Source organism: Eumetopias jubatus, unplaced genomic scaffold (assembly GCF_037043125.1).
Source record: "Eumetopias jubatus isolate StellerSeaLion01/CBP00866 unplaced genomic scaffold, mEumJub1_p1.0 scaffold_9, whole genome shotgun sequence".
Classification (NCBI taxonomy): domain Eukaryota; kingdom Metazoa; phylum Chordata; class Mammalia; order Carnivora; family Otariidae; genus Eumetopias; species Eumetopias jubatus.
The window spans coordinates 12,909,683-12,981,771 of NW_028274815.1; positions in this window are offsets into that span (position 1 = coordinate 12,909,683).

Below are 72,089 nucleotides of genomic sequence, written 5' to 3' on the forward strand. Positions count from 1 at the left end.
TTCTCTGATCTTAAAGTCACTACCTGATTGCTCTAGTATTAAAAAAGATTAAATACATGTAAAACACAACAGTGTCAGACATAATGTGAGCATTCGATGAATGATAGTTATTAATGTTATTCTTTTATAATTATAATCATCTTTCATGATGTTAATTTTCTCACATACTTTGGTAATTTTGGTTGCAAACTCATCTTGTTTGTGAATTTCATTTCTTCTTTCCTCTATAGTTTCTGACAGTTTTATAGTGTCCTCTCCCTGGTGCACTTAGTGTTCCTTGTTCAGAATTAGGTCATATATTAGCAACTTGAATTTTCATTCCACAAGGATGCTATAAATGGGTTTTCAGAACAATGGGCACCTAGGACAAGCAGATACCTCTGTTCCCTCTTAGTCCCTTAGCAACAATTTATTATCTGCTGCAGTTTTGGGTAGGATTTGTAGCTCTTTGCACCTCCTATTCACAGGTAGTGGATTCCTGCCCCCCCTTTATTTCCCATAAGGAAACTTTCATAGCACAACTTCTTGGATGGAGTAATGGAGGTGGGAAACACTAACTTATACTATGCTGTGAATGGCATCTCTAGGAGTTGTACAGTGCACTACCTGCCCAAGCACACATGGTAGTCATACTTATTCTGGTCTGGTCTTCCACGTTTACATTGTGGTTCTGGAGTTCAGTAAGATTACATCTAGTGATCTATTTCCACAATTTATGGCTTATGGAGTTAGTAGTACTATTTTTAAGCACTACTGTTTGATATATTTGTAATCATTTATCCACTATTAAATATGTGGAGTGCAAGGGTGGGATGAAGTGGTTTATTTGGGAACTCAAAGCCCCATCTTTATTTATTTATTTTTATTTTTTAAAGATTTTATTTATTTATTTGATAGAGACAGAGATAGCAAGAGCAGGAACACAAGCAGCGGGAGTGGGAGAGGGAGACCAGGCTTCCCGCCATGGAGGGAGCCCGACGCGGGACTCGATCCCAGGACCCTGGGACCATGACCCGAGCCAAAGGCAGACGTTTAACAACTAAGCCACCCAGGCGCCTACTCAAAGCCCCATCTTGACTGGAAGCCAGCATTAACTTAAATAGTAACAATTTTGAAACAACCGAAATATCCAAATAGTTAACATGGTTAACTAAATTACATTACTTTGGTAGTACATAATTTATGTAGCCTTTCAAAGTTATTGTATGGTGACTAACATAACATAATAAAATAAAATTTAAAAAAATCATGTTTTTGAAAAAAATTTCATATCATTTGAAAATATTAATGTTTTAATGTTAATTGGAAAAATAAGGTTTTTAAACTGTATGTGTACTATAATCTCAACTATGTGAAAATAAGTATATAAAGAACCTGGAAAGGAAAATTGTGAAATCATACCTACAGTTCTCTGAATGTGTTGCTATGCATGGTTAAATTTCTAAATAAATACGTTTATAAACTTTAGGTTGTTTTATAATAAATATATGTTGCGTCGATTGGCCAGAAAAGCATGACTAATATAATAAAAGCAACGATCCACTCATTGCATTGGGTTTTGCTTGAGAAAGCACTAAGTCAATTCTGTAACCAAATCTAGGGATTTTCAGGCTCAAATGATGCTTCCAGCTGGATGGGATGGCACTCAGGCTCCTGGACCTCCAAGGTCATGGTTACATTCTATGTTGGTCTGCCTCTTCTTGAACCATGTCTGTGCATGCATGGGCTACACGCTCAGCAGATCATTTCTGTTTTGTTAAGGAACTCTGATGGATGTTTATGTCATCTCCACCACTAAAGGACAAAGTACATGTGGTCCGACACCGGCATACACCATATGGATACAGGAGCTACTGCATACAGCAGGGGCTTAATACATCTTTGCTAAAATCATCCTCACTGGGATAATTCTAACTTTCTGCCTCTGCCCAGGATGAAATGAAAGGAAGACAGAAAGTAAAAAGAAGTGGTTTGATAAGATAGTTGAATTCTGTTTTTTTTTTTTTTTATTTTAAGATGTCTACTTTTGCTGTTATAATGTTTTGTGCAATAAAATAAGATGTAGCATGAATTTTTAATTCTTTTGATTCCTCTCAGTCAGGGCTGTGGTCGAGTTCTTGTTCCTAGAGGCCTAGGTTCAAATGCTGGCCACTTCAACCCCAATGTGGCTGTAGCAAGACACCTTATTCTTCAAGTCCCACATCCTTTGCTGTAAAATAACAATAATAATACTAGCTTGAAGGGTTGGTATGAAGTTCCATCAAAGTCACCTAGGTAAAGTCTCTTGGGCACCGCAGTTAATACATGAGAAAGCTCTTTCTTCTCATCCCCCAGTATAAAGGCAGGTGGGTTTATGCAGTAAGTCCACTTTGGGTTCCATCAGAGGGGTCTTTGCTATAGCTGAAGGGTTTCCAGCCTGAATTCCAGAATAGCTCTATCTAAATGAGCAGACACTCTTCTTGTTAATGTGGCCTCCACTGAGGACACACACTTCAGAGAACTCAAGAGCTTGGACTGTGGATTGCTCTGTTCCAAGGGAATTTCCTTGGGACTATGCAAGGCACCTTTTTTATTTCTCGAACACCTCTGCCACTGCCTTTCATCTCAGGGCCCAGTAGAAGAGAGTTTGATTGGGACTGTCAGCATCTCTAAGGAGGCCACTTAAGAGTCATTTGAAGAATTCCCACACCCAAGAGCATCTCAGAGTGGCTGGGAGGACCCAGGCAACCTTGAACCTAAAGTCTTGCCCCAGACTACTAGCTTTTTAACTAAAAAGGGGCTGGTCTATGTGGGGATTGTCAAAGGGGTTCTCCATGTCTGAGTTAGTGGTTTTACAACTCATCACAGTAGCAGGAAATTTCATACAGACTCATCAGACCGGGAGTTTTTTTCTGCATAAAACATTATTATCATGAATTATTACGTTGATATATAGGTAATATGTAGAAAATAGCATCTAGTAACAAACTCCTATTATGCTCCAGGCTTTCTGTTGGAAGCATTACTTACCTCATAGCTAACCTTCTACAAGATACCTATCACCACCCTGCAAAATAGGAATTAGGGTCTCCATTTAGAAATGCGAAAACTGAGGTTCACAGAGTTAAATGACATTCCAAAGGTCACTTGAAAAATTTAGGCCTATTTTATTTCAAATTTTGTGCTTTTGAAAAATGAATCTAACTGTGCCTCAATAAACACAAAGATAGTTTGAAGGGGGAGAAATATGGGCAGTTGCTAATATTGAGAGCCAAGATATGGGGAGAAAAGCCAATTTCCCTGGGCTGATGTTTGAGTTAAAAGGTTCTTGCTGGTATGAGCCACAGTTAAACCAGCACCAATTAGAGTCAAGTGTAATGAAAAATAAATACAGCTGAGCTGTTAGACTAGCTGCTATGGTCCAGCATCTGTCAGCACTTCTATTATACACTGAGTTTTTTCAAGGAATTATAAGGGCTGTAAAAATGTATGCTATGGTGGAACTTGGCAGAAAAAAAAGTTTCCATTTAAAGAACTTTTCAAATATATTTTCTAAAGTTTCAAAAAATTAGGTTTGACACTTTAGTCATGAAGTTAGCAACCATTTAAATAGCCCAACACCTTTTAATCAACTGCTGGAGTGAGAAAGTACTCAGCACCAGGACATACGCCTCCATGGGGGATCCCTCAGCCTCTGTCAAGGGCTTCTGCCTCGGCACTTTCTCCCTAACCATGCTCTTGTTGGTCTCTACAGCTGCTGGAAATAGCAGCATCAGGTGCCATGTTCCAGGGACTGAAGGGAAGGCCAAGAGCTCCCAGCAAAGACCTTGGTTGCTAATGCTCAGGAGGCATTACATCTGGTGCACCACAATGTTTCTCAGAAACCCAGTTCAAACCAGAGCTCAACTTTGTTGCAGTGATCTCCAGCTGGAGGCTAACAGTCTTCACAGTGAGGGCAAGGGCAAGGGGCTAAAGTTGAGGCAGTGGGGGGGGGCAGGGAAGCTTAAGAGAGTGAACTTAGGGGCTACCTCGTCAGGTTGCAGAAAAAAGAGAGAACATCTTGTTCTGGTTTTAGTCAGTTAGAAGAACTCTAAACTTGAAGATAGAAGATCATGGTGCTATGGTCTGAGTGTGTACCCCTGAGATTCATGTTGAAATCCAAATCCCCAAAGATGATGGTATCTGCAAGGGGGTAATTTGGGAGGTGACTAGGTCATGATGGTGGAGCCTGCCCGAATAGGATTAGTGCTGTTATTTTTTTTTTAAGATTTTATTAATTTGTTTGTTTATTTGTTTATTTGAGAGAGAAAGAGACAGGGAGAGAGAGAAAGCAGGGGGAAGAGCAGAGGGAGAGGGACAAGCAGACTCCAAACTGAGCATGGACGCTGACTTGGGGCTCGATCCCATCACTCTGAGATCATGACCTGAGCTGAAATCAAGACTCAGACACTCAACCGACTGAGCCACTCAGGTACCCCAGGGATTAGTGCTTTCATAAGAGATCCCACAAAGCTCCTTATTCCCTTGCGCCCTGTACAGAGGCAACCACAAGTCTGTGACCCAGAAGGGGGCCCTCAGCTGACCATGCTAGAACCCTTACCTTGGACTTTCTGTCTCCAGAACTGTGAGAATTAAATTTCTGTTGTTTGGAAGCCTCCCAGGTTGTGGTCTTTTGTGACAGCCGCCCCAACAGACGAAGACACGTGGTGTGGCCTCTAGCTCTGCCACAAGCTTGTCTCCTGACAATGTGTAGGCTGCCTCATCACTTGGGGCCTTAGTCAATATAATTCTGAATGGAAATGGTAATTTTTATACAAATCACAGATTTGTGGGATAGAAGGTAATGCGTGTGGAAGTACTCTGTAAACTTTAAAGAACTTTGCAGAGATAATGAGTGATAATCATACTGTAGTGTTTGTTGCTCTCTTCCTAAGGGTCCTCTCCAAATAGCCAAAGACTGTGAACGACAGAAACATGAATAGGACACATTGTCTGCACACAAAACCCTAAATAGCAGTGGGACTAAAGGGTATATTAACAAATGCCCACATCCAAGACCGATGGGATAAAGCCAGGACTCAGTGGGCTGCACACAAGCCACCCGCCCTCAAATTTCACCAGAAAATTTCTGGCGAGAAGAGCGAACATTAAATCCCATCTGGGAGCCTCACTTTTCCAGAATCCCAGCCTTGCCCATAGATCTAGTCATGCCGGGTCTCGGTATTTCTTGTTGTAAATTCACAACTAACGCCATGGTCAGCACTCAAATAATGTTTCTGCGGAAGCCAGACAGGGACAGGGTGGATACCCATGGAAATAGCGTGCTCAAACTTGACTCAGTTTGGGCTCCCTGTGGAGCTGCTTAAAACACAGAGACTCTGAACCTTCCCACAAAGATCCCCACTCTGTAGGCAACAGCCCTGGAATCTGCATTTCTAAGAAACTCTCCAGAACATTCTGTCAGAAATGGGCCACATGGCCACACTTTGAAAAATGCCGCTTTAGACTTCTCTGAAGTGGCCACGTGAATCCCAAAGGTCAGAGCTAGAGATCTCTAACATAACTTCCTCATTTTATTGCTGAGAAAAACTCTGAAAAGGGGAGCAGATCAGTGCTCACAGAGTCTATGTCAATGCTGTGCCCCATTCAAGGTAGGCTCTCTCATTTCATCTTTGTGCTGTGTCTGAATCCTTCCACTGAAGGCTTTTGATGCATTCCAACTTGGGATCAGTGCATTCATCTGCTTCTCTGCCCTAACACCTGGTAGCTGTGGACTAAAAAGTAAAAATAAGGAGTCTGGAACCACTGCATGATCATATGTTCCATTATCAATGGGGCTCTAAGAGCCACCTGCCAATCATTTAATTTGGGGGGGATTACTTCCTTTCTCATCCCTCAGGGAATACTTTAACATCTACTTCTCTCTTCATGCTTCTTATCTCCATTAGCTTTTTGATCTCCCTCTCAAAAAAAAAATCCTGCTCTATTCCTATCTTCATTCCATTTCTTTATGAAGAAAATTGCAACCATAAGTCATAGTCTCCGTCAAATTTCCAACCATCACCACGATTTTATCTAAAACCATCCCCTCTCCATGTCCTTTTCTCTAGGCTCTAAAAGTGGGACTCTTTTCTCCTGCTTAAGGACATCTTCTCCTAAGCCTTGGACTTGAGTTTTCCCACCATATTGGGTTTGTTAATTTCCCACCAAGCCCATGTATTGTCATCTTTCTGTTGTTCTGTCCTCAGAAACATTTTCAAGCCTCTGCTCTACTGAAATACAACCTTTTCTGATACATGCCTTTTAGCCACTGTGTAATCTCTCTTCTTCTCTCTCATCAGAACTTCTTGAAAGAATATTCTATTCTTTCTCCATTCCTACCTCCCCATTCACCATTCAATCTATTTCAATCTGGTTTCTGGTCACTTTCCATTAGTCAAATTCATTTTGCTAAGGTTACCAGGGATGCACTTTTGGCCAAATTCAGTGGATATTTTCCAGTCCTTCTTCATTTGTAATGTAGAGAGATAAATTTATCTCATAAAGTTGCTCTAAGGATGCATGTATATGCCTATGGGAACAGCTTGGTATAGGGCCTGGCATAGAACAAATATTTAATGGATGGTTCACTTTCCCTTTCTCTTCCTCCTCCTCATTATCATTATTGTTGTGGTGATCATTATTTCTGGGTCTTCCATTTGTATGTGACACTATCAACCATTCCTGTCATTTGGGTAACTCTTGAATTTTGTGACATCATGAATCGTGTCAGGGGTCCCTGTCTTCTCCTTTCCTCAAAGATTGGTGTTCCCCTTAGCTCTACCTTTTGCCCTTTTCTCTTCCTGTTCATGCTCTCCCTGGGTGAACTCCTACATTTCATCCTTTCAGCTGTCATCGCTCTGCCTATAAATCCCACATTTTCTTGCCAACTCAGACCTGCTCCATGTCATATATCTCGTCCTCTTATACTTCAGGGCCTGGCACATTGGAGATGCTCAAAACTTTGCTGATGCTCAAAACTAAAGCCTCAGCCCATTCCCTTACACTGTAGTTAAGCCTGTGTCACAGCAGGCTCGCCTTCAATAGGACTGTGTGTGTGTGTGTGTGTGTGTGTGTGCACGCGTGTACACGCGTGTGCATAGAGGTGGCTCTAAGCTCTGCTGTCTTCTGTTGGAGATGGAGCACATTTGGCAAACAGCTCCTTGAGGGAGGCACGTAGCCACCTTGAAAGAAAGGAAAGAATGAAGGCGAGAGAGCTGGGGAGGAGCGTGGGCCAGCATCAGGCAGAGGCAATTTAGAAAGCTTTCCTAATGATATGGAGGGTGTTGGACCCTACGTGTCAGAAATCATCATGGAGACAAAATGGAATTTAAGAGCCTGGAAGACTAAAGTGAAAGTCTGTTTCCAAGTTCAATTCACAATGCAAATTTCTTATATGCTTAGCTTTTGACTTCCCATCAATGTGGGCAGAATGTTGGCCCTCAAGAATACCACATCCCTAAATATGACACAGGACACGCATGTAAGTGTTTGGATTCTGGATTTAGACAGATCTAGGTCCAAATGTTGGCTTCTCTTGCTAACTGCATGACTTTGATTACATTATTTAACTTTTCTGAGCCTCGGTCATCGGCAACACAATGACAACACCCATCTCAAAGAATCCATCAGTCATTGATTTAACATTTACTGAGAGCCCAGGAAGTCTCTGGCACCATGCTAGGTGCTACCATGCTCAGATGACTCAGACATGTCCTCGCCCTCAAGGACTTCAGAGAAGAGAAGAGCATGCTGTCACACACAGGAAAGAGGTGCAAGTTGGCCCCGATGAATCAGGGAAAAGAAGAGGTCAAGGATCATGTCCATGCTTTTGGTTTTGGAAATGAGAAAGATGGGATCATTCAGGTAGAGACCCAGGCTTAGGGTGGGGGGCATAAGCCTCCCTGTGGCACATCCACATAGAGATGCCAGTGGACAAGCAGGGCAACGCACCTGGATGCTGGAAGAAACTCCGGAGTTCGGAAAAATATTTGGGGCCTTCAGCACAAACATGGTCAGTGGAGCCCCGGAATGGATGATAATGCTCAGAAAGAGTGTCTTCAGGAAGATAATGTGATTCCCCCCAAACACCGCCATCTAAACAAGCGCAGAAGCCTGAGGAGTCATGGGAGAGTCATCTTGCATGCTGGAGAGCATGGGAAGACAGAAACCAAGAGAAGTGAGAGGGTCAGGAGTTTTGAACACAGTCAAGGGAGAAGTTGGAGATAAAACACCTCCAGTGGCTCTGCAACGGAGAAGTTCTTGGTGACTCTGGCAGGAGCAGACTCAAGGGAATAATCAGACGAGAAGACCTGGTCTTAGGCAAGAGAGGTCACCTGTCTTCCAACAGCACCCAAGGGAAAGGGAAGGACTAGAGATGTAGGTAAGCAGGCAGGTAATTTGGCAAAACATTGTAGGATTTTCTTTCCAGTGCTTTCTAATCTGTGTGTGACACCACGAGTGATCTTTGCTACTAGCTAGGGTAAGCTCATGAGGTGGGGGGCCAGAAGAGTGGGAGGCATTTAGTATGGGCTCTGGAGGATGGGTATGAGCCAGGCACTGGAAGCATGGAAGGATTCCAGGCAGCCTTGCAGACTGACATCACTTGTAGTGATGGTAATCCATGTGCCTGGGATTTTCTACGCTAGTGCACTGCATTCTGAGTGTGGGTGCGGAGCCTGCGGCTGGCTGGCTGGATCCAGGGTTTTAATGTTTCTAGATGAGTTTGAAGAAAGAACAGCTGAGGTCAGAACAAGCTGATGGAGAGGAAGCATTTAAAGAGGACCCAATGAAGTTAGATGAATGGAATGATGATGCAGAGGGAAGAACAAGAAGAGCTGGAAGATGGAGGAGATTGTGACCCGAGGTCTGCATTCACAGTTTCAGGGCTGGTTCAGTTCCAGATAATGGTGAGTTGCAAGGTGAAGTCATAAGAATGGGTGGCTGAACTGGGGTAGAAGGAAATGTGACAGGAACCGAGCTGATCCAGCAACTGGGAGATGATGTGTAGCTGAGGTCATTCCTAATGAGAGCTGCAGTTGGGGTGGAGAGCAGTCCCGGGATCCAGGAGTCAAGGTCTTCAGGGGCCAGACGTTGTGCAGGGAACTGAGCAACTGGTTCAGGAGAGTTGAGATTTATTATTCAAGATGGGAAGAAGGAGAATGTCAGCTCCTGTGCTAGGGACATGGTCTCAGCCCTTTGGTGCTTTAGCCATGGACACTTTTCAGAATGTCTTTGCAGTTCTGTGTGAATCAAATTCTTTCCAGAGCTACTAATGGCACTGATGCTGGGCTGATCACCTCGCTTGCCATCCAGGTACAGCCGATGAAGGATACGGTCCATCCACCAATGGAGCCCTCAGAAGAGTCCTGGCCATGGATCTGGGAACCAGGCTCCCTCGTCAGCTGGAGCGGAACTGTGCCATCGCTCGAGAAGACTCCTTCCTGACATTCAAGGGCAGGTTTTCTTTAGACACAGAATGAGCATGGCCATTGAAAAATGTCTCAGGACTTGTAGATCGAGCATTTCAAAGCCTTCAAAAGGAATGTTAGTGCCTATTCCCACCCTGAACGTGTGCGGGCCCCGTGTCTGAGCCTGATAAATGGGTGAATGCTGACAGCAGCCTCAGTCACTCACAAATGGAGCTTGGTTTAAAGTTCAAGTAATAACTGGACGGTGACCATTTGTCTTTGACCAACACTCCTCATACAAAAGGTTGCACATTTTTTCTAAAAGGCCGCAAATGTGGACAAATATTAGCTCTTGGAAATAAAGGGGGAAGTTACTCATTCACTCAGCAGCGTTTTCCAAGCCATCAATCTTCTTGGGATTTCTATTGCTTTAATCATCAAGGTTGTTTATTTGGAGCAATTTCTGAGAGAATAAAGGTACCTTTGGCCTTTATCTGCTGTCATCAAAGCATCCATTAGGGGGCTGGAGCCCTTTGGGGAGGCTCAAGGGATTACTCACCGAGGTTTTCTGAAACGCACAGGAATTCCGTGTTTTCTCCTCCCTGGTGCGGCCGTGGAGTTTACACTGTAATCTGAAAGGCTGGGTTTATCGTCAGGTTTAGACCATTTGAACAGGATTTTTGTTCAAGGCAAACCTGCAGATGAAAGCGTTCTCAGTGTTGTCCCACAACAGTGGCCTAGAACAAAGGCCTGCCAGCCTGGAGAAGCCGTGTGGTTGCTGACAGTCCCTGGGCCTGGTGGGGTGACATCCCAGCGGCTGCAAGGGGCCCTGGGAGAGGCTGGTGAGGGCTGACTGCCCTCCGCACTGTCGCAGGTGAATGTTGGCTGCGTTCCGTAAGCTGAAGTGGAGGGAGAGAGAATGGAAAGCAGGTGGACCCCGTGGGGGAGTGTGTGTGTGTACCCATCTCCCCCACACCATTCACGTGCACTCACACAGCATGTGAACACGCGCTCACGCAGTGCACGCACTCACGCTCCCACACGCATGCATGCGTACACCACACTCGTGGACACCATACTCACGCACACACTCGCACACCCCCCCCAGGGGGGCCCTTGCTCCACTATCTTCCAGCTCTGCGTGGAGCACCCACCTCCCTCCCTCTGCTCGCCCTGAATACCCCGCCTTCCTCCATCTTCCCAACCCCACTTTTCCAGATCTCTTAGACCAGCCCTGCCGTCTGTATAGACGGCTCAGAATGACAACAGGACCCCTTGCCGTGAGTGTCCTTGGCTCTCCCATGGCCCTGCTCCCCTCAGAGGCTCTCCTGTGAGCAAGGGCTAGGAAATCTCACTGACTAGAATGTGCATGAGCATTTGCTCTGTTTCTCATCCTGTGTGTGAGCAACGCTCACGAGGTCTTCTTCCCCAGGCTTCTCTTTCAGTGTTTTGCTATGTCAGCTGAGTTCTTGATGCTCATGGAAAAGCCAGGTCAGCAGTAATCGGCATGGAAGCACGCACACGCACACACACACACACACACACACACACACACACACACACACACACCCTCAAATCACAGGGACTTCTTACTCACATCCCACATGCCATGGTGATATCTACAAACCCAGCGGGGAGATCTAACACATTCGCACACCACAGAGAATAACACACTCACAGACCACAGGGACACACGTACACATTCATACACCATACATGCACAATAAAGATAGCTCAGAGAAATCTACATATGCTGAACACAGAACAGAATGTGCACACACAAGCACACATCCACACACACACACACACACACATCCACACTGGATGTCACAAAGAGAAGAAATACCCCAGCACCTGACTGTGCACATAACCATGGTCACATAGACGCATATAACCATTTACAAGCTCCCTCTGGGAACCCTCACAAATAGATCACGTGCACATACTTGCACACACTCAAATGTGCAAACTCCCACAGATTCCCCAAGCCAGCTTGTGTCAGAAGTATTTCTGGAATGGCCCAGACCTGGAAGAGAGAAGGGTGGGTCCGTACCTGCCAGCTCAGCAGAAGAGGCAGATGGTGTAGAAGGAGGAGCTCTGCAGACTCTGGAGATCATAGGACACCAGACTGTGGGACGTCACGCTCCAGATCAGAAGGGGATCAGAAATCCCCTCCTGGGATGGCCCCGATGCCTAGACCAGAGAAGGAGGAGTGCCAGGCACTTCACAGTGTGGGCCTTCACTCAGGCCCTGTGGCTGACTTTCCTTGTGGCCTTGAACAAGAATCTCCCTGCTGTGAGCTCTAGCGTTCCCATCTGTAAAATGGGGCTAATGTGAGAAGCAAATGGACGAAACGGACGTAGAGTGCTCGATAACATCACAGCTGCGAGGTTCTTGGTGTCTTTGTTCCTTTCATGGCTGTGTGTGGGTGCGGATGGGATGAGCTCGGAATCCAATGCCCAATGCCCTTCTCTCTTCTCCATGGGGTCCTGACTTTTTTCCAGCAGTGTTTTCAGAACACATGCGATGCCTTGCTTTCTGTCTTCTGCCCTGGGAAGCTGTGGCTACTCTGTTTCTGGACCTTTGGATTTAATCATGTGTAGCATCCCAAAGACTGGCCCCAGCTCAAAGTGGACGGGATGCTTCTCCTCCTGGATGTTTGATACCTAGGTGGGCAGCTTTTGGGAAGCTCTGTTTTGCACACAGTGCTGTGACAAGCCCTTGTCACACCATTCACTTATTTGTCCATTTCCCCCTCTGGACGGTGAGCTCCTGAGTCACCTTCATGCCTCTTCCTGCCTGGCCCTCAGGGGACAGTAGGTCTCCAGGGAGGACTTCCTAAGGGTTGAGGGAGGGAAGAGCACACAGTAGGCCAGCTGGAAGCTGGTGGCTCAGAGCTCCCTGGATGGATGGTGACTGTTGTCAGAGCCCCCGTTCTCCCTCACAAATGCATCCAGGGGGTGGGAGATGGGATCTCTGAGCTGCAGTTGTCGGGGGGAGAATTAAGGAAAGCAGACTTTTGTCTCCAAATGAAATGTGCACACCATCAAGAGCAAAGAGGGTTTGCTTTTCTTATTTTGGGGAGAGTCAGAAACAGATATTGAAAAATAGAACTCGGTCTCACAAAATCTTGACCACTTGGAAAATGTGTTCTGATGGATTTTTTAATTATTATTTAAATGAAAGAACATTTTCCTAAACAAAATGTATTACTGTGACAAGAAGTTTAATTGTGATGTTTCATTGACTTCCCACCTCATTCTTACGCTTTCCTGGAAGGATAGGGGGTCACTCAGAAAATGACTGAAGTCAGCACTTTCTTGAACTCAGTGCGTGCATTTGCCCCACGCTCAAGTGTGATTCAGCCAGTGAAAGTACTAGAACCCTGCTCCTGGCATTGCTCTGGTCCTCTGCGCGGGTCAACAACCTCAGAGATGTCGAGCAGGTAGTGATAGGCACCTGGGGAGCAGCGGCCAGTATTCTGTTCAGTCAGTGCACGCCTGGGGGGTTGGTGGGTGGCGTAGTACAGGAGGAAGGACAAGGGACCTCAGACTGAACCTTGACTGCCTGTTGGACTGGCTGTGTTCTTCTCTGAACTTCCCTGAGACTCCTTCATAATCTGTAAAATGGGAATTCTAGTAGCTGAAAGAGCATAATTGTGGTGAGGTTTAAACCGATAGTATCTGCATTTAATAGATGTTGAATAGTAGCTTCTACTATTATTATTATTAATCATTAATTTTATTTGGGTGAACAGTGGGTTTTAGAAATTAATGCCATCTGCCTCCCAGGACTTGTAAAAAATGAAAATATCATTTTTTAAAAGATTTACTTGAGACAGAGAGAGAGAGAGGGAGAGAGAGCTCACGCACAAGCTGGGGGCAGGGGAGGGGCAGAGGGAGAGGGAGAGTCTTTTAAGCAGACTCCTCAGTGAGTGTGGAGCCCCACACGGGACTCAATCTCATGACCCTGAGACCATGACCCTGAGATCATGGTGGAGCCGAAACCAAGAGTCAGACACTCAACCGACTGTGCCACCCGGGTGCCCATGAAAATATCACTTTAGGAAGACAAGAGCTATTTTGTCTCCATCAAAGTCACCACGACTTTTACCATTTTTAAAAAGATTGAGAACTTACCTTACAATAGACTATTATGTCAGTTTTTTTACAAATACATTGATTAGATCAATTCCAAATTTAAACCAAATGTAACTTTTCAGATTCTAATTAGATAGAAGGTTATTGGTCTGTGTTTACGTAGAGAGGTGTGGACGTTTGTATACAGGATATAATATACATGTATTTATATATATATATCTCACAACAATTTATGACCCTTAATCATGCTAGAAGCTACAGATACTGGAGCAGACTGAGCTAATGGTTGTACCCATTTACTTTGCATTCGCAACCTACTGTCGGATGCCAATAGATTTAATATAATATAAAATCGTATATAAGGACATTAAGAAACATGCACATACTCTACAGATATATGTGATTATAAAAGCAGTAATATGTGTTTGTATCAGATGTCAAATTATTTTCAGATGCCCATGTCGTAGGAGAGCCCACTGTGGGAAACAAACTAAAATACTTGCCCTAGGTCCCGGTTGCTGGGGGTCAAGCATATCTGAAGGACACGCAAGGGCCATGGCATAAAGCCCAGGAGTGACACTCAGCTGAAGATTCAAGAGGCCCAGAGGCCTAAATTGTAGCACATATATTTGATCCAAAGCGGGGCCGTGGTTTGTCAGAACATGAGTAGGTCCCGTAACCCTGAGGACCAGGTGCACTTGGCCCACTGGGCAACTCTGTACAAGACACGAGCTGGTTACTCAGAGTAGCTGGGAGGTGGCTTCATTGATGGACTTCAAATCGCTCTCTGTCATTCCTGGCCATTTCCTTTTCTTCTCTCCTCCAGGAGACTGGAAGAGCAGGTCGCGACCTTTCTTATACTTAGGCTCAGCCCAGCAGAAGCCATAAAGATAACCGCCAGCTCTTCAAAGCCAGTCAGATCCCTGATAATTCCTCCGAGGATTTTCCCAGCACTTACAGGGAGCAGGGTTTGGGGAAGTGGCTGCTTATCCAGCCGGAGGGCTGGTGCAAGGACTGGACACCAGTGAGGATTGAGTGCACAGCTTCGGGGGATGAAAAGGCACTTCAAAGTGACACCTCTGTTGGGGATGCTTCAAGGCGCTGTGGGGAGCAGCTCCGAGGAGAGATTTTGAACACAAGTCTATAGGGTCTGTCGCTGGAAAGCAAATTACACTAAGGAGAAAACCTGTTTCTGGTGGCTTTTAGGAAGTTTTCCAAAGTTCACTTTTGGTTTGGAATGATAGGGGTGGGAGGGGGGAGTGAAATGGGGGTTAGACCCTAATACATATCCGAGAACTTGCTTGGAAGAAATCTCAGTCCACTGGCGTTTAAGATAGTATAGTACCCATCATATATGTCTACATGGGCATCCATGTCTAACATATAGATACAAACAGCAGAGTCTATTATCTTAAGCACCTACTAAGTACTAAGCATTTTAATATTCATCATCTAATTGGATGCTCCAAAAAACCACGCTCTACATCATCACACCCATTCTACAGATGTGGGAACTGGGAATTTGAGAGTTTAACCTGCCTAATGCAAAGCTGGGTTTCGGTCTTAGGCCTTCTGATTCCAGTGCCCACTGTTTTATTTTTATTTATTTATTTATTTATTTATTTATTTATTTATTTATTTTTACCACTGTGATCAGTAAATATATCCCTTCAGTTGTGGCAAGATTGAGTTTAAAATTATGGACCACTGCCTCATTCCAGCAAATGCTGTTCTGAATTATTTGTTTTTAAATGACACCATATCAAATTATGAAAGTATAGGTGCTTTGTGTGGAAATAGGAAGACTTCAGAAAAGATACTGCCACTCTCTAAAAGCCACCAGGTTCGGCTTGCTAATAATTTAAGCTGTTTATATATCAGTGCTTATTATCAGCATAATAATAAAATACTGTATTCAACAAGTGCTCATAGGGTGCCCACTGTGCAGTCCCAGGGAACACAGCAGCGAAGTAATTGATAAATGTCCCTCTCTTCCTGCAGCTTATAATGAAGAGATAAGTGATGAATTATCAATGACCCTGTTTCCCTGTGGATGTTTTGTTTGTGGGTTGAGAGAACTTCAGCTTGACTTCACTTGGATCGGGACACATGGTGCTTCTCACCTAGCCAGGTGGAGGGGCTTGGCCTTAGGGACATCTGGATCCAGGGACTTGGGCACTGCAGTGCCAGACTGCACCTCCTAGCCCTCTCATTCTGGCCTCTCTTGATAAATGTGCTCCACCTGCTTAGGCTAGTCGTCGTCTTTTTGCCAGAATTATGCCTACTTGTCCTCCTAGACCTCCCATTGCTCAGTATCATTGTCAGAGAGGGAATGAGTTTCTCTTCCTCTCTTTCTTTCCTGGGTTTACAAAACCTGAGCAAAGGCACCGATTGGTCCAGCTTTGGTCACAAGTCCATCCCTGTATTTTTTGATGGTGGACTCTAGGCAGAATCTGTCAGAAGATGAGACTCTCCAGGGAGCAGCTGGACCATGCAGGGCGGGACAGTAACATTCCCCAAGAGGGGACCGTGATGGGCAAACAATACATGTCCACTACAAATGATCATTCCTTTAACACTGTTTCACATACAATGAGTTTTTTGGGATGTTACCCCACTCGAACTAACCCCATCAGCGCTGCAGGACAGAAATGACTATCCTTGTTTGACAGATGAGGAAACCAATGTCAAAGAGGTAAAGCCGGGCCAGAGGTCACGCGGCTAAGTAGCTGAGTCAGCATTCACATGCTGATTTGCTGGATTCAAGTTTCAAATCACGAAAGAGACTGAGAGACCTTCTGAGTTTCCAGAGGCAGATCACTCGTGCTTTGTATAATTTTACCATGTTTTCTTGTGTGTAGATGCCTGCAACACTGGGAATTGTAATATGGCGAATTGCTCTCGATTAACAGATTTGTTGGGTCAATTAGAAACACGGCTTCCTGGCCACGGTGGACAGCTGATATTTTGTGATTGGGTGGTAATTTTAGGTGGTGTGTGGGCAAAAGCATTGACTGGATTTTTCTAAACCAGCCACTTTGTTACTGTGGGTTATGCTACAACATCGATCATGGCTGCATGTCAAAAGCTTTTTGTTTGTTTGTTTTCTAACCGAATCTCCTTTTAAAGCAAGGAGAGAATCAGGATTCCAGTAGCATTCATTCTCTCGTCCATCTACTCATCTATCCGTGCATCCATCCAAACATCCCTCTGCTGACACATCCATCCATTATACCATCTATTCATTCAAAAGTTGACTTACCCTGTGTCTTATGCTCAGCACTGGGCTAACTAATGAATGGAATAAACGTAATGGAACACAAACCCTTTCTTTACGGGGCTCTCAGTCAAGATTGGGCAACGTCATCTGTTAACAAGTAACTCTAATACCAAAGGTAACTCCTGAGCCCACCTGAAACTCTGAAGAGCGATTAAATACATACTCAATGCATAGTAGGAAGCAGAATGTTTCCAGGCCAATGAGACCTGTTACTTGATTACAATTTCAGAAGGCAGTAATATATGAAAGAAAAAGGTACAAGTAGAAGGGCCATAGACATAGAAAAGCAAGGTTAAGAGAGACGAGCGTCCGAATCCATGTAACACTGTCCAAGAGATGTATGTATATCTGGGCCTTCAACCACTAATTCTCTATTGAAACCACCTTTCAGAGCATCAGCACACTTACCTCCTGATATTCCGAAGCAATATCTTCCCACGTCATTCTACTTCTCCTCTGTGTATAGGCTAACGAAACAACACGTGTGCAAATAATTTTAATTCTAAGGTACCAGGATTCGAGGATGAGGCAAGGATGTGGCATCTCAAGTAGAGCTTTCAGGTACTTCAGCATCTGTGTGTGGATAATTCTCATATTATTAACAAATGGGTTAACATTCTGATTTATTTATCAATCGTTCGTACTTTTAATTAATTTGACTCGGTCACAGAGATTCTGCTAAGATTAAGTACCCAACAGATCAGGGTCAAAACTCTGGAAGAAAACATTCAGCTGGGGTATTGTCCTTAAAGAGTCCTGCATGGAACCAGATAGCCCCCGTGGAAAGCATTTCTGTCTTCATTACATGCTCATCTTTGTCTCCTTCCTCATGTACCTTCTCCCCGTGCCCCATCAAAACATGGCTGATGCCGGGGTGAATGGAATAATTCAGACAAGTGGAGAAGGAGACTCAAGCTTCTGACGAGATTGGAATGGACTGTAGATGGGAAGTGGACTTTGAGCTGAGCCATCAATGTGAGTAGGATTTTGATAGGCAGGGAATATAGGAAACCGCACTCCGGGCTGAAGGAAGCACACGAACAACTGCATGGAGGTCAAGGGTGAGGCACGTTCGGGAAAATGTGCATGGGGAGGTGGATGAAAGCCTGGAGAGTTAGCAGGCGAGGATGGGAATGGTTGGCTCAATATTGTGGAAATTTACAATGCCTCGTTAAGAAGTTTGGTTTATTCTCTGAGGGAAACAGGGGTGTTAAGCAGGGAGAATGATGCGATCGGATGTATGTTTTTGCCTGAGTGCCCCAGAAGTCGAGTGAGAGGCAGACTATAGCCTGAAGGCAGAGAGCTCAGTTGCGGGGGTTGTTGCCACGGGCCACAATGATCAATTTCTAATCTTTGAGGCAGAACTAAAATTTCCGGGGACACTGTGATGCTCTTTATATATGAGGTCAGATTCACTTCTTAATCATTATGTGTGTCCCTACTTTTCAACTGCTTTAGTGTATTTTGATTTGTTTAGCCGGGTCTGCCAATCAAACTGAGAATGCCAGGAAGCTGTTGCACACGTATATGCACACTTACGAGAAATTAAGCTCAGCTCACAATTATTTACTGCAAGCTGATTCGCCTCTTGTGGATGATAGAGAAAAGGCATTGGGTATAGGTTTGTTCCCATTTAGTTGTTATTTGATGGGTGGGAGGGAGCCAGCCTGGTGGCTCCAGATCACAGGGTACTTGCCTTCCCACCCGGCTCCAGACATACTGACAGGGTCCATGGCCTGCAAAGAACCAGGCATGCTGCAGTCAGGTCCCAGGTGGAGAAAAGTAGAGCAAAGGGGCTTTCAGGAGTGGGAACCCTGGGCTGAGATTCTTTGGGAACGTTGATATCCCTTCCTGAGTGAGGCCTTCAGTGAAACCAGCGCTGGGTTCTGACATTCAGCTACATCTCCGTGGGACATTCCAGAATGGATGATCTATTTATGATGAATTGGATCACAGCCACACAGAAATGATGCTGTCCCTGGGGCCAGACTCTATTGCCCTCCTAGGGGTAGAAAGGGTCACCCATGGGGCTCGGCGGGCTGCCAGACCCAGCTAGAGTAGGGTGGGAGCTGTCAGGGACTTGTCCAGGAGCAACAATTGATGACCAAGGTCCCAGACGTTTTGCAATTCTTCCGGGCTTTTTCCCTTTCCCGAAACCTGAGCAGACAGCGGGTCTAGGTGGCTTACGTGCGGCCTTATGGTTTGAAGCTGCTCTCAGGCAGTGACAAGCTTCGCCTCCTGGGAACCTGTGACATGAGTGGAGAAGAGAAGCCACAGGCTGGGGGATGGGAGGCCGGGTGAACCTGTATGCCACCACCTATCACCTGGGGATATCCTGGGAATAATGGCAAGTGTGTGAGCATCATTTCTCTGTTATAAGACACTTTCCATGAAGTCTCCCGATTTTCTAGATGAGAGTAGCAAAACCCAGAGAGGACATTGCAATAGTTCCAAAGCCTGCAGGACAGTGCCAAGGCCCCCTGTCTGCAATCCTCGCGTCCTTTCTGCCAAAAGAGAGAAGTCCCTTAAGCCTAATAAAAAACCTCTCAGGGTTAGGATTTGTAAGCAGAAGATAAGAACATAGTAGATGCTTATATGGCTTTGCGAGAGCGGCCGTCACAAAGTACCACAGACCAGGCGGCATCAACAGCAGAAATTTATTTCCTCACAGTTCCGAGATCGAGGTGTCCCCTGGGTTGGTGTCTCCTGAGGCCTCTCTTCTTGGCTCGTAGACGGCTGCCTTCTGTCTGTGTCCTCACACGGTCTTCCCTCTGTGGGTGTCTGTGTCCTAATCTCCTCTTTATTTTATTAGGGCTCATCCTAAAGCCATCCTTATCACTTGGTTACCTCTTTAAATGCTCAGTCTGCAAAGGCATTCATATCTGAGCTACCGAGGTGAAGTCTTCAACACCTGAATTCGGGGGCGCGGAGCGAGGATGCAATTCAGCCCACAATAATGCTTCACAAATGCTCACGGTATTAAAAATACTGCTCCCCACAGTTAAGGGAGTTTGGTGAAGCTCAGTGGAGACAACCCATTCATTTGCTCGACCACAGGATGCTTGCTGAGCCCCTCTACTTTAGATAGTTTGAATACTTCATATAGAGCACATTACCCGTAGGACACGGGAGCTATTACTTCTACTTCCCCGAGGAAGAAGTCCCCACAGGGACATCGGGCTCATCCCCAAGTCGCACACACAGACTACAGTGCAGTAAGGATTCGAACTTACATCTTTGCTGCCCAATCTCATTCTCAGGGGAAAAAAAAAAAAAAGGAAGCGAAAGTGGTTCGGGTTTAACAGCAAACGTGTTCTGTCCCTTTCCCCCTTGCCTGGCTTTGGCTTGCACTGAAATTATTAAACTGACAAGCGGGGGTGGTGGGTGGAATGCAGATGCTACGGCTTTCAGAAAATGAGGCTCCGCTGGGCGACTCTTTCTTACTGTCTCCGCCGGGGGAAGGAGCCCCTAGCCAGAGGGAATCAAATACTTTTCAAATGTCTCATTAAAATAAAAAGGTGATTCTTGCATGGGTACCGTGATAAAGACTACAAAGCAGCAACATGAAAACTCCCTGGTTTACCCTTCTGAATAGGCCTCAGCTCCAGCCGCAGAATGAATTAGCGGCCACCCCATTATCTGTAAGCCTCAGAGAGTGCAACCCAGGCTTTGATCTGCCAGTGTCAAGGAAACTGATAAAAACTCGTTCTGTTTCTAAGCTTTCCCGGCCTGAAATTCTCTTTTCCCTTCAGCACGCTATAAATGACCCTCTGAAGTGGCTGGGCATTCTTTTAGAGCCTTGCGTCCAATCTATTCATAACCACGGTTATCAATTATTATACCAGCTGGGATTTCTGAGGGCCAGGAGGCTGTCAGGAGCTCTAATTGTGGTGCAGGGATAAAAGCAAAAACACACAAATTTTAACCAATCATAATTAACTTATTCTCCAAGTGCAAGGAAAAAAAGAAACCCCCCAAAACAAAACAACACAAAACCAAGGCTTATGAATCCCTCCCCGCTAATCACTCTTGAAAGCAGCCATGGAGGGGGAGAGGGGTGCTTTTATTGCCACCGTGGCTCCCGATTGGCCTGTGGCGCCAGGTTCCCCAGGAAGGAGCCGGGCCAACTGGCAGCCAGAGAAGTTCTCAAATCATGGGGCTTTTTTTTTTTTTTTTTTTAAATCTTAAAAAACCCTCATTTTTCAAAGTAGCGTGATGTTTTCCAAGCTTCTGACAGAGCTTTGAATAAAGAGGCATCAATTTCTCATTGAACCCAAACAACTGATGGAGTGGTCCAAAATATTTCATTAAAAGGGAGTTCAGTGACAGCTATCCCATTAATAAAGGAGGCGCGTGTGGCCTGGAAAGGGGCCTGAGGGATCCGGGCCCCAGGAGCAAGGTCAGGCAGCAGAGTGGGAGCTGGGAGAAGGCTCAGCCCAGGGCCTGGCACTTAGTAGGTGCTCAAGAGGCTAACTCCTGTCCTGGCCCCGCTCCCTTCTTCGACTGGCCAACGGCCAAATGTCTTGAAGGCATCTGGCTAGTGGCAACGACATCTGAAAGGGCCCATGATGTCATGGAAAAAGCATGGCTTTGGAGGGTGACAGGTCTCAGTTTTTAAGCCTCTCTGAGACTCAGTGTCCTTTTACAATGGTGATAGCAATGGCCAATTTGTAGAGTTTCGGTGGAGGTTGGGGGAAAAAAAAGCTTCTTGCGATGTGCTTGACACAAGGTAGGTGCTAAATAAATTGCTGTGCTTCCTGATGGTACTTTGCGGATGTGGTCTCAGTGAACCAGTGAACATGCTTCTGGCAAGGGGGCTGCAAAGATCACTTCCTCCCTCTCTCATTATTTAGCATTTGTGCAGAATCCTTTGTGATCCTTGTTAGGCCCGCAGATCTGAGGAAGGGCTAGAGTGAGTCTTCGTGTAGCTTCTGCAGGACGCTGGGGAAGCTCATCAAAAGAGGAGACATCACGGAACACTTTCCAGAACAAAGGCAATAAGGCACCGATGAAACAATTAAACAGTATCATCGCCCTGTAGACTCTCTGACTATGGAGAACAAGATTTGTGTTTTGGTCTTCGGGGTTTAGCGTTACAGAAGCTACTTAACCAGACATGCGCGTTTATGTTGTACTATGCGATCAAGAATCCAACTTTATTTGTGACATTTGTTGATCTAGTTGTAACCTGCCAGTTTGAAACTTTGCTTTCTAAAAGATGGGAAAGTCTTCTCTTGGTAGCCCTTGTTCCCAGAAGCAGGCATAATTGTCTTAAATTTTTTGCAAATGAGAATTTTCTGAACACATTTACAGGTGTGGTAAGAGACAGCATTTGAAGACATGCTGCTCACTGAGTCTAAGTTGGAGGATGGATCCATCAGGATAATTATTATTAGCTGTCCCAAGAGTCACACTCAGAAGTTAAAGTGGTTTAACACAGTAAGGATTATTTCCCACTCAGATGACATCGGACAGGGGTGGGCATCTTGCTCGCAACCTTGTCGCCCTGCTGAGGGGACTGTTGCATCCAAGGGTCTCCTGACCTGGGAAGAGAGGAACAGAAGAGGCACATGAACGTGAAACAACTTGATTCCAGAGGTCGTACAAATTACTACTTCTGCTCACTCTGACCTGAGCTGTTAGAGTGGCCCACGCTCATTGCAAGGGAATCTAGAAAGTGGAGGGAAGTACATGAACTATTTGCAGAGCACTTGTCTCTGCTGCAGGGATGCGATTGGAGATGGTACTTTGGCCACACCCATAACATAATGAATGCTCCCAGGAGGGAAGGGGAATGAGATGGGGCTGCTGGGATATAGTTTCTTGATTAGAAAAGCCCACGGCATGAGGTTGGCTCCTTTCAGGAAGAGCGTATAGTCTCCCACGAGCATGGGAAACTTAACCTGAGGCAGTACCAATGGGCTGATATTTGGGGCTGGGCAATGCATGGGGTTTTTAACATCAGGTGAGGATTTCTGTGTTAAGCATAAATTAGGAAGGTCCATGAGTGCTCATAAAGGGACTCTAGAGGAGGGGCTATCAGGACTTTGACTGGGTAAGGCCCCCCACTGACCAGCCTGATATTCAGAGCTGGGATTCAGCTGAAGGTGGAAGCTTCAAGAATCCAACCAGCTAGAAGACTGGGCAAACACATACGGTAGTGATGTTCAAGAAGGGTAGGATAGGGAGGCTGTAGCCTTCTCCCAGTGCAGATGCCATAGTGATCAGGTTCACCCCAGTGGACATCAGCTAGAGTAGCAGCAGAATATTTCCAGATTCTACTCAAGGGGGGTTGAGGAGAATACCAAAAGGCCATCGAGGCCAGGTGGGCTGACCCTGCAGATAGTTTTTCTGATCTCTTCAAAGTGTCCAGGGCAGGCTGGAACTGAGAGCCTATATCATTTGCCCCTATACAGTGATACCCGAACTGAGAATAATTCCTACTACTGTATTTTAATCAAGTGACTTTTGGTCAGCCTCTCTTCGTCAAAGACAAAAGTCTCGAGGGGGAAAGAGATCCTATAAAAGACACAATGAGGAACGTCTGGGAGGGCAGAGATTAACGCTGATTGTGATCCTGGCACACATGTTGTTTTCCATTGTCACCCATGAGCTCATTTGTTCCTCCCTAAGACACTGTTGCGTATGCAAGGATTCTACATTTTTTCCATTGTATTAATGAGGAAGCTGAGATCTCTCAGAAAAGCCAAAGTGATTAGTTCACAGGTGAGCAGATCATATCCTGGGGGGCTGGAATTCAAACCCAAACCTGATTCTCTCTGTCTTGTGTAAGACTGCCTCTTGGCGGGAGGGAAGCATGGCTTTGGGACCTCCATTTTCTCCATCATCATCACCACTGTCGTCATCTTCCCCATTCTAAGGAGAATCCATGACCAAACTTTCTCCTCCATTCTGTCTCCAGGGGTAACGAGTTTGTACAACTTCCTTCACAGACGTTCACTGCTTCCTAACCAATCAATACTGAAAAGCAATCGTGCAGTGTGAAAAAGTGTCCATGTTACTTCCTTTGGTTTCAGATCTTCTCTTTGGGCCCTCCCAAGAGTAGCAGGGAGGGTCTAGTTTAGTTGAGAAACCAGGGAGATAGGAGTGAGGGAGGGAGAGGAGCATTTGGTGATTTGTTCTACCAAGCAACAGTCCCTGAGCATCCATTATCCCATGTGTCGGCCTGGGGCTAGATGGTGGCATGACAGAGGTGAGTAAGTTCATTCCCTGACATCAAGGTCTATGGTTGAGTTATTGTCACACTTCACTGGATCTCTGTAGAAGGAAGTTCTTGGTTCTTAGTTCAACTCCAAAGTGTATGAGGCCTGCTGTTTCTAGGTGAGCACCATCTCCCAGCTGGCCGCCAGTTTGAATTCAGAAGTAGAGAACAGATAGGAGGGTAGTCTGGACCAGGGATCAACCCACCACGGCCCATCCAAACTATCTGTATTTGGAAACAAAGTTGTATTGGAACATGGCCATGCCCACTTGTTTACATATAGTCTATGGCCACTTTAGAACTGTATCAGCAGAGGGGAGTAGTTGTAACAAAAAACATATGGCCTACAAAGTCTAAAATAGTTGCTGTCTGGCCCAATGGAAGAGAACTTACTTACTCCAGCCCTATGTTCTTAGAGCCTCTTATTACAGATGAGCTGTGGGCACTAGAGCCCATCGACTCTTGGCCCCCAAGGCCATGGCTCCGATTATTTCCCTGCCATCAATATTGCACTCTCTACTAGATCATTCTACCAGGATACAAAGATGCTATTCTTCCTCCCATCTTAGAAAACAAAACCCAACAAAACCTCCTCCCTACTCCTCCTACTCTGCTAATTACTGCCCATTTCGTAGTACTTCTTGGTGGGGCAACTTTTCAAAAGCGTGGCCAACACTACTTTTGCCTCTGCCATTCCTTTTTTTTTTTTTAATTTAGTTTTAATTTTTTTTTTTTTTTTTTTGAGAGAGAGAGGAGGGGCAGAGGGAGAGGGAGAGAGAATCTTAGACAGGCTCCACATCCAGCGCAGAGCCTGATGCAGGACTTGATCCCATGAACCTGAGATCATGATCTGGGGCCAAAATCAAGACTCAGATGCTTAACTGACTGAGCCACCCAGGCACCCTCCTTAAACTTATCCTGACACCAGAACTGTTCTTGTTAAGTCACTGATGGTCTCAAGTTTGGCGAATCTGATGGTCAATTCTCAGTCCTCATCTTGCTCAACCTCCCAGCAGCAGCTGAGGCTTTCTGTCACCTCCGCCTCCTCTCTCATTTTCTTCACTTGACCCCAGACTCAGCGCCTTTGCATCTCATCTCCTACCTCACCTGCTGCTCTTTCTCAGCCCCCTTCCCTGATCCTGCTGCTTCTCCTGAAGTCTTCTGTTGGCAGGTCCAGGATTCCGTCCTGGACCCCCCTCCTGTCCTTTCATCACTCATTCCTCTGTTACTCTCAATGATCTCCAGGCTTTAGACAAAGTTTCTATCCCAAAGACTCCCCGATTTTAATCTTTACCCCAGACCTTTCTCAACAGAATGCACACCCGTCAATTAGACAGCTCACAATCAACATAACCAAAGCAGATGCCTCAATAACACTCCCTCCAACCCGCAGGAGATGGGGTGCTACTACCAGTTGCCTAAGCTCAGACTTTACAGTCACCCATAACTCTTCTTCCACAGTTTATATCCAAGTCTCTAGGGGGGCATGCCCACCATGTTGGCCCCTCCACTGCCACCAGTAGGACTCCAGGCTTTGTTTCTCATCCAGATTACTGCAATCATCCCCTAACTCATTACTCTGCTTCTGCTTTGGCCTCCCCTCATGTCTTCAGTCTATTTTTGACAGAGTGGTCAGTGACTCCTTTTAAAATAGGTCATTTTATATTCTTCCTTTCCACTGTCTTCTCTGATGGCTCTCCACTTCCCTCAGAGTAAAAGCTGAAGTCTTTAAAAGGTTCGGTAGAGCTGTATGTGATCTGATCCTATGCCATCTGGCCCTGCTTCTCTGACCCCATCTTCTGCTCCTTGGTACCCCTCAAACTCTGCTCCAGCTACTCCAGCCTTCTTCAGTGCCTGGAAAATGTCAGGCATTCTGATACCACAGGACTCTTGCACGGACTGTCTCTTCTGCCTGGAGCTCTCTTTCCCTAGATAGGTATCTTTACTCATACAGCACCTGTTCAACCACCTTATTTGAAATTGCAAACTGCCCCCGTCAGCATTCTTTTTCTTCTGTCCTCTTTTTTCCCCCATAGCACTGCCCCCTTTCTAATATACTATATTTTTCATGTATTTGTTATGTCTGTTGTTGATTGTCCATTTCCCTCTGCTGGAATGAAAGTTTGGCTAGGGCAGGAATTACTGTCTCTTCTGTTCACTGATTTATCCTGTGTGCCATGAACAAAGACTGGCTCAGGGCAGGCACTCAACAAATATTTGTCCAAGGAATGAATCATTAACTATGAGGCAGTGATCGATTCAGATGATTAATAATGATCTCGACTCTTAAAAAGAAAACACTGGTAGCAAGAGATAGACTTGGGAGAACGTCAGGAAGAGGCAGCCCCAGAACAACCCAGGATGTTTTGGCTTGTGTGCCGCTGACCAGCGGTCAGAGGTTCACAGGGCATGTGGCTGAGTGGGGCTCCCTGCATGTCCCAGATAAGGGGTATCATGTGCGGTGGTGCTGGCTGTAATGAGTGCAAGGACTATTTTTACTGAACAGAGGGGAAGATAATCCTACAGACGTGATGTAAAGGTCTGAAACATGTTGTACCATCTCAGGGAGGCTGGCAAGTAAAGTTGTTTATCCCAGGGACCGCTCATTCCCAGACAATGTTTGAAAGCCTTAGGAAGGAATTTATAAGTTGTTTCTGACCAGGGAAGATTTCCTGTACTCACATGGTGTTCCATGACCTATGTGAGGATTTGGGAGCTCCCCTAGAGTGGAGAAAGCATGGATTTGGAGTCAGGAGAAAGGATTTGGGGTTATGTCTCTATCATTGTAAAGTCTATACCGTGGGCAAGTTATTTAACCCCTCAGCACCTTGATGTCCTTATCTGTTTAGTGGGAATAAAGGTGTCTATTCTTTCAAGACTGAGCTTAGGAGCAAATGAAACCACACACATACATGCTTTTATTAATCGATGGACCAGTATAAAGTAGTTCCTATGAGCACAAACAAAAAACAGGGAATGAATGAAAAACTCATGCCAATCTCTGAAATATCACTTAATTAGTAAACTCCAAAATAACTAGACACTATTTACTATTCACTTTTTTTAAAAGATTTTATTTATTTATTTGAGAGAGAGAATGAGATAGAGAGAGAGCGAGCATGAGGGGGGGGAGGGTCAGAGGGAGAAGCAGACTCCCCACTGAGCAGGGAGCCCGATGCAGGACTCGATCCCGGGACTCCAGGATCATGACCTGAGCTGAAGGCGGTCGCTTAACCAACTGAGCCACCCAGGCTCCCCTACTATCCACTTTTAAGTTAAAGCCAACATGCGTTCAACACTGTGAGGGTTAGAAGGTCTGGAGCAATGTCATTATCCTCGATGAGCCACCAGCCTTGTTGTACAAAGGCGCAGGCATCAAGCGAGGCCAGATAGCGGGTACTAAGATTCCCAAGTTTATCCAAATCATGCCCTGCTCCCTTTCGGTTCAATTGGTATCTGTTGACTCATTATTATGTTCCAGACCTTCTCAGATAAATTACTTCAATAGCTACAGCAACCAAGGAAGTGTTTATAGATCTCGTTTGCAGATGGGGAACTGTAGTCTCTGATAGGTAGATTGATTTTTCCAGTATTATATAACTAGCAAGAGGCAGAACCAAGAAAGAGACCATTAAAAAAAAATGTATAGCCTGTAAAAAAAAAAAAAATGCAGGTACTGACAAGGTCAAGTAGGATGTCAGAGAGGATGGAGTCCCTGGCCCTCTGATTCTGTGAATACAATCTATCCCCAAGGCTGATGAATGACATACTTCTTCCCACAACATCACAGTGAACACCACTGGACATGCAAAATTAAGTGGGTTACCTTTCACTGAGCTCAAATGTGTCTTCCTTTAACTTCCATCCTTTGGAACTAGTTTTTTGTTTTTGTTTTTGTTTTTCTGTGACCAGCGACTGATGGAATCCTGATTCTCTTCCTCTTGGACCACAGCTGGACTCCATTTCCCAGTGCCCTCTGAGGTTAGATGGGGACTTGTACCTGAGTTACAGCTGGGGAAATAGGGACAAATATGGGTGTGTGTCACTCCTGGCCTGGTTGACATGTCACAGCTGACATGAGTGCTTTCATACATATTTCCCTCTCCAGCTGAATGTGGATGATGAGGAGGCCCTGGGACAGTAAAGTCACAGTTTGGAAGGAGTTGGGAGTCCCAGGAAGACCAAGTGAATTGAGAGAGACCCCATGGACATATTGAGTTTCCCAAGACTGCCAACATGAGCTAGAAACAGCCTCTGACTTTGTTGAGCCACTACTTGTTAGTGCTTAATTCCATAGCTATGTTAAGCTAACCTGTGTTTATGTGTAATTTCATAGCAGAGGGTCTAGTTACTGTAACTAATATACCCTGGGACAGAACCATGTATCTCCCAGGCACATCTGTGGCTTTCAACACCTCTGTAACCAAGCTGCATAGACTGTATTTGCAAACAGGTCCTAATACCTACAATTATTTATATAAAACCTGTAGGGTCCCAAAAAGACAAAATGAGGAAAAACACAAACACATATACAATCTTTTCTAAATCTTTACCTACAACTTAGAGTATATACGCTGACACAGAGTAGGTAGTCAACTATACTCCGATGGGCTTTATCGACCAAATGGGTAGAGAGTGGTATTCTTTGGTAGGTTTCTCACTTTTGAATGCATTATGGGTCTGTGGATGGCTGCACTCACCACAGAGAGACCTTGAACGTTGTATAATGCCACAGGAACACACCATCTTATTTCTGGCTAAACACAGACAGGAGAAGAGAAACTAAAAATGGTTTTCCCCACCTGTTTTATTTTCATGGAGATTTTCATTATAAAATTGGAATTCTATAGCCTCAGAAAAGGATTTTGTAGATAAAACTGCCAAAGCTCTTCTGGACCTAGAGTCTTAGCACGGCCCTTCATTCAGCTTGAGGTCTGATGTGGAGAGCACTCTTTTGCTTTCAAAATTTAAGTCTTTACTCCTATGTGGCAGACACAGGGCTATGCTTTTTACAAACACACACACACCAAGCAAACAAACTGCCGTCTTCAATCTCTGAGCTGGTCATCTAGAAGTGGTGAGCATCATGCTACTGGGGGTGTTTAGGCAGAACTGGGCAGCCATGGGTCTGTGTGCTTTTGGATGTTCTCTCTTCTTTTTATACATTGTTTCTGGGCATTGACTAAGTTCCAGTTATAGTTGAGGTTATAACGTGGAGCTCTCCAAATGTGACGATTCTTAACTTATTATGATTTATATTTAGCCCTTTCCCAAAAGAGCAATGGTAGTTTACAAAGATGAAATAATAGAACAAGTTTAAAAAAGAAGATACCATTAAAGGCACATGGTTGTTAACACAATAAACCTCGCAAAATTAGAAGAGTAACATTAATATCCAGTTGCATGTTCTAATGCCCTACATGGTGACTTAAGTTGACCTGCAGTTTAGAGTCTGCAATGCCTAGTAGCTAGTGGAGGGAAAATTGTGATCAGTTACACAATTCTGTCACACCTGAAGAACATACATCAGTTGCTCAGGAGAAGTGTTGGAAATGAGACAAGGATAACATTTTCCCGGAGGGCGCCATAAGACAATTCACTGTTGTTCCAAACGAAGTCCACCATAAAGTTTTTGCAATAAATATAATGGAAAGAGTGTAAAATCCCTTGGTGTTGGGCACTGTTATAATGCCAAAGCATTCTTTGTAGGGCTGATGAGGATGAGGGCCAACATGGTATTATCTAGGAACATAGCTTTATAATGGTCGGATATAGGAAGAATTTTAATGGAATAGACATTCTACCTCATGACCAAGTCTGTATATTTAATTTCCATAAATGAGCTACTGGTAAGTCTCAGAGAAGAGAAAGTTTGAGGTTATATTCTAGTCCCTGATTGGAAGAATCCCAGAGCCCAAGGCTCAGTTGGTTAAGCCTCCAACTCTTGATTTTGGTTCAGGTCATGATCTCAGGATTGTGAGTTTGAGCTCTGCGTTGGGGTCCATGATCTTTGCAGAGTCTGCTTAAGATTCTTTCCCTTTCCCTCTGCCCTTCTGTGTCCTGTCCCCTGATCACACACGTGCTCTCTCTATAAAAAATGAAGAAAGGAAGAAAGGAAGAAAAGGAAGGAAGAAGAAAGAAAGAAAGAAAGAAAGAAAGAAAGAAAGAAAGAAAGAAAGAAAGAAAGAAAGAAAGAAAGAAAGGAAGGAAGGAAGGAAGGAAGAAGGAAGGAAGGAAGGAAGGAAAGAAAAAGAAAGAAAGAAAGAAAGAAAAAGAAAGAAAGAAAGAAAGAAAGAAAGAAAGAAAGAAAGAAAGAAAGATCTTAAAGAAAGAAAGAAAAGAAGAAAGAAAAGAATCCCAAAGCTTAATGTTTGTTTACGATGCCAGTCTTCTCCTTTTCATTTCTTCCCAGGCTCAAGCCCCAGGTTTCTAGAGATTTCATTCTTTCTCTTTTCCCCTCATCAATGCCTGCTCTTTGGAGAGCATCTATTGGTGATTTGAGAGCCAATTTCTGTGTTCCTCTCTTTCCACCACCCACTTAAGGAAGCCAGTCATCATTCTAGAAATCATTTTAAAACTTCTGCTTCAAAATGCCACCTAACAGCACCTCAAGTAGCCTCTCAGAATCTCACATGAAAAAGGCTAAAGAACTCCCATGAGACTCTGGGAAGAAATTCCACCAGCTACAACACTAGCAGATACACTTGAGGATCCTGATTTGTAATTGGCAGATGTTGCCCCTGAAAGAGATCAAAGCAACCGTCCTGGGGAGGGCGGGGAGCAGCCATGCTTCTCCCCACAGGTTGTGCCATGAGGGTCTGAACCTCAATAGCTGCATCCCACAATTCTACACAACTGTTTTTCTGATGCTCTGTTTTGAGGTAACCCACTTCAAAAAAAGCAACTTTTTTCTTTCCTTTTCTTTTTCTTTTCTTTTCTTTTCTTCCTTTCTTTCTTTCTTTCTTTTTCTTTCTTTTTCTTCCTTCCTTCCTTCCTTCCTTCCTTTCTTCCTTCCTTTCTTTCTTCCTTTTCTTTCTTTCTTTCTTTCTTTCTTTCTTTCTTTCTTTCTTTCTTTCTTTCTTTCTTTCTTTCTTTCTTTCTTTCTCTTCCTTCCTTCCTTCCTTCCTTCCTTCCTTCCTTCCTTCCTTCCTTCCTTCCTTCTTTCTTTCTTTCTTTCTTTCTTTCTTTCTTTCTTTCTTTCTTTCTTTCTTTCTTTCTTTCTTTCTTTCTTTTGCAACATTTTTGCTCTCTACTATCCTCATCAGAAGCTTCCATTTATTATCTGGGGAGAGAGTCTGATTCTTAGGAAATGAAAGATAAGTGGCAGAAGGGACTTGGCAACAGAAGGCTGCCTCCTGAGTGGTGTACGTGTCCAAAGCAAAGCATTGTAAATGGGGACAGAAAAGGCCTGGAGTAGCGGCCCGAGCTGGAGCTTCCTCCTGCACCCATGTGGAGAGACAATGATTGAGGAACTAAAGAAAATTTCCTTCACGTGTGAAAAGGTATGTTAAAATTGGCAGCCAACTGCAAACATACCAAATGGTGAAATGCAATGGGGATTCTTTCTAAAGTCAGGAAGAATGAGAATGCCTTCTATTATAATATTTACATAATTTTTGGCACATGTTGCACATTAGGTTTAATCAATCTGGTTTATGATGTGCCAGGTATTGTGCTAAATATCCAGGACAAAATGGTGGTATGGTGCCTGGCCTCATGGAGCTTGCAGTCTGTAATAGGGATCAATAGCTATTCATTAGTCACACACAATATGTAAAATCGTATTAGTGGTAAATGCCACAAAGGAGAGCTCCATGGGTGCTTTGAGCATACATAACTTGCCTATTTGACACAGAGAAAAGCCTTCCCCGAGGAAGTGAATATAGAGCCCAGGAGGAAAGATGTTGGGTTTGCTAAGTGAAGAGGAGTACCTGGGAACAGCGAGTAGGAATGCCATGTTACAGGAGGAGCAGAAGCTGTTTGGGGGTAGTGTGGTCTGAGGCTGGTGGGGTAAGGACCAGTTGCTACGGATGGTAAGCTGTGGTAGAGAGCTGTGTTTTTCTCATAAGATACTGTTTTTAGGGATCCAGGTAACATTGTCATTTCATGTTGAAAAGATCATCTGGGCCAGGGCTGAGGGTAGACTGGAAGGCTGCTGGAGAAGGTGGGTCAATGTGTCAGGAAGCTGTGGTCTCAGTGAGGTAAGCGTTGACATGAGCTTGGGCAAGGGTGATGGTGCTGATGGAGAGAAAGAGGAGTGGACAGGTCTGAGTAGCAGGATGGCACATGGATTAGGATTAAGGGGAAGAATACTGAGGGACACAATGCTCTCATTGACTGGCAGTACAATATTTGCCTAGAAAATCAAAGATAATCAACGCTAATTCTTTCAAATTATTATGAGTTCAATAAAAGGCAAATGATCTAATTTTATATGAAAATCCTGTCTTTTGGCAATAAATGGATATTATAATAAGAAATTAATGTATTCATAAAACAAAATAATATAAAATATTTAAATAAGACACGTGCAAAACAAAAAGAAATAAACTGAAAATTTTGCTGACTGATATAAAATAAGACCCAAATAAATGGGGAAAAATGTGTATATGATATCTCTTAAAGGGAAGACTACATATCACAAATGTATCAACTTTTTGAAAACTGATTTATGGATTGAATATAATACTGATGTCAAATATATCATAAAGTTTTCAAAAATCTTGATAAAACAATTTGGCAGTTCATCTGGAAGATAAACAAAAAATTTAAATGTTTGTTGTTTGTTTTAAATTATCTTTAAGTAAAAAATTGTGGAGGAATTTTTCTTCCAGATATTAAACCTCCAAAAGCTACAATCATTGAAAAGTATTAAATATGTGATACTGGTACAAGACTCAACTAACATTTTAATGGGAAGACGCTCTCACCTCGAAACAGATGGCAGGATATTATAAAAGTGCCATCACAACTCCATGGAGAAGGGGTGGTGTATGCAACAAATGGGGTAGGATTTAACATTATGGTTTTAGGAAAGACTCCCATAGGAGTCTTGTTTTGAGCCATGGTGGTTGATCAAAATTATCACAGTAAGAACAAAATATTCGTGAATTTTCTAAGTTTTGAATTGTGCACTAGAGACTCAAACTCATCAAACTCTTTCATGAACCATTATCAGTAATAAAGTTTAAGGCTTACCCCAACACTTTTCTTTGTAAATAGAAGGTATGAAACACCATAATAGAAGGGTTTGGTAATATTCTTTCTCAGCTGTAGGTATTACCCAATTTGGGTATAAAGTGTGATGAGTCTATAAATTGAATACATCCTTTATCGCTACAGGGCCCCCTGAATATTTTTGTCCAGTATGTTCTTAATAGTTTTTTATTCTTTAGATTTTTTTAAGTGGTCCCTTGAACAACTGATTCAGAAGTATGCTGGCATACACACATATTTAAGGATCTTCAGTGTATTTAAATATTACTCAATGGGAAGAAACTCTAACATATTTTCTCTCTTCTTTCTCAGCCTGCAGTGACTAATTCACTGCCGTAAAACATTCAGAGTAATATAGCTAAAGAGAAACATCTAAAGTTTATGAATATTTCAGAATGTTTCTAATTTTGTTTCCATTTCTTATGAGACCTACCATTTCTAAATTCATTAAACTTGGTGATTAAACAATAAATGTCACACTGGCCTTGTGAAGGGAGAATGCAGATCAGAGCAACAACCGTTTAATTCACAAGGCTTCCCTGAGAATGTGTGGTCAGGAACCCTGAGATATGTTGTGTAGAGTCTGTGAAGAGTCACAGTCAAGGGTTACGCGAGCCCCCACACTCTTGTCCAAGGCTCCTTGACCAATGTGACTCATGGTTCCCTTTGCCCATGGGTTGCTTGTTCAACCTGAAGCTAAAGCGTTTGTTCTGTGAGAGATAACAAGATCTTTTGGGAATCAAACCTAAACTCCAGCCTTTGTCTCAGGCACAGCATTCTCAACCAAATCCATAGAAACAATTCTTTCCAGTGTAAAACTGGGTCATCATTAACTTGCTTTTGGTGGAGGAGAGGGAAGGAAGTTGGGAACTCTGGTCACAGGACTGAATTCAATACTAACACTAATTTCTAATTTTTTTAGACAAAAAAGGGAAGTTTTCAAGGCTTCTCACTCTTTTGGAACTTCAAAGATTGGGCAAATGCACCAGTTATGGTTAACAGTGATGAGTTTCATCTGACTCAGGCCATTTGCTCGACTTTCCTTGCTCAAGGACAATTTCTATTTGGGAGAATGAGGAGTACACACCAGCCATGGGAAAGTCATGGCTTTCAGCCAGAGGAAAACAATGAAATATTTCCAGTCTGGACCCTGTATGGAAGAGAAAATTTGCTTTCCAAGTTATAGGCATTTTATTGTATTTCCTGATCATAACTGGATAAAACCTCCACCTAGAGCTATAAAGAATCAGGACAATGATCCATTTCAGCCTTTCATGTCTCCTATTAAGGCTTTGGTCACTCTGCACAATTACTCTCTGTTCTTAGCAAAGGCCTGGATAACTCATTGCTTAGTAGTAATCCCTTTGAACCGGTACTCCTTTTCAATTGATTTGGCTAGATTTGGTCTAGTGTGTACTATTCAGGTGCCATCCATTCTTCAGAACCCCTGCTATTCATTGATCTCTGACTATACACCATGCACGGAGCTAGGGTTTTGCATACATTATTTTGTTCAATTCTCACCATGTTGGAGTAGGTTTTATAATTTCCAATTCACATATTTAAGAAAAAATAACCAATAGTGGCTTTGAAAAGAAAGTAAGTGGCTTTGTCTACTGGAGTCACCCATTTATAATGAGGTGATTGATCTGTGGTAGAAGATTTTAAACTGCTAGCTACTTCTCTAAATAGGTGCAGATGGCAATATCTTGGAACAAATGTTGCTTATCATGTGAGGAATCACAGACATGCCTTCCTTAAGTTACAGAACTGTAAGGCCAGTAGGTACCAATTTACCCATTGACTTAGGGGATGGTTTAATAGAAACTTTTGGGCTTGATTGAACCCATTCCCTTGCAAGATGGGTGCTGGTATAAGGAATACAGACGATAACCTGTACCCTCTCTTTAAGACTCTCAGTGTGGCCGGTGGTTATGGTGGGTGGGGCGTAATGCCATAAAAGTGGAATAATGGCACAGAGCTGTGAGTCCAGTGATGACCAATGGAGCTGCCTGCCCAGGCAGTGGCACTAGAACTCTAAAGTGAGAGAAGCCTTGAGTATTTGGGAAGAGGTGGGGCAAATCTTCATCTGGAGCAGGACATCTTGACTCTAACTGCCTTTGATAGCAAAGCAACTATCCCGTATAACAAAGATGCCTCATAAGAGCAAGCTCATTGTCCTTTGGTGCCAGGGCTCCAGCTCTGCTCCTCTGCAGTGTCTCTCAGCTGTGTCTTCCTCTGAGCTTTGGATGGCAGCATAATGACACAGCAGTTCCAGGAGCCAAATTCAGGCAGGACAAAAAACCCAAAGGAAAAACAGAACCTTTTCTTTTTCTGCCCTCTTCTTAGGGGCAAGGAGAAAATTCCTAGAATTCCGCCAGCAGATTTTTCCTTATAGGTCATTGGCCAGAATCGCATCACATGTCTAAAACGAAACGTATCTCTGGCAATGGGAGGGAAATTACCCTGATGGCTTGTACTGATTAGGATTTATTCTTGGACCTGGACTGAAGTGGGCTTGGGAGGGGGTGACTTTTTGAAAATAATTTGGGTTCCTTTAGAAAGAAGGACCAGAATGACATAGTGCTGTAGGCAACTATCTGATTATATAAGTGCATAGATTTGTTTTGCATAATTACTATAAGGAGAAGACATTCTAACAAGGAGCAAAAGTGAGGATGCCTCATTTGAGGAGGAATGATTAATTTGGCTGGAACTTGAAGACACAATGGGGAGCTAGATCCACAGAAGTGGGTGGAGACTGGGCTGATAGTATCCTCAGCCTGGAGCACTCCTTGAAACCTTTGATATGGATGCTTCATGTGCCTCTTGAGTGCATATATTGGGTGCTGATGCGTCTCCAGTTACCTGACATTCTGGCTGAAGGTGGGATGGGTACTTTGGATGATGGAGAGTTGACAAAATGAAAACAGCATATCTCCAATAGGCTAAAGAAACCATCAGAGTTAAGAGATCAGTCAGCTTTTGCCTTCATTCCAATGATCACTGCCAACTTGCCTGTAATCTCGGTGACATTTCTGCCTCTTCTCCCTCTTCAAGGGAACTGTGTGGAAGTCTGGTGACAGCAGTTTTCCCAGTTGGAGCCAATGTGGTACCTTCCCAGTCAATCTCTGCTTTGAACCTGGCACTGATCGGTGCTCCCAGGCATGAAGAAGACAAGACATCCAGTGAAGGAAAGGGGACGCCATTGCCATCTTGTATGCATGTGGTGTGTGGTTTGGGACTGTGTACAGAGAAGGGATTGGATAGACTGCCTTGAAATGCTGAAATTCTGGATGACAAAAAGATAGTTATGATCTCAGAAAACTTTTGATTTCCCAAAACATTTCATCTGACCCTCACACCAACTATGAAAGAGGAGGACAAGTTTTCCAAAGGAATCTGAAGTCCAGAGCAGACATGTAAAATTTCCAAGGTCACACAACCTGTGAATGATGAAGCAGATAGTAGAATCCAGGTCCTCTGACTCTCTGCCCTGGGATCTTTTAGCCATTTCTTGGCAGCAAGCTGAGGCAGGTGTATTAGTTATCTATTGCTGCATGGCTAATTATCCCAAATAGTGGCTTTATGTATTATCTCATGGTTTCTGTAGATCACGAATCTGGGAGCAGATCAGCTGAGGGGTACTGGATCAGATGAGGTCATAGTCCAGTCCAGCTTACCTGGGGCTGTAGGGTCTGTGTTTAAGCTCAGTCACATGGCTTTTAACAGAAGGCCTCTGTTCTTCGCTGGCCTTTGACAGGAAGCCTCAGTTTCTCACCACGTGGACTTCTTCATAGGGCTTCTTGAGTCTCCTCATGACATGGCAGCTGTCTTCTACTTGAGCAAGCGATACAGGAGAAAGAGCAAGAAGGTAGCTACAATGACTTTTATGACCTACCCTGGGAAGCCATGCTCCATCAGTGTGGGAATGAATCCCCACCTCTTGATGGGAGGAGTATCAAAGAATTTGTGAGTACATTTTAAAACCACCAGAGCCGTGAAAGTGCAGCCTGTATCCTGACATCTGAGATGAGTGTAGAGAAATCACCAAATTTGAAGATGTTAGAATACAAAAGTGACAACTCACAATAGTAGTCGACTCAGACCACTCAGTAGGAAATGTGGTGGCGGGGGTAGGGAGGGGATACTGGAATTTGACTAAGGCTCATCAACAAAACCTTTCAATTATGTTGATTTCATAGCTATGGACAAGCGAGGAGAGAGAACATCTACGCAGGACGGTGGGGAGTGGGTGCAATTCTCGGCAGCTCGGGTAACACACCATAAATGTTCACTATTATAAGCAGAATAACACTTCATCCCTATTTCTGTTGGTCGTGGGGCCACAGAGCACCTAGGTTTCTGTAGCAAGGAGAGGTACTTTCCCTATGATCAGAAAATACAAGATTTTTTTTTCTTTTCTTTTCTTAATTGAGTTTTTCTTTTTATTTTGTTTTGAGTTTTCATTTTAATTTAATATAACATACAGTGTTATATTAGTTTCAGGTGTTCAGTATAATAATTCAACAGTTCCAAGATCTTTTCCTAGTATAGCTGACCTTTGAACAATAGGGCGGGGGGGTGGGTGGGGGGGAGGGTGTGTTGAGGGGCACTGACATCCTGCACAGTCAAAAATTCATGTGTAACTTTAACTCCGCAAAAGCTTAACGACTAATAGCCTGTTGTTGACAGGAAGCCTTACTGATAAAATGAATAGTTGGTTAACAAGTATGTTTTATGTTATATGTGTTAGATACTGTATTCTTACAATAAAGTCAGAGAAAAGAAAATGTCATTAAGAAAATCATAAGAGAAAATACATTTATAGCACGGGACTGTATTTATCAAAAAAAAAAAAAGGCATTCATGTATAAGTGGACCCATGTAGATCAAACTTGTGTGTTCAAGGGTCAACTGTACTCTCTTAGCAGTTTCCGAAGTTCTGGAGAGAGCCCGGCATTCTTGGACCAGAAAGGCAAGCACAGAGTGGTACCTCACCTTCCCCCACTGCAGCCCCAGTGAGGGCTTTCAATCCAAGGGCTTCATCCTGGGGAACCTTGAGAGAGCTGGCAAATACTCTAAACAGATAAAAGATAATTGAACAAGGAGTGAGTCCTAACCGGTGACAAAGTGCTATTTCCATAATAAGCTTATCTGAGTAAACTTTCTCAGAGCCCCTGAGTTCCCGAGCAGGGTGTGGATTTGGCAATAGTCAAGAAACAGGCCACGCCAGGAATGTCTGGGGAGCTAATGAATGCCCCTGAAGTGGTTGACGTTCCTATCTCTGCTTTGGATCCCTGCCACCTTGACGCTAATGTCAGCCGGTGTTTAATTGGCAAACAGGGCTTCAAAGGGTTGCAGGGCCCTGCTCCCAGGGCCCTGGGGCCTGTTAATGTTTAATTGTCATGTGCTTGGGCCCACTTGCTCTTGGTAGATTTGGGCATTTTATTGCACTTTGAAAAAGCAGTCTTATGAGTCTCCTTCTTGCTCCATGGGCATTTTTACAGACATGCCTTGGGGTCACATGTTGCCTCACCTAAACTACGAGGAGCAAAGGCACCATGTTAGGCAGCAGGGGCAGCGAGCAAGTTACCTTCAAGCTGGAAATACTCCAGATTTACTACGTTTGCCCTAAAATCAAGAAGTATCCAGGGAACATCTGGAATGTCAACAGAGAAAATGAAATGGTTTAGGGATTTGGGGTGGAGAGGAGGGGAGAAGGAAAAGTCACAGATATGAAATCACTGAATATGGCAAAAATGATACAACTCTGCCATGGAGTGGTGGTGGTGCCTGCTCTCCCGGAGAATGGCTCTGGGACTCAGGGCCCTGCTGGCAATGCAAAGTTTCTCTGTGTGTTGCTTTTTGTTTTTGTTGTTGTTGTTGTTGTTCTTTTTTTTTTAATTTCTGCGCTTGAAAAAGGCCTATCTGCTTTATATTGCTCATGTAATTTAAAAAATCCAAAGGGACTGTCTTAATAAGATTATATAACCTTCATCTAACTACAGAGGGGAGAAGAAGTAACAGAAGACAAATACATTTTCCCTGAAACTACGTGGAAATTGTGAAAAAAAGAGTAGCTTCCAACTTCCTGACATTTGAAAAGTGCTACTTTGAATTGAACATGAGTGATTTCTTTGAATTTTCAACTCAATTCCACTTAATTGAACACATCTTCATTGAACGCTTATTAAGTGTTCATATCTAATAATTTCTTTCGTTTTGAATTGGTGGCTTTTATAGAAATTGTTTCTTTTGTTGTATTCTGGATATGTATCAGTTTGTTGTTTTAATTATATTTTTTCTTTTTTTTTTTTGCTGATTGTGAATATCTCTCTAAGGAAGGATTGTAAGGAAAAATACCTAATTACACCATTTATATCAGAATGGTAAGGTGTATATTTATCTTGTTTGTTAATTATGTATGTCACAGCTAAGGACCAAACATCAGCTAATGTCGACATTAGCCAGAAAATTCTGGTAAACATCAAGAATGAGGTGAATAATAAATAAAAAATGATACAGTAAGTGGAAAGCATGTATATCTTTTAGATATTTAGCTTAAATCAAAATCTCTTTGTTCTCCCTTTTTGCTCATTTCTGCTTCCTAAACATAATCAGATTTTTATATCGAGGATCTCTGATAAGTATGCTGTAGGGCAGAGTCACCTCTGTGAGCATGTTTCAGGGTTGCCCCGTGTGTGGTCAGGTTTTTAAGGCAATGAGATAGACACTTAAAGTCTTTCAAAGGATTTAATCTCTCTTCTCCAGCTCTCTTGTTTGCCTTAGTCCTCAGCCCTTCCGTCCTCCTGCTGACTTAGCCATTCCTCCCCTTTGCCAAGAGGAAGGCAGACAGCGCCCTCCAATTAGAGCCAGCACCTTGAAGTTGAGTCATGGTCAGGGTTCCCGGCCCCTGAGCTCCAGCCTCTTCTGAATGTAGGTTCACCGGAATCACCTATTATGCACAAAGCATGTGCCCTCCAAATCCATACACACAGTTAATTAGTTTAGAGCCCTAAAATGTTATGTGATTCCTTTCTTAATAGAAATGCGAAGTGGTAAAGACGAGAGGCCTTTATTCACACTTTATCAGCTATTTTAAATTAAGGGGTATATTATCCTCTGCATAGATTTAGAGGAACACCCATTATGCACCTCACTCCTATTATCATTAATGGCGGTAAATGCATGCATGCACAAGCACAGCACTCCGGGGTTTACACAAGAGGCCACTCTCTTCCTTCTATTATTAACAATTCCTGCTGCACATTTCTTAAATATCTGCAGAATGAAATAAAACATTGTTCAGGATTTAAAGACTCTCTGGGTATATGTTTTTCAAAGGAAGTTGGAAAGGTACCTTACAAAGGTTTGCAAATTTACTTTATGATAGCAAATGATTATGACTGATGCTCACCCTCCAGGGACCGCTCCAGAGGGGAAAGCGCAGGGCTAGGGGTGGGGGACCCATCTGAGGTTTTCCGTGTCAGCAAGCAGGGAATTAGCATCTTTCACCTGTTGAGTATTTTCTTTCAGTGTTGGCAAAGCCAGGATTAATGGGTGACAGAGACAGAAAAGTGGGAGAATAGACCAATTTTCCAGTTAAAGGGAAGAGGCTGTTATATATCCATCCATTCAGCCAGCCAGCAGCCCTTTGTTTATTCATTTACCCATTCCTTTGCTCTTTATATGTGTTAAAAACCTACCGAATGCTGTGCTAGGCAATGAGGACCTACGAGTGAAGAAGATAGATTAAGTCTTTCCCTTGGGGAACTCAAAATTTTTTGAAAGATAGAAACTGAACAATGAATTGCACAGCTAGCTCTGTTATCATTGCCATGCAGAAGCACAGGGAGCAATAAAGAACTTGAATGAGTGGAGGGGAGAAGAAGGAGGGGCACCTGGAAGAATAAATACATGAGCTTCATTTGAAGGAAGTGCAAACGTCATCTCGGTGACAGGAGATAGTTGAGGAAGGGTTCGATCACCAGGTAGGAGAGGCAACATGTGCAAAGACCCACAGGCGCCAGGATTCAAATTCTGGCCTTGCCACTCAATAAATAAGAGTAACAATGACAGATGCCTCCTTCCCAAACACTCTACGGAAGGGTGCATTTAACTTCACCTCCCTGGTATAAAAAAAAAGAAAGAAAGAAAGAAAGAAGAAAGAAAGAAGAAAGGAAGAAAGAAAGAAAGAAAGAAAGAAAGAAAGAAAGAAAGAAAGAAGAAGAAAGAAAGAAAGAAAGAAAGAAAGAAAGAAAGAAAGAAAGAAAGAAAGAGAAAGAAAGAAGACAGGAAGAAAGAAGAAAGAAAGAAGAAGAAAGAAAGAAAGAAAAAAAGAAAGAAAGAAAGAAAAAAAGAAGAAGAAAGAAAGAAAGAAGAAAGAAGAAGAAAGGGAGAAAGAAAGAAGAAAGAAAGAAAGAAAGAAAGAAGAATACAGGAAGAAAGAAAGAAAGAAGGAAAGAAAGAAAGAAAGAAAGAAAGAAAGAAAGAAAGAAAGAAAGAAAGAAAGAAAGAAAGAAAGAAAGAAAGAAGAAAGAAAGAAGGAAGGAAGGAAGGAAGGAAGGAAGAAGAAAAAAAGACACGTAGTGAGGGCTACGATTTGCAAAGAATCAGTTTGCCATGAATCCAAAGCCAAACTCCAACCAAGTTAACCGTTAGGGTTTGGATTATAAAGCTAGCAGAATCCTTGCTGACTCTTCCTACACCTCCCCATCCCCATCTGCAGAGGGCAAATTACTTTTGTGTTCCCTCTGACTCAGAAGGGACTTCCAAAACAGAAAACTGAGGGGCAGACCTTGTAGTTCTCTTGACTGGTGTTTCTCAAATCATCCGTTGGATGGTCCAGAAGGACCAGATTTTTAAAACCTCTGTTGTGAACTGATAATTTTATAAAATACAATAAGAATGCATTACTGGGAAAATGATCACGTACTTTGATATCATGACTGTATCAATTACTGTACAATCTTCTAGAAGCTTACTCTCAATTTCTGTACAGATCTCCTTGCACATCGATAACAAACAGTTTGCAGAGCAACCTTCCTTTTAAAGATTAGGACTATCCCTAATCTTCAAATATTGCCTCATGGATCTTCGCCAGTCTATCATCAGGGACTATATCTACAACTCTTGAAATTATTGACATTTCCCAACAGGGTCACCTCTTGGGCAAGAGGTTTCCCAGCATTACACCCCACAGCAAGAAGCAGGATTTCCTTTGATAAACTTGCATCTCTAAAACCCTCCGAGGCCCTTGCCTTAAATTCTGGTATTTCCAGGGCTGACAGGATAGTCCCAGGTGTCCCCAGGTTCATGACTCTTTTTCTAACGACTTCAGTGTTAATATGAGACCTAGAATTCTAAAACCAGTAGAAAATTTGGAAAATCTGGGCCTGGGCAGCTCAGCACTCAAGCAGGGGCTGAAGAACCTGGGGTTTTGGAATAGGAGGTATGTTTAGGCTTGCTGTCCTACGGCTGGGCCTGGCAGTCTAGACCGAAGTCTAGACCGGGGAGAAAGACAAGCTAAGGCAGGAGATGGGCTGCCAGGCAGAAATGTGGTGGGGTCCCTGGCACATCTCTCTTTAGGCAGACGGGTCCTGGGCTCTGCTGTGGGGGCAGCCAGGAGCCCAGCCACCGGGAAGCCGGGGCCATCAGTAGAAAGCAGTCCCTGAGAAGTCTGAGAGCTAGAAACCGAACTCAGTTCCCCTGCCCGCCTGGCTGACTCCTCTTCCTCTATGTGCTTCTATGGGTTTAAAGGACCACAGTGCTTAGTGGGCATCTCTTTTACTTCCTTACTCCACACTTTCCTTCTAGATTGTCTTGCCTAGCCACATGGCTTCTGTTATTCCGTCAAAACCCATAACTTCCAGAGCATATCTCTGACATATGTTCTCTTCTGAGCTCCAGATTATATATCACATTGACCCTTCGTGATGGGCTGAATAATGTTTTCCCCAAAGATGACCGTATTCTGGTCTCCCAAAAACCTGTGAATATGTTATCTTTACGTGGCAGAAGGGACTTGGCAGAAGGAATACACATTGACTTTAGCCAATGAGTCTCATTCCATACTTCCGGTCTCCAGAGCTGTGGGGTAAATTGCTCATAACGTGTTCAGCTCAGTTTGGCAAAAAAGGAGAGTGTGGGATGGTAGCGGGGAGGTGAGGCAGCTGGGGCCAGACCATAAAGACTGGAAACACCACGCTAAGGACCCCAGTCAGGCCACGTCCTTCCCACTGGCCTAGGAAGGCAGAGCCCTTCCTCCTCCTGCCTGGGTCTCCACTTGCTTCCCCAGCCTGAAGAGATGCATGAGATTCACTTAGCCGTGAGTACCCAGGGTGTGAACTATGACCAATCCGGTCACATGCTGGCCATGAACAGCTGCAGATCCTGGCTGCATATGAGCTCAGCTTCTAGCCCCAGCCCATGGTGACCCTCACTCCAATGCTGCGGTGACCCTAGAAAGGAACTTCTTTTTTTGTTTGTATTTTGTTTGTATTTTGTTATGTCATAAGAGCAGAAGTATGGGAACACTCACCTTCCAGAATTACCTTCATCCATGAAGGGATTTCCACATAAAGAAAGGAGGGAGCCTGGCACAGAAAAGGAGGCAGGGACCAGGGTTCAAAATCTGGTGCTACTTCTAACAGACCCTGGGAAGTTGAGGAATTAGTTTTCTGCCCTGGAAGTCCCTTTCCTTACCCATAAATAGAGTTAATCACACATATGCTACAAGATTATTGTGAGGTTCAAATGAGAACAGGTATAGGAAAATGCTTTCTTTATATGTTGCTGTTTAGAGCAACATATGAAAAATGCAAACAAAACAAACAAAAACAGCAAAAGACCACAAATCTATCCCTGAAAGGTCTTAGTTGTAAAGGACACGGGCTTTTTTGGGGGCCCACTTTAGAGACCAGTCATTTCTAATCAAATAATGATTGAAGTCCTACTCTGTACAGACTTTGGTGCATTCCAAGCATTGTTCTTATGTAAGAACTTTCAGAGGATCGGTTATTGTCCATTGTGCTGAAGGACATCGGGACCCATGGCTGAGTCTGGCACCCTCTCCATCTTCTTCCTCGGAGTCCTACCTGAACCATTGCTAAGTTCTCCCTCCAATATCTTTTTCCTAGGTCCCCTTCACTGGGGGTAGCAGCCGTAGCCTCTGCTTTTAAGATGAGCTCAGCTTGTCTCAAGAGTGCAGAGTGCAGGCCTGTCTGTGAGAGGGAGCCCCATGCACTCGTGCTTCTCCTGGTTAGGTAAGACACTCACACTGTCCCAGAGACCTTCCAGAGTCACAACATCTTCATCTCAATGGGCAGCTGTCATGTGAGGTCCCCAGGTACTGCGTTAAGCCCACGATGAAGCCACTTGCAGGTGGAGCGGGGATAAAGGAGGATCTTGGAGCACTGTTCAATCACTATCATCTTCTAGAAGAGGTCTGCGTTGACTATCGGAATCTCTGAATTAATCTTTCAAGCTCAACCATCTCACTGGTAAAATTGGGATTATGACCATGATGTCCTTCTTTCAGGACTGTTGTAGGGAACAGATGGAAATGCTGTATAGGAATCAACATTGTAAATGATGAGCTCCCATGTATTAGTGAGCTAGGGCTGCCACAACACCATACCACAGCCTGGGGGGGTTAAATAACAGATATTTACTTTCTCAGTCCTGGAGGCTGGACATCAATGTACCAAGGTGCCAATAGGATTGGTTTCTGGTGACGTCTCTCTCCCTCTTGCTGTGTCCTCACATGGCCTTTCCTTGGTGTGCACACAACCTTGGTGTCTCCCCTCTTCTTATAGGGACACCGATCTTATTGGATTAGGGCCCCATCCTTATGACCTCATGTAGTTTTAACTACCTCCTAAAAGCCCCATTTCCAAATACAGTCACAAAGAGTGTTAGGGATTCAACATATGAATTTGGAGGGAGACAAAATTCAGCCCATAACACCAAGCATGCAGGCAGAACAATGTTATTATAATGCTTCATGCTCACCTTGGAAACAAACATGAACAGGCCACAAGCTTTTTCCACAGTGAAATCTTTGGAAAATGAATCATTAGTAGGCACTTTTCCAGAATGAAATAAAATGTGTCCTTTCATCTCTTTATCCACCCATATTCCAGCTATATGTCCAGCCCATATCAGACTGGATTTCTTCATAACAAAGGCCCGTTGGAGATCTTTGTAGTCACTGAACAGTGAACCATTTCTCCAGGGAAACAGGTAGCCCTCAGCTGAACTCAGAACTCTCTCAGCTTCTGGGCCGTGAGCGCCAATGTGGGCCCTGGACTTCCCAGGGCTTCCTCCCAGCAACTTCTTACTTGGAGCTTTGCCCCTCCCAGTTCCTACCTCCAGGTCAGCATAACCGACTGACTAAGAACAACCCTGTCCTTTTACTTGAAAGTTTGCCAGGTATTGAAAGGCCCAAATAAAGAGTCACTCTTTTGAATAGAAATGACATTTTGAGTGACTTCTGTCAGGGACTGTCTCGTCTGGGTGTTCACATAGCCGTGGACTATAGAAGAGAGAGACTCAGGTGGCAGCCCACTGCGGGCGGGAGGAGCCTCGTTCAGGACAGGAAAGTAAGATCCTGGTTCTTGCTCGGCCTGGGCATGAAGAGGAAATGAGTCAGAGGCTCCCACGAAGCAAACAGCAGCAGGAATGGAATGAAAATGCCTGTTATTAAGGATAATGCTTGATTGAACTAAGCTTTTTATTTCATCGTTTCTTTTGGTCCTAAACTATTTCCAGTAAAAAAATAGAGTTTAGGGGCGCCTGGGTGGCTCAGTCATTAAGCGTCTGCCTTCGGCTCAGGTCATGGTCCCAGGGTCCTGGGATCGAGCCCCGCATCGGGCTCCCTGCTCCGCGGGAAGCCTGCCTCTCCCTCTCCCACTCCCCCTGCTTGTGTTCCCTCTCTCGCTGTGTCTCTCTCTGTCAAATAAATAAATAAAATCTTTTTTAAAAAAATAGAGTTTATAGACCAAAAGGGACAAGTGACTTTTGATATTCACTTGGGGCTGCTTAGCCTGTGTCATAGGGTAAGATGGGTTTGGGGGCTGAAGGAGAGAGTCCAATCTTCCACCCTAGAGCTGGGGATTGGTAGAGACCACTGCTGGAAACAGCTGTGTATAGAGTCAGCCCTCTGCTGTGTCCTATGCTGGGGTTGGAGGGGTGGTGCTCTGGCTTAAATTTGCACCCCTCTGTTCTTCTGAATTATTGTTACCATTTCTCCATTTTGTTTCTGTAGGTATAGTCATACATTTACTTAACAACAGCAATGGCACAGGAGTGCTAGGCGCTGGGAATGCAGAGGTCACTGGGAGGCCTTAAGGCACTTGAAATCTGGAGAAAGATACAGAAGAGCTGGGTAGGGACCAAGTTTGGTTTATTCAGCTGCTTCGATATGTCACCGAGGACTCAGCTCTCTGTTCTACCTACCATAACCTCTCTTCCAACCTGAAGCCCTTGGTTCACAGTGGTTGCCAGTGGTAAAAGGGGCCACTCATTGTCTTGTCTATACCTGCAGGAGAGAGAGAAAGTCTCTCCTCAAACCATAAAACTCCCACGGGGCCAACTTAGAGGCACAACCTTAGCCCTGTCACTATTGTCAGTACAAGGCCATCCTGTGATCCAATGCCATCTTGATCCTGGCTCTGGAAGGAGTCAGAGGTACCAGTATTGGCTGAGACAAACCAGAATCCTCAGATGAGCATGAAACTACATTGCTGGTCCACACTGGGAAGATGGGATAGGGCTCTGGAGGCAACCATTCCACAAACCAGACCAGAAGCAATTCTTCCTGTTACTTTAATTACATTTACTTGAAACTGACATGCACACAGCTTAATAAAAATCAAGTAGTGCTAACATATTTATGATAGTGAAACAAATAGCAACCTTCTCTTCCCTCACCTTGGTCTCAAGTCTCAGAGACAACCCTCACAAGTCTTTTCATTGTTTTCTCTTTGGATATAGCACCTTGTCTTACCTTAAATCATACACTTATACCGATTTTTCCTGATGAACCCATTTAAACATTATAGATTAAAATTCCCCCACTAGCAGGTGAAGATCTGTCACCTATCCCTTTCCTTTCCACTGTCACCACTCCACATACGTCCGCTTCTCTCCCTCTGTTCCAGGCGACAGGGGTCTGCACGCTACCCCCTGTGGGCCAAATCCAGCCAGCAGCTTGTCTCTGAGATAACAATGGTTTTTACATCTTTAATGAGTTATAAACATAAATATGCTAAAGAGTTATCGTGTAGCCCACAAAACCCAAACTATTTGCTACCTTGCCCTTTATGGTAAAAGTTTGCCAAACCCTGCTCTACCTTGCTGATGGATTAGTATTAACATTTTAGCAAAATCGGAAATGAGTTTTTACACTGTTATGATTAAGTAAATAGCACTTATCATAGGCTCAAGTGATGCACTGTGATAATATTCCCTTGTACATTTTTAAATCTGGTCTTAATAATTATACTGATTTTTCACCAGTTCGGTTTTTCAACTCCCTTCAATCATTGCCAGGCTCTAGCAAATGTATTAAATGTCTATTAACATTGCTTTTAAAATCCCAAGAATGTCATGTGTTGTGGGCCAATGTTTGTGTCCCCCCAGATCTATATGTCAAAGCCCTAAGCCCTGATGTGATGGTATTTGGAGGTGGGGCTTTGGGAAGTAACTAGGTCATGAGAGTGGAGCCCTGGTGAATGGGTTAGCACCCCTAAAAGAACAGACAGAGAGATGATCCTCCTCTTCTGTGCACCTTTTCTATTTTTATCTAAAAACTTGATGAAATCTAGTATCTGCTTAATATTTCCTCTCCTGTTCTCTTTGTCACTGTAGGTACATACTAGTTGTTTCCTTTGTTAGTATTTTAGTTTGGAGGAGAATAAATCAAAACATATGGTCAATATATTCTGCTTAACCATCGGTCCAAGTAATAATATAGCTAGAATGTTAAGGAAAAGAACAAGGCACAGAATATGCTGTGAGAGATCCAAGGATTTCCCTTTGGTGACAGTCATGGACAATTTCATGGGAAAAAGGGATAGTTGAGCTCAACCTAATGGATTGATGTTAATTGGGCAGGTGGATGTGGGGTCTTGGGAAATAGTTCAGGCAGGGGAAAGAGCAAGAGTAAAGGTCAGTGAGTGGGAAAGGATGGGACACTCAGGGAATGACATACCCAAACCATTGTCTGATTTGCCTAGAGTCTTAGTTGTTTATTCAACGAAGGAGAAAGGCAGAAATGAAAGATGGGAATTAAAAAAAAAAAGCCTTTGAATGTCGGGAAGGAAAGGGGTGGTGCATTTTTTAAGGAAGACTAATCTATAGGTCTAAGGAGTGAATCGTTAGGAAATAGTTCATAGTAGAGGTGTTCAGAAATGATGGTGTCTGCAATATTGTGATTTATAAGAAATATATACTTGGTCTTTGTCCACCATTCCAGGCTCACAGTTCCTAAGACGGGTGGTATTTCCAGAGCAATAAGACCAATGGGAGCATCTTTGTTATAATAAAACTTTGGTTTATTGTCCTCAGTTCCTGAGAGCCTCAGAGGCACAAAGGTGAAATGGGTGCCTTATTATTTATAACAAGTTCCTTTCCAGAACAAAAGGGTTTATGTTAATGAGGTGACTTTTGGAAAGCTGTAAGGATGGGTTGCCAGAGAAACCAAACTTGAATGGAGGGTTGGAAATTTCAGCCCCACCCTCTGACCTCTAGGGAGAAGGGGAGGGAGTGGAGATTGAGTTCAATCATTAATGGCCAAGGATTTAATCAATCATGTCAATGTAATGACGCTTTCACAAAACCTTGAAAGGACGGGGTTCAGAGAGCTTCTGGTTTCGTGAACATGTGGAGATTTGGAGAGAGTGAAGTGCTCAGAGAAGGCATAGAAGCTCAGCACCCTTCCCACATACCTGGCCCTGTGCCTCTCTTCCATCTGTCTGTTCCTGAGTTATAGTCTTTTATAATAAACTGGTAAGCTGGTAGGGAAAACTTTTCTCTGAGTTCTGTGAGCCACTCAAGCAAATTAATCAAACCCAAAGAAAGGGTGGTGGGAACCTCTAATCTGTAGCCAGTTGGTTAGAAGCACAGGTGATAATCCGTGCTTGGGACTGGTATCTGAAGTGGGGGGTGGCAAGGGGAAGCAGTCTTATAGGACTGAGCTCTTAACCCCCGGGATATGACACTATCTCCAGGTAGATAGTGTCAAAATTGTGTTGAATAGTAGGACATTCAGCTGGTGTCCTGACCATTGCTTGGTGATGTCTTGGGGAAAAACTCCTCCACATAGTATAACTGGTGATCAGAACTTTCACTTTCTCAACATTTGCTCCAACAATGGAATTCTTATTTTCTGGTTCTGTGCTGAGGGGAGAAATCTGTATAACAGTTGGTCCCTGCATTCATGGAGCTCAGAGCCCAGGAAGAGTGAGCTGGTCCACAGTCAAACAAACATTACAAACATAAAGATGTGATTGTGACAGAGAAAGTTCCTTGAAGGAGAGAAGTTCATGGACTATGAGTCTCAGCTGAGAGACATTTGGCTCAGGAAGTTGGAGAAACCTTGCTGAGGAAAGGGTAGTGTACTTGAATAAACTCTTCAGTTAGTTGGATAAAATGGTAGCCACTGGGTTTCCTAGAGTCTTACATATAGGCTGGATAAACCCATATTTCTTCATCAACAGACCTGGCTTGGGGTGTCCTCCAAGTTTGGACTCTGTCCTACAGACACAATTCAGTTTATCAGCACATGTAAGGCTGAGCTTTGTTCCCAGGTGTGGGGCTGAAGGTTCACATAAAAACCAACACTTCCTGAGTTTCATGTGCCAAAATTTGTGCTTTTTCTCAAGAATTTATTTCATGAAATGCTCATTATAATTTTATAAGCTAGCTAGATCCTAATATTACTTCTACTTTATAAATAAAGAACTCTGGGGTTAGAGAAATGAAGTATCTTGTCAAAATATCTTCCATAAGTGATGGGGCCAGAAACTGAAACTTGGTCTGTTTGAATCATAAGATTATACTCTCAACCACTAAAATAAATTGTGTCCCATTTTTAAGTGAGCAGTGATGTGCTAGATGCTCTGAACATACACTTATATTCAGAGTTTAAATCCAGCACAATCTCCACCCTGGGTCAACCCTGTAAGGTAGAAAGTATCTGTGTTCATACAGAACAAACTTTAGACCACAGGTCTCAGGAAAATGTCATCAAAACGAACAAGGATTTTTCTCTAAGTGCACAGAGCATGAGAAGGCATTAGAGAAATGAGGACTCTCTCCCTACTGCCCAAAGCTCTGAGTTGGCTAACGAAATTGATGGATCAGGGCCCACTGGTCCCTGGTCCCTCAGGTTTATTTGTCCTGTCTTTGAGCTGATCCAAACTGTAGGCACTCCAAACAGAGGCCACAAACCACAGGCTGAGGCCCCACTGATCGCCTTGCTTCTGAGTGGCCCCACAGGACAGACAGACCCCATGGTCTCAGGAAGAGTTATGAGCTTTGGCATCCTGTAGGGAAAGGAACAGGCATCTTCCCTCAGTCAACTGTCCTTCACACGCTGAAAACATGATTCATGATTCATGAGAACTATTTCTTTCTTCGGAGGGACCCCCTGGCTTTGCTTTGGGCCCAGGAATAAGTTGGCCACAATCAACTCCCCTGAAGAAGTGGTTTCCCCACCACATAACTCTTCCTTCTGAGGACAATGGCTTTGCTCAATGTGGTAAAGGAGAAGTTTAACCAAAGGAAAAACTGAGCCCACACTGATAAAACATCACTGTTATCAACAGACTACCAGGCATGAGAGCTGAAGAGATGTCGCCCTGCGGTGACTCTGGGACAACCCTCTCTATGTGTTTCCCAACTGCCCCTCAGCATGGATGTGTTCCCCCTAAACTCCTGACAATGCCAGACTTAAGCAATTTGGCCTTTTTAACTTATACTTCTTCTCCAACCCTCCTGCTTGCGCCACATAATTACGTTCACCAAGGTTCACGGTTACACACTTACTAAAGGATGCGACGCTCCCCTTTCTGGAGGGGGCCTATGTGACCCCAGGGAAGCCACTTAGGGCTTGGGGTAGCTGCTGGTATTGATTCCTGCATGCCTCCTATATGCCAGAGGGCTGCGTTAGGTGCTTTGTTCTCACGTTTAATCCCCACCAAACTCTATTAAGAGAGTAGTAATCGTCTATTTTTAGAAATGCGTTCAAAGAATTAAGCTACTTTCTGAAGGTAACCTAGATAGTCCCAGAGCAGGATTTAAACCGGGGCTGTCTGATGCAGAGGGATGTGTTAAGCTGTCACGCAAATGTCTCTATTTTAATATGTGAACCAGGTCTCAGAGAAGAGAGAATGGAAATCACATATGTTCTTGTTTTCCCTAAATCAAAGTATAAAGATTTCCTGATGAAGAAACAGAGATGCTGACATTTTTAACCTCCAAGTGGGAAACTGCCCATTTAGCTGACACCTTCACACGTGCAAGGAGACTTTTTTTTTTTAAACAGAATTTATTTATTCATTTATTTAAGAGGAGAGGGAGAGAGAAAAAGAGAGAGCGCATGTGTTGGAGGAGGAGCAGAGGGAGAGAGTGAATATCAGGCAGGCTCCACAGTGAGCACGGAGCCCAAGCAGGGCTTGATCTCACAACCCTGAGATCATGATCTGAGCCAAAATCAAGAGGCCGAGGCTTAACTGACTGAGCCACCCAGGTGCATCACAGGGAGGGCTTTTAGGTGTGAAGATGGAATAATGTGGGGTAGGAAGTCTATCCTTTCTTCTCAAAGGGGAAGAGTAACTCGGGGCTGGATCTTTCAGCACCACTCCCTGCCCAGGCAGTTAAGGTGGGTCCCAGGGAGGCTTCTGAGTCCCAGAAGGCCATGCTTCCCTCACAGGTCCATGCTTCCCTGTCCTTCCAGAGTGAAACAGTCACTCATTCGGAGAGCAACAAGAGCAGCTGGGCCCCTAGACACCAAGTCCCCCATGTCCTCGCCCCTGCTTCAATCTTTTCCTATTTTAATCACTTCACGGTAAAAAAGGAATACCGACCTCACATAAGGATAATTTCTGAATTGAGAAATGTGTGTTGCTTTGGAATCTAGAAACAAACCATCATAGATGAAGCAGCTGAATTCTGGGCAGAGTAGTTGGTATTCCAGGGAGTCACTACCACTCATTCATAATTGGACTGCAGGATAAAAAGCTCTTTTCTGTGCTTAACCTCCACCCCTCCACCCTCTCTTGGTGGTTCAGGGAGCCCCAGACATATGCGGGAATGGCAAACACAGTTAGAATCAACTGGTACTTATGCAAAAGGGAGATGGAAGCCAGAAACATTCAGATGCATTTCAGAGACCAACATATTCTGGGGTTTCCAAGAATGAAGGTATTTGGAGGGAAACCCCCACCAGGTGAAGGCAGCTAGGGAAAGGCTGTCTGGGATTTAGATGCATCTTTCAGTCATTGCCAGGATAAGGTGATTCAGCTTTCTCTCCTACACCAGCTCTCCTTTTCTCTCTATTCCTCTCCAGATTCTCTTGCGTGCTCTTTGTTCCTCAGCCCTCAGAGCCATGCCAGCTCCTCTATATCTTTTCTAGAGACAGAGTGAAGGGGAAGTGATTACCATTACTCAGGGGAGTGAGAGAAAGAAGGAGCTAGATGAGGAAAAGCTAAGGACATGAAGGGGAGCCACTTGGCTGGCTAATCCGCATGCCCACATTCAGTTGTAAGGATTTAAGAAGCTTTACTAGCAAGGACAAGGGATTGACCAATGCTCTGAAAAACATCAGCCCTGACTGCTGCAAGAAGACAGGTCTCCTTAATTCTAGCTAAAATTCAGTGGGTGGAAGAACCTCAGCTGATTTCTTCCGTCTGACAGATCTTATCCATGGAATGGAGAAATGATGTTTGTCTTCTGAAAGTAAAAAGCTACCTGTACCTCGTAGGAATGCCGACTGAGCCCTGATATCTGGTGGCTTTACTGAAAGCAGGAAAAGGATCTTGTGTTGGGTTTAAAACTTCTGCATACGGTTGCATAGATTGCACTCTGTTCAACTTTAGGAGATGCCATTTACTTCATCTCTATAAGGTGATAATCACATACACTCTAATGTAAATAAGCCCCGCTGGAGTTGAGCAGTGCAAAGCCTACCTAAAGGGAGAGCCTCTGACATGCCAGAGCAATCCTGGTCCTCCTGTAACATAACTCCCAGGGTTCAGTTGGGTGAGCTTGATTTCTGTTTGGAAGGATGCACACAAAGTCTGGGGAACTTCTTGAAAATGAGAATCAGGATGTATGGCTAACAAAAGACTTTTCTTGGGAGACTCTGATGTCAGAACTTATGCCATTTGTTTGCATAACAAAATCCAAAGAGATAAGGTAATTTAAAGAGAACTGCTGTTGCACTGGAATTTGGCGGGTTGGTGGTGGGCGGGGGGGGGGGGGGTGGGGGGAGACGGGGCTTGGGAATTGTTATTCAGGATTTTGGCAGTGTTGGGGCTGATAGCAAGGCTCTATCCGCCACAGCTCCAGATGCAAGTATAGGGAGACCCCAAACCATACCTCCACTCTACTAAGCTAAGCAGTTACTGATCTTGCCCCTGGGTTTAAAAGAGAGCCTCAGCGGGCCACACAGGGGAAGTAAGTTTGCTTTTGACTAGCATCTCCCAATCCAAACTCGTCCATAAGCGAGTGTGTCCGTTTGACCTGGTTGTGACTCAGGCCTCTGCCCATGTCCTTCTGCTTTGCCAATCTGAACCTCTGCATTTTCTTTTTTTCAGTCTGGGCAACTTCTGTGTGATCTTCTGTCCTCTCATGGCTTCAATTATAAGACATAAACTGAGGATTTCCACAAGGGGTCTTATCTCCGGCCGAGATTCTCCTCTGAACTCCAGACCCACACTTGGAATCACCCAGTGGACAGCTCTAGGTGGGTATACCATATTGAGCCTCTTTTTCCAAACCCATTTCATTAAGATAGATTGATATTTTGTTCTCTGCCCCTCTGTGACCGATTGGTTCTAAACTTAGAGATGAATTGATGAAAGAGACATGATTAACATCAGTCTTTAAAACCCCGATAATTCCCCTTTTACAGATGGGAAAAAATGAGATGTGAGGCTGACATACACTGAGCCCGGAGGGTAAAAGTCTCATATAAGGTCATCTATACTAAATAATAGACTTGCAATCTCAACATACATTTTTATGAAGTCCAAACTTCTGGTTTTTAGTAAAGGATTCCTGGAGAAGATTGACTTAGGTTAAAACAATTTGTTAAACCATATTGGCATTTAACATAAGGCCATTTATTGGGAGCTTTGAAATCAGGTTTAAGTATCAGTTGAAATGATCATTACTATGCCCTTTGGGTTTGGGATAATAACAGTTACTGCCCCCAACCACCAACTCCAGCCAAGCAGGCTCCAGAATTTTGTGTTTCAGGTGTGTAAAGATAGGCCTCAGCAACAAACAACAAAAGTTCTCTCACCAATACTTAAAATTTATGTCCAATACTTAAAATAGAAATGGTAAAGAATGCATTGCCTTAAGTAAACTGTATCTGTTTATGATAAACCAAGGTTTGCAAGAGGATATTTAAAAAAGACTCAAGACATATCTCTTTCATACTTCAAAAGCCATTTGGTCCTGGGTCCAACAAGCAAAGTGGTTATTATGGTCCCATGTGGGAAAAGGCGGGTGAGGCTGGAATGTGCCCAGTAAACATGAAACCCCATCCACAGAGCTCCACTTGCTCCCGCTGCTCTTGTGAGGCTAATTGGAGGAGAGCAACTTTTTTTTTTTTTTTTTTTTTGAGAAAGGAAAGAAATTTCTGGATTTGAAGCAGATGTCTGGAGCTTGCCGAATCTCCACTGCAGGCTTTTAAAGGAAATATTGCAATAATTAGGAGTCCGGTTTGAAGTCAATGTGTTGCTGTAAAAATTAAGGATGTTTATAACTGTGGGAAGGTTGTCTTTAAAAACCCAATTCTGATTCCAATTTGCTAGCAAATTGCATCCTGGCCCCATGGAAGGAGTGATCAGGGGACCTGTTTAATAGATCAGGATCCTCAGTGTCCGATGAAGAGGAGGGTATTCATTGATGTTGATGAAAAGTAAATATGAATTCTCATGGAGCATCCAGAATTTAAACAGAATGTTTTCTCAGTTGAGTTAAAAAAAAAAAAAAGAAAGAAAGGGAAGATGAAAAAAACCCAAAAAGCCAAACAGAAAAGACGACTTGGTTTTCCTTGTGTGGTCCCTGGAATGGGAAATCTAGTATTTGCTAAAATCACCGCAGTTTCCCAGATATTGCCTGGACAAAAAACACCATATTATACTCAATTTCAGGATAGTCAAGGACAAGAAATTAGACAATATGTGGATTGAGTTTCCCTGCAGGCAAGGATAATTATTAAATACGAGGGGGGAAAAGTTTGACTTGCATATACCAGAAAGGGGAAAAAGTCCTAAGTTTATCAATCAGTCCAGAATCAGAACTTAAGCAGACAATGCTGTAGTGAAGGGGGGTTAGAGGTAGAAGCACCTGAGTGCAAAGCCAGTTTCTATTGTGTAGTTTTGTGACCATAAAATTTTTGAAACTTGATTCCTCAACTATTTTAAGGATAATGATACCTACCTTTCACTGTTGTTTTGAGAATTGATGGTAATAGCATATGTAAAACAATTATCATGATGTGGGCACACTGTAGCTACATAAGGAAAATGACTCTCCTCCATACCGATATATACTCCCAACACACACTGCCTGATTTGTCAGGCTCTGGTCCTCTATTCATATCTCAGTAGGTCAGTGTCGTTGTTGGGACAACACAGCTCATAGCAATACAGAGAGAACGGGAAGGAAACTATAGTACAGTCAACTAAATGTTCCTTAATATCCTGTCTTCTTTTTAGTGATAGAACACCCAAGTTCTAGTCAGGCACAGGATTTCTCAGCTAAAGACTACATTTCCCAATGTGACTAGATTCTACCTGTGGAAGTGAGGATGTGCACAATTTCTACACCATGCCACTTACCCTCTACCTCTTCTTCCTCTTCCCATGGGTAAGAACATGTGCACAATGATAGTAAGTCAATTTTACCCTATAGATGAAGGCACTATCTCAATAGGTGGAAAGACACAAAAATAGAAGGAGCCCGGGTGCCTGGGTGACTTTGTGGAGCAGAGCTTAGACCCCTGGGACCATCTAACACTTCAGAATCTTATGTTAGAGAAAGCAATAAACTATTTTGCTTCCGTCTTTTTTATTTTGCTCATTTTTTTAAAGATTTTATTTATTTACTTATGAGAGGGAGAGAGAGGAGAGGGAGAGAGAGAGAATCTCAAGCAGACTCCCTGCTGAGCATGGAGCCCAACTTGAGGCCCAATCTCATGACCCTGAGATTGTGACACTAGCCGAAATCAAGAGTCAGCTGCCCAACAAACTGAGCCACCCAGGCACCCTTGTTTTGTTCATCATTAAAGCACCTAAACATGTACCCCAACTACTACAGGAACTTACATGTACTGTGTTCTAAAATACGAATTAGGTCACATCAGTCCTCTGATCCAGAAACTGCTAGAGCTCCCCATTGTTCATCAGTGAATTGCGTTTAGGGCATTATATAGGCACCACTGGTGGCAGGATTAAGGGTGACCAGCTCTGGGGCTGAGAGGAGACCAGCCTAGCTGCAGGGTGGCCAGGTGCTTTTGAATAAAGGGAGATAACTCTGGACAGTGGGCTGAGACCACCTATGAGGGGCTTTATTTGATTATGGAGCCAACTTCAGATTGTTAGACTTAGGAAGTAATTTTTGGGACTTCTGTCTAGCCTGGCTGAATTCTACATGACTGAGTTTGATATCTCTCTCTAGGCCCTCATTTTTCAGAGGGCCCTTTTGAATATGCAAACACACATTGAATTGGCACTGAAGGTATTCTTTAAGGACCACCTCAAATGCCACCTGATTCTAAACACTCCCCTCATTGCCTTAAGTATCCAAGTCAGGTTGAACTGTGAGTTCCCCTATGGTCTACAACATTTGCTTGCTCATTCATTAATTCAGAGCTCCATAACTTAACAGAGTTTATCGAGCATCTACTACATACCTTGTCTGTGTCAGATCCTGAGAATACAGATATGCATAAAAATTGGCCCTTATTTTCATGGAGTATGCAGTCTAGAATCTATCGATACTCATTCTCAATGACTGGGCTTCCCCTTCATGACAGGTCTTTCGAAAGTGTTGTCAATAGAAAGAAAGCCTTTGTCTTCAGGAAGCTCATGATTTACAATTATTAGACACAGTCCTTACTTAGTTCTGCCTTGTAATTATAGACAGTTGTGTTGTATGCTTGGGCCTATCACTAGACAAGGTCTTTGCTAGTGGAAACTGTGTTGAATTCATCTCTGGTCCTCTCCCTCTCCACAGAAAATATTTCTGGCCTACTGTATAGTAAATATTCTGCAAATGTTTGTTGAAATTAAATCCATGCAGCAAAAGACAGCCCTTCAAAATTAGGCAGCTCCATTCTACCAAACCAAAGACACATGTAGAGCCATTTTTAATTTCTCAGTCATCATTAAGCACCATCAAATTAATTATTACCAAGGGAATAATTTTAAAACATGAAACAACCATATCTGCTGCAATGTTCTTCCTCACGTTTCCTTTGCTAATGGGAAAAGATGGTGATAATTCATTTCTTCTCAATGTTTTCCAGAAACACTTTCTTTTGTAACTGGTAAAATTCAAGTGGTTTTTCAACTTCATTTATGAGGCAGTAACTATGTGAGTGGTTTTTACACTTCATTTATAAGGTAGCAACTAAGGTACATGTGTAAAAGTTATTTTGAACTGATTTTTCAAGACTATGCCAATTTTTGGTACCGAAATCCACACTTGCCTAAAAGGGAAAAAAATTCATGTCTTAAGATAATACTTTACTCTTAAGTCATTTTGTTTAGAGGGAGATAAAATTAGTTTAGAAAAATGCATTCCCATGTTCTAATAAAATACCAACTATAATAACATTAATTTTGTCAATGTTAATTAGATACATGTCTAGCGTGTAGTGACGCATACAGGCCAGGGGTTGGTTGCTCCCAATCAATAAAGAGAAAGTTGAAGAACTAATATTAAAGACTGAGTGTAAAGAAACCCTTAAAACATTATTCAGAGGCTCAAAGAAATGTCCTGAAGAATTCATCAAATAGAAACACTTGCCTAATACTGGCCTCAGTTAAGCGTGGTGCCTCTAGCAATTACCCAAAATATGAAAACCAATGACCTAACATAGTTTTTTATTGGTGATTTAAAAAGAAAATGCAGGGTTTATTTTAGATGGGAGGGGGATAAAAGTCAAGATAACTGTCTCATTAGAGAAATACTCAATGGTCTTCTTTAACTCGGGGCCTTAAGGCCTTTTGCTTAGAAAATTAAAAGAACCTCTTAACTAGCCTCCCTGCCTCCCACTCATCCTACATAATCCCTCCCGAATATTGAGGCCTGAATGAGCTGTCTAAATTGTATATTTGACAATATTACTCCTCTACTTAAAGTCTTAAAACTCTCCATTACTTTCAGATACCATAAAATGATATACAACAGTGATCTCCAAGCATGGACCCAGGGACCAGGGCAGGCCCATACTGTTCAGTTTTCACTGGTCCATGGCTAAATGAGACAGAAGAAGTACAGTGTGGCAGGTTGTTCATAAAGCTACATTGATTAGAATTTATTCAACTTTTTAAAAGCTCTGTTCTTTATTCCAAAGTAAAATCAGTCTGACTTTTAGAAACCCCTTATTTTATGAAATAATGGTTACTGGTAGTTTTTTTAAAAAAAAATACTCTTAATTGGTAAATTTAAAATTTGAGGTTGGGGGTGCCTGGGTGGCTCAGTTGGTTACGCATCTGTCTTTGGCTCATGTCATGATCCTGGAGTCCTGGGACTGAGTCCCACGTGGGGCTCCCTGCTCAGCGGGGAGTCTGCTTCTTCCTCTCCCTGTCCCCTGCTTGTGCTCTCTCTCTCTCACTATCTCTCTCTCTCTCTCTCTCTCTCAAATAAACAAATAAAATCTTAAAAAATTTTTTTGAGGTTGGCCAGAGCTCTGTGACCCTTCTTGCTGCCCGGGCCCCCCATCCCCTCTCCCTGACCTCAAAGATCTCTGCCATGTCCTCCATCAGACTCATGGTCTGGGATGTCCACCTTTAACCTCCACTCCAAAGTCACCCATGCAGGTCCACTGGCTCTCATCTCAGCTTCCATGTTGCACAGGAACTAAGGCAGCCTTAGGAACACTGAGACCTTTCTCTCCTGACTGTGCCTATTTGTCTCCAGGATTGGGCTAAGGCCACTCTGTCTCCACAGAGACAAAGGGGTGATCAGGGTAAGAGCCCCTCCACCCATTATCTCACTTAGTTATCATGATGATCAAGTTAGGTATATACTGTTATTATATCCAATTGTGCCCATTAGGAAATGGGGGACAGTCAACTCTGTACTCAGTGTCACGCCCAGGAAGAGGGAATCCCATACCTATTCATTCATCTTTCTATCCCCAGCATCTAGCAAAGTTCTGGCACATAGAAAATATTTGATAAATGCCTTGAATAAGTGAATGAATGATTTTTCATTTTTTAATCATGAAAATATAGTTTTTTTCTCATAATAAATATAGTTGTATGTTGTACAAAATTTACACATACTAAAATGTAAAAAAAGAAAAAGTCATCTGAAATCTTTCCAGTAAAAAGTAACCTTGCTAACTTTTTGATGATCATCATGTCATACATTAAAGGCAAATATGTGGTCTCTTTACAAAAATGTCATATAAATTAGATATTATACATGTTTTCCATAACGTATTTTTCACTCAACAATATCTCATAGACAATTTTTTTCAACCAAAAAATATAGATCTGTATATTGTAATATTAAAAAATTCAAATCACTGAGTCATTTGGATCTACCATGGTTTAACTAACCGTTTTTTCTTTTTAACTAACCATTTCTTTAACTACATTCTCTAAATATCAATGTGTTGGGTTTTTTACTTTTATTTAGTTCAAAATATTTTCTAACTTCCATTATAATTTCTTTTTTTAACAGAAGTAATTGACAATTTATTCAGTTTTAAATTTATAGATATTTGAGTGGTTTTTCAGATATATTTTTGCTATTGATTTTTAGTCTAATTCTGCCATGACCAGAAAGTGTGTTATACGATTTCAGCTTATTTAACTATTTTGAGATTATTTTATGGCCCAGAATATGATTTACCTTGGTGGATGTTTTATGTACGCTTGAAATTAATTTGCATTCTGCTACTTTTGAATTACATGTTCCATAAATGTCAATTTGATCAAATTGGTTTATAGTGTGGCTCAATTCTGCTCTGTCCTTCATGATTTTTCTGTTACAACAACTGCAGAGAAAAAAGTGTTGAAATGTCCCAGTATAATTGTGGATTTGTTTATCTCTTGTTGCAGTTCCATCAGTTACAGTTTAAGATATCTGAAGCTCTGTTATTTGGTTTATACCAATCTAGGATTGTTATAGCCTCCTGATTAATTTGCCATATAATATTGATAAAAGTCTCTTTTTATCTCTGGTAGTATTTTTCGTTTTGAAACTACTTTGCCATCAGTAGAGACACTCCATCTTTCTATGGGTTAGTATTTGTATGGTTTATCTTTTTCCATTCTTTAATGTGCTATATCTTTATATTTCCGGTGGGTTTTTTGTAGAAAACATATCCTTGATGAGTTGGGTCTTGCTTTTTTTTTTTTTTTTTTTAACCAATCTATTAACCTCTGCATCTTACTGGGATTGTTAAGTCATTTCATTAAATGTAGTTGTCCGTATGGTTAAGTTTAAAACTACTAGCTTGGTATAAGTTTTCTTACCTGTTTTTGGCCTTTTCCCCTCTATACAAGTTTTTGTATATTTTTAGTTTTGTGTATTTTAAGATTCCCTTTCAACTCTAATTTGTTTTGTTTTTGATCCATTTTCCCCTTTAGTTCTTTGTACTCTTGTCGTACAGTCTATGTGTTATAAACCCACAAGATAGTTACTACTGCTTAACCTTAAATAACTCTGTAAATTAAGAAAGTTCAAAAAAAAAAAGAAAGAAAATATCTTTAAAATTTGCCTATGTATTTGCCATTTCGGGTGCTCCTCATTCCTTCACATAGACCCAGATTTCTCTCGTATCATTTTTCCTTCCACCTGAAGAATTTCCTTTAACATTTTTTAATGGCACATATCTGATGTAGGTGAATTCTTTCAGGTTTTCTTAGGAAAGTCTTCATTCCATTGTTATTTTTCCAGTTCACTTGGTAATCAGTTCGAGATCTACATTTTTCTTTCACTACTTTAAAAATATTGTCCATTATCTTCTATTTTACATAGCTTCTGTTTTAAGTCTGCTGTGATTTTTTTGTTGCTGTTCCTCTGTCTGTTCCTACTGTGGATTTTTTTCTGTCTGCTTTAAAAAGTTTTCTTTATTACCGGCTTTCAGAAGTTTCCTTATGATGTGCCTTGGGGTGGTTTACTTTGTTTCTTCTGTTTAGATCCATCAAGCTTTTGGGATCTGTGTGTTTATAGTCTTCATCAAATTTGGAAAAACTTCCAGCCTTCACTTCTCACCCCCAGTCCCATATATTTCTCTTCTCCCTCTGGATCTTCACTTAGGTGCTTGATACTCTCGTACAGGTCACTAACGCTTTGTTTATTTATTTGTTGATTCTCATTGGTTTTCCTTCTGTGTTTCATTTTGGTTAATTTTCATTGCTATATTTTTGTGTTCACTGATGATTTCTTCTGCATGTCTAATGTGCTGCGAATTCCTTTTCCTGTGTTTTTCTTGTCAGATAATGCATTTTTCATCTCTTAAAATTTCCATTTGGGTTTTTTTATGTCTTCCACTTAACTTCTCATCACGTTCATGTTTTCTTTTACATTCTTGCATGACCAGAGTGTATTTATCATAGTTGTTTTATGTTCTATCTGCTGATATCATCATATCTGTCATTTTAGTGTCTGTTTCTACTGATTGATTTTTCTGCTGGCCATGGATCATATTTTCCCCCTTCTTTGTATGCTCCTTAACTTTTACTGGATGATCTACATTGTGTGTGCACTTTACAGTGTTGGGGTTTGGAGTTTGTTGCAATCCTTTAATTAGCATGGGATGGTTTTTTTTTTTTTGCATGCATGCATGCAGATAAGTTACTTAGCATCAGTCTGAGCCTCCTTAGGAATGCTTTTAAGCTTTGCTAGAAACCACCTAGAGCACCTTTTAGTCTAGGACTGATTTCGACCCATTAGTAAGTGGATACCTTATGGATGACTATACCTGCTGTGAACAGTCCTCCATGAGCTCCCAGAATTGTTCAGCCTTCTGCGCTTTGCTGTTCCTCTCCCTCCTCCCCACCTCTTTCATAAGGTTTTCCCATGCATGTCATCCTCACTAGTCAAAGATTGGAGGGACCCTCTCTGCAGATCTCTGGACATCTCTCTGCAGTTTCTTCTGCAAACTCTGGTCCTGCAAATTGGCTTCCTAGAATTCTGCTCTCTGTCCTCAACTCAGTGAGACTGTGGGTTTTATTGGGTTCTCTGTTCTGTGCTGTGTCCTGAGGGCTGCCTCCAGGCAGCAATGTGGGCAATGGTGAGGCTCATCTCATTTGTTTCTCTTCCTTCTGGGATAGCAGCCCTGCTTTGCCTGTTGCCCAGTATCTGAAAAGAGTTGTTTCATGTGTTTTCCTGGTTTTCTAGCTGTTTGTGGTGGGAGAGCAATTCCCATAGCAGCTAATCCTTCATGGTCAGAAGCAGATGTTGGCATCAATATTTTATAGAGTCCATTGGGTTATTCCATTGAGCAGCCAGGGTTGAGAGCCAGCACTTTAGACACTCATCAATATCAGTTTTGTTTGTCTTTTGAATCCTTGTTAATTCTTGAAATGAAAAATGATACATCCATATTTTGTACTTCAATTATTTGTGAGGTTGAGTGACTTTTCATATTTCCTGACCATTTGCATTTTTTTTCTGTATAGACAAACCTGTTTATGCTTTTTTTAACCCATGTTTTTAAATTGAGAGATCTGCTTTTTCCTTATAGATTTTCAAGAGCTCTTTATATGTTACTGATATTGTATTTGTTTGCCTCTTAAATTGCAGATGGTTTCCCCATTGATCATGTATGCTTTTGTCTTGTTTATGGTGGTTGTGATGTGGAGGGAGGTGAAGGGTAGGTCCTAGCTGTGCCCTGTGCTTCCAACTCTGTATGTAGCCCCAAATACTGGCTATTTCCTTTATGGTTTCTATGTTTCATCTCACCTTGTGAAAGATCCTGCTCTCTGGCTCAGTAGATGGATTTATTTTATTTTTCAACAGCTTTCTTTAGAAATAAGCACCCCCCCAGGCACAATCCAAAAAAGGGGCTTCATTTTAGTAGTACTTTGCCTTTTTTTGGTGAAAAGACTCAGGAATCTGATAGAACATAATGGATTGTATGACCCCGGAAAGCTGTACCTGTACACACATGCTCCAAATTGGCATGTAGTCATGGACTTTGGGCTTCTGATTAGTGACCTTGAGCATAGGCTGACTGAAAGAGAAGCCTCCATCCCTGACACCTGAGTGCGAGAGCCAGGAAGGCAGAGTAGAATTCCAGTCGTCACCTAGGAAAGCTATTGCTGGGAGGGGGCTATCGCTGGGACCTCTCTCCTCATAGGATTCCCTGCCCCACCCTCAGGTACTGCTTCTTCATCCTTCAGTAGAACGGAAGAAGGTCCGAGTTAGGAATTAACAAAGGGCTGAAGTCACTTGGAGGTCAGTGGGATTCTGACTCCTGCAGGGCAGCTAAGGTTTGGTTCTGCAAACGAGCTCAATTCCCTACAAGGTCCTCCTCTGAAGACTTAAGACCCTCAGGATGCTTGGAATTCACACAAGTGTCCTAGCTGACTCTATTTAATTTTTTTCCCCTTCTTTTCTCCCCTTAGGTGACACAGGAAGTCCAGAGGGATTGGAGCGGGGGAAGTGCCTCCCCAGACGGGATAAGGCTCTGGTAAAGCCTTACCTCTGGAGAGTAGGCCTTGGTCATGCAGAACACTCTGGACTATTTTAAAATGGTTGTTTTTCCTCTCCCTTTGCCAGAGTTAGATGGGATCTTTCTTGGCTTTCCGTGATGAAAAACTAGTAGGGGTCCCAGAGCTAAACCCCATCTCTGTCCCGCAGTACAACCCTGCCTAACAGTTGCCTAAGCATCAGCAGCTGACAGAAAACCAGCAGTCCTCCTACCTTAGAGATTGAACTTCATGGTTCCTTGATCCCCTTTTCTGGAGTTTAAGGAGAAAGTGGCAGTAGAGAGAAATGAGATTTGGCAAGTGGGTGGGGCCCAGGCCAGGAAAAAGCCTTTGGACTTTCTTCAATGCCATTCAATGGGCAGTGGGGAACCCGATAAGAAAAGGTTGAAAGTGCGAAAGAGGTTTTCAGATTTGCATTTCCAAAAGGTCACTCCAGGCAAGCAGGTTGCAGGGGGATGAGCTGTTGTCATTGAGGCCAGAGACAGAGAGAGTGAAGGGTGGTAGCCTTGGAGACTGGGAGGACTTTAAGGACCCAAGAAAAATGAAGGAGCAGCATATTTGGTGACTGATGGTGTGTGGTGGCAGAAGAAGGCACAAAATCTGGGTAGACCCAGCACGTTGCAGCTCCAGAGTCCCCCAAACTCCTCCCAGAGGTGCTTGGTGGACCTCTGCCCCAGCACAGCCTGTCCCCCTCTTCCTCCAAGGGGGCGATGAAGGACTGCATGGGGGTGCCTTTAGAATTCTCTTGATGCATCATCAGACACAAGCGTCAGCATGCTTGCAGGTAATTGCTGAGCACAGGCTAGTCAGATTCTAATCACACCGGGAAACACTTATTTGAAATTCTTAATGCAGGAACAGTCCAGTTACACTACGAAAGACTGGCAAAATATAAAAAGAACCAGGTTTATATGACTAACCTGAAATATGCCAATTAAGCTAACTAGCAGAGAGGCTTATGCAATTGTTTTGCATCTGAGAAGTCTCTGCACAGAAATGGGCTCAGCGGAGTAAAGAGAGTTTAGAGAGCACAGGCTCGGATAACACTAGGCCAGCTGGGTACCCGTGCCAAGTGTCCTACTGTCACAGTCCTCGGGATAGCAAGGACCTGCCAACAATGGTCTGGACCATTGTCCAGGAAGGGACCACTGCCATTTAACTGATGTGCCCCTGGGTCATTGCGACATCAGACAAACACCCCCAAGTCCCCTAGGGACAAGTATTTCAGTTATTACACAGACCTCAGGAAATTCTCTTTTTTAAAATTAAAGGATAAAACTATCAATCTCACTTTAAGGTAAACCTCATTCTTTTCATTTGACTTCTCTGAATTGCTATTTTAAAAAAAAAAATGAATGGTAAAAAATGCCTGTGGCAACTGGATAAAGATTTGAAGGTCTGGGGAAGAGACAAGGTCCAGAGTCCAAGAAGTCCTTTTCCCTTTGGGCTTCTCTCACCAAGCACGGGGCCTGATACATAGCAGGCATCAGATGAAGAGTTTTAAAAATTATTTATGTCAGATCCGTACTTCATTTTTTTAAAAGACTTTATTCTCAAATAATCTCTACATCCAGCATAGGGCTTGAACTCACAACCCCAAGATCTAGAGTTACATGTTCTACTGGCTAAGCTGACCAGGCACCCCATCAGATTTGTCCTTCAAATAGGCTTTGGCCACCATTTTCCATGTTCTCAATCATAATCAGCTCTCTATGCAAATAAATTCATATCAATAGTCAGAATAACGTTTTTATTTCGCACAGCATTCTACCCCCAAAAGTAAGCTCGGTATGCTTTCCTCACCAGTTCTAGGCAGTGCAGACCAGAAGGCTGTCCTTTCTTCAGAGGATAGACTGTGTCGGTCCTCTTGACTCCAGTGAGTATAGAAGACACTCAGAGTCCTTTGCAAAATCATTTGCAAATGCTCGTTATAACCATTTTTAGAACTGCTTTGAAATTTGGAAATTCCATGAGACTCAGTGTTGGTTTCCTCAAAAATTCTCGTCATTCATTACATGGGCACTCTCACCTACCTAGGCCTTCCTTCCCATCCTGCAAATGACTTTCCTTTTTCATAGACTATTAGTTTGGCATTGTTGACCTGCTGGCCATGTGGGAAGGTGGCCCAGACTTGGGTCAGCCAGACCTGGGTTTGAGCCCCACCTCCACTACCATTTAACTGATGTGCCCCTGGGTCATTGCGACATCAGACAAACACCCCCAAGTCCCCTAGGGACAAGTATTTCAGTTATTACACAGACCTCAGGAAATTCTCTTTTTTAAAATTAAAGGATAAAACTATCAATCTCACTTTAAGGTAAACCTCATTCTTTTCATTTGACTTCTCTGAATTGCTATTTTAAAAAAAAAATGAATGGTAAAAATGCCTGTGGCAACTGGATAAAGATTTGAAGGTTTGGGGAATAGACAAGGTCCAGATGCAAATACTTGCATCTCGTTGCAAGTATTTGAGCAAATCACTTCTCTCTCTGTATCTCAGTTTTCTCATCTGGCAAATGGAGGTGTAGTCAAGGCCCATTGTGAGAATCAAAAGAGGAAACACGGAACAAATGTGAACCCCTTTTATAAACTTCACAGCAATACCTAAATGTAAAAAGTTAGTTTATTCTACATAATATAGAGAGTTTTAACTGATGCCGATCTGTCAATAGTCAGAATAGCTGCAGAGTCTGAAAGGAATGCCTAAAGAGAGACAAAGGACAGCACTCAAGGTTGACAGCGTGTCCGTGGAATGCTCATGTGATACGACGACCTATACACTATTTATTTATAGTAATAAATAATGCTATTTATTACTTGCAACATGCTTATTGGTGAAATATTACTGAGCCCCAAGTCTTTTTATAGCCTCCAATCTATGACTGACAGAGTTCCAGTGTCACATGGTGCAGGAGAGGGAGCCAGACCTACGCCTCGTGGTTCCCAGTCTCTGTTTTTCTATTTCTGCCTGTCCAAGTACATCCTTTAAAATCTGTAGCCAGACAAGATGGCGCTGCTTCTGAAGATATGAATTCCCCATATTTAGAGGCTTTATATCCATCAATAAGTGATACAGTATAAGTAATGTCAGTCTTATATTTGGGAGTCGGTGGGAGATGGATGGTGGTAGAATCAATGACATTTAAGGATCTCTTGACCTTGAGCTTCTGGGAGGTCCTGGCCAATTCTGAGCTTATAGATCCAGTTCTTGGCTCTTGATGATCACAAGGACAGGGGGCTGACAGAGACGGGTAAGGGGGTGACCGAAATGGTTCCTGAGCTGGGTTCATGTTGGCCCAGCTTCAGCATCCGAACAATGCATTTTAGAAAATTCCCGGGCTCGTGCACACATTTCACTGCTGTGTGCAGGGAACCCAAACAGACACGCAGGCAGGCAAAGCCATGTCTCTTCCTTCCTACACCCCAATTCAATCCCTGCCGTCTCCTTTGGCTAGAGAGAAAGGCAGAACTTACCCCTAGATTCATAATCCATCAGTCCAAGTTGGTGAGAGGTGGTGGGGAGGTAGCAACACTTCTGTATCCCGGACAGTCACAGGGTGACTGTGTATGTATCAGTAGGCTCTTCAGAAACACGGCGCCATGAACAAGAGACTCCAGGAGAGAATCGGTTTGTCCTACTCAGGAGAGGGCTGCAATCCACCCTCATTTATCCCCCAGAAGAACCTCTTCCAGACTCTTTGGTCCCTAAAACAAGCCTCTGCTATGCTGAAACACTGGGACCTCGAGCCCAGTCTTGGGAATGTATTTCATCAGGAAGACTTCACTCACATGTAGAGAAGCCACAGTGGAGACTCAAGATCACATGCTCTGAGGAGTAGCTGAAGGACCTGGGCTTGGTCAACCCAGAGAAGAGATGTTTTAGAGAACATGTCACTGCCTGCAGACTTTGGTTATTTGCTCTGAGAGCCTGTGTAGGGCAGAGCTGAGGCCAAGGGCATGGAAGTGACACTGAAATGGATTTAGATACAATTTAGGGAAGAGATTTCTGATGGCAAAAGCCATTCAAATGTGCCAAGGGCTATCTTACGTGAAAGAGTGCTCCCAGTTACTGGGTGTCCACGAGGCCAGCCTGGCCACCCCCTCAAGCACTTATTCAACAAAGAAAGGATTAATAATTACATAACATTTACTGAGGAACTATTCTGTGCCTACACTGTGCTGGGCAATGGAACACAGACACAAATAAATTGCATTCCCTGCCTTTTAAGAATGTGTGGCTCAGCAAAGCTATGGTGACAGTAGTGGGATGTTGTGGAGGAAGTGGGGGTTTGGCTGCGGAAAACAGGTTGTCCTCAATGACCAGTAAAGGTAGTCCCTGTATTTAAAATCCTCTGCGATTGCCTCATCTACTCTTTTTCTTCCCAACTCAAAGCCCATGTCATCTGTGACTCCTTCAAGCCTTCAGAAGACCAGATGGAGACAGACAAGAAGTGGAGGCCCGTGGGCAGGAGCAGGCCAGATGGACGGTGTCCCTTGTTCCATACCACAGCTGTTGTCTTAGTAGATGGGAGTGGAACACAGGATTTAGATAGCGCTCCTAAAAGGCAGAGGGCATCCTTGGTGCAAAAGACTATGTGAGTCAAGACAGGTCCATGGAGAAATGAGGAGAGCAGCCTGCTGCTGAGGAGAGCTTGTATGGAAGGTCAAGTCTTCTGAGGCAGGGCCCACACTGGGAGAATCTGCATTTCCAGCATCCAAATCACTAGCCTAGCTGGAGATTTAGGAAACAGCACACTTCCCTGTGTCACTGTGCATATACTCTTCTTCTAAGATCACTTGTTTGTAAACACAGCCCAAAGTTATTGTGAGAATAGTTAATACAATACAGATCATAGTAATTATCGAATAGGCCAACCAATAATCACACATGATAAGAGAACCCCTAAATTAGCAATTAGACAGTGATAAACGGTATGATTTGGGGATACTGGTGGTTGATATATAAAGAGCATTACTCACTAAAAGGAGCATGCAGACATGTGCACACACATACGGTTCACCTAATGAGGTCTTTTCTACTCCTGTGCTGGGGGAATTATTGTGGAAACCTGTCCCCTGACTTGTCACCCAGTTGCAGGTGTGGGCAAGGGCCTCTCAGCCCAGTGCCCTGACGGAGAGAATTGCCAACGAACCAAAGTAACCTGCCCAGTTGGCTCATTTGGCACAATCTGGGCTCAGCTAAAATGTAAGCCTGGTGTCACATATCAGCTCCGCAGACATGAAGCCAGAACACCTACTCATCCGTGGAAGTCACATTTTTTTTTTTCCTCCAGGCTAGCAAAAGGGAAAAGCAGCTTATTTCTCACTTTAGAGGCAGAAGGATAGTCTGAAACTAGTAGTGCGAACAAACCTCCAGGAAAATTCAAGTCCATGATGAGAAAGAGCCCAAAGGCCACCCAAGTGAAAGAAACAATAGGCAGAGACCACCTCCCTGGTCACAGAAGATAGAGCGAGTGGCTATGTGGGGAACAGATGGAGGGACACTGGCCCAGTTTCAAGTGCTCTTTAGAGTTTGGATAGCTGGTTCTTGCTAAAGGCCGGGAAAGAAAGCATGATCTCAGCTTCCTACTGGCTTTCCTAGGGGCAAACCTACCTCTTAAAGTTGAGGGCGAGCTTCAGAATGTACTGATTTGTACAGAAGGTCTGTCGTTGTATGTATGTTATCAGTTCTACTTCCGTAGATTGAACTACAACTTCATCATATCAAAGAATATAAGGAACTTTAAATTTTACAACGCCGGTAACTATCAATTAAGATGTGATTGTATATATCATGCATATCATTTGTTCAAGTGAGGCCTGTCCTTAGTAACACTGGAGGCCATGCCTTCTCTTTTTCCTCGTGCCAGGAATGTGAGACTCCTTACCTGCAACCAGATCATCATGGCCAACGTGAAGTGAAGAAGAAATTCAATGAAAAGGAATGTCCTTATTCTAGGTGTTTCAAATCCCTGGAGGGATTTCCCCAAACCACGTGCTTCCAAGGCATTTTTTTCTATTTTTCCTTAGACCTGCCTCCTACTCTACAAAACCATTTCCAGCTCTCTTCGCATCTGAGCTATATAGCAGTTTCAGGAGACAAGCCGACCGAGGAGGATGATCCCAATTTACAGATGTGAACATTGAGCCCCAGAATGCTTAGCTGACTGGGAAAGTGTCACAGAACCAGGGGGTGGAGCTCACCTGTAGCTAGTCTTGTGTGCTGTCTCTGGGAACCTTCCTTTTTTTCTGGGGCCTATTGTCATTACTAACCTGGAAGCGCATTGGCCTACTGAGCAAGAGGGTTGAATTCTCCACTCTGCTCTGTCACAAACCCACCGTAGGACTTGAGAAAAGCCATTTCTCCATGTTGGTCTCCGCACTCAGGTAAGGGCTCACGTCCACCCAGTGGGTTACGACATGGATTCTTCACCAGTGTCTCTGCCTCTAGAGCCATGGTGCGTGCAGAGCTCCTGGAATGGTCCTTCCATAACGGATCTCTGCATTACACCTGCTCATCTAAAATCCTGCAATGGCTCCCCATCCCCCAAAGATAAAGGCCACGCTTATTTAGCCTGGTTTTAAGGTCCTCAGTGAGCTAGCCTTTGCTTCTCTCTCCAGCTTCATTTCTTGTTCATCTTTCCTCCATGCTCCATGCTGCAGACCTGTCAACATGAATGACGCCTGGACACTTCTCTGCCTGTATGACTTTTTCTCCTCCCCTTTAATTCCTCTAGCTCCTACTCTAAGACTCATGTTGTGAATCTCTTCCCCTAAGAGACCCCCTATGACCCCTGTACAGCCCACCCTTCCTAAGCAGAGGTTTTGGTTGGCATTTCCCCTCTGGGGTCCTGCAGGCCTCTGTGAATATTATTGCTGGATTCGACTTCTGTTACAGAGAAATAGCTTATTTTCATGATTGCTCTTCAATTTACTAGGGTGTTTCATTTCATTTTGTTTTGTTTTTTAAATTAAGATTATGTTTGAGTCATCTTTCAATCCCTAACATCTAGCATTGTACCCGGCACGTAGATGTTAAAGAAATGTCTGTTGAATATGTGAATGAATAAATGAATGAAAATGGGTTAGAGGATCTCTCTGGGGTTTTCTACTTATAAATTTTCAGAAGTCTGATCCACATGCATGCCCAGGACATCTTGCCAGAACAGATTTTCTTCCCCACTGATGGAGATTTTATTGCTTTTCCTAGGGAGCTCCATACCAGCGAGCAGCCGGAAGACCTCAGAGATGAATGCCTTGCACCAGAACCCCCAGGAACAAGGCACTGGGCAAGAGCCATTGTGGCTGGTCCAGCTAATCCTGGTGGACAGCTCTGCCTGCAGTGACAGAGAGGCCACCCAGGCTGCTGTCTGATGTGGCCAGGGCAAGCTCGAGCCTGGGTGGTCAGTTTCTCTGGTTGGCCGAGGTGTGGGTGTGCAGGAATCCGCTCCTCGCCCACGTAGCCCAGGATGCTGGGTCTTGCCAGAGGCACTCTAGGGAGAAGGCGAACCCACTCCTCCTGGGAGCCCCCGCGGTTTGGGGCCTTTCTAGGTTTTCCAGGACCTCAGAGGCACAGCCAAAAATGGACTCAAGAGCTGAAGAGAAGTGAAAATATCTTCATCTTGGAGAACAGACTGGCGAGCTGGAGGCACATTTCCTCCAACATCCTTGCTTACAGGTTAGGAAATGGATTTTAGAGGT